Here is a 72089-nt window from a genome sequence, read left to right as displayed (position 1 = left end):
GTTTACAAACATGACCTCTTTTGTATACCTCATCACAATTGTCTTCACTCTCAGATCCAATTATAGCCTGCACTTGTTCAGGGGTGAGTCTTTTAATGGGAATAAATGTGTTATGTTTTGGTAATGGGTTTGAAGTGGAAGATGATGATTGAGTGGAAGAAGCAGGTGTGACTGCATGTTGTGGAGTAAAATGTCTAGTGGTGGGAAAGGAAGTGGAATGTGCTCTTGTAGGAGGTTTGACAGACTTTTGTTGGAGAGTTGATGTTTTCTCTTGCATTTTAGCTAGAGAAAAAGCAATTAACAATGTTGTAGGACCAAACATAAGCACTGGCTCTCTTAATTCTTCCTTTAACCCACCAATAAAACTTCTAATGAAATACTCCTCAATAAATATGTTGTGTTTGCTTAACAGTAAGGCCTTCAAATGATCAAATTCCTCAAAATAAGCATCTACAGTTTTAAGTTGAGACAATTTATTGAACATACCCATAATGTTTTCATGAGAAAGATTTTCAAAATGAAGACAAACATTATTACTTAAGTCTTGCCAAGAAATATGAGGTTTATTCAATCTAAAATTCTCAAACCATTTAGCTGCCTTGCCATCAAAATGCATCGCAGCCATTCTAGCTTTATTAAATTCAGGAATCTCATGCATCTGAAAGAAATACTCACATTTATTAAGCCATCCTTTAGGATTGTCGCCATCGAAATGTGTAAAATCCATTTTGGGAAGACGATGATGAGGATTGTAATTGCGGCCCCCTAAATGATTGTGAAACGAATTCCCAACCTATAGATTGTGTCCCTGAGTTTCACTATGATCACCTTGGTGGAATTGCTTTGTATACAAGAGCTCCTCCATCATCGTTTTGATTGACAACATATGTGAATCCAGTCCAGCTTTTAATTTGTTATCGAAGTCGTCTGTGGAAAGCTTCGATTCTAGTTGGATATTGATGTTATCGATTTGAAGCTATAATTATTAGTTGTCTCTGTAAGCTATTTAAAAGTTTGAGCAACCATGGTGAGATGAGAAAAAAAAATTGAGCTAAATTTAATGCGTGGGTAGGAATGAACATCTCTGAATACCAATTGTACTATACTCAGTACTATCAATAATCAGAATACTGAACTGGAATTGAAGAAGAATGAAAATGGTAACAATCTGCCTAAGCAGCCTCAGAAAAATTCATTAATTCAAGCTTATGATACAAAAATGGTTCTTACACCTAATAAAGAAGAAGAGAAAATATCTCAGATCGAAAGTGGCTAATCCGGGCAAGACACCTGTCCTTAGTTTGACTAATCGAATAGTGACACATGCCACTTCAATACTAGCCACTAACTAATACTGAGTACACCCTTATGGATTACTCAGGGCAGACCACAGTTCAAGATGTAGGTATATGACAGTTTCCTCGGGTTACAAGGCGACGCGCTCAACTTACATTAACCATCATGAACTTCAAAGAATGCTTAAAAGAGCAACCAATATTTTTCGAATGACTTTCCTATTAAGCTCGTTAACCTATCGGTCTTGTTTTAGTCAACATTTTAAGCTAAGGTTCGCGTTTGGTATCGTTTTCCTAAAGCGGGTAAGAAGAGAACAGTGATGAAATCCGAACCTTTATCTTGTATGGCAAGTCCTTTCCCTTTACTAGAAAATTAAACCGTTTTCAATTCCTCAACATATAAGCACACGAAGGAAGACAGTAAACCCGCTGAGAGGGAATTCGCGGGTGTTTAGACAAACTTACCTCATGTTCCAGACGTGGGAAGAACCGTTGTAGTCGACTCGGGCCACGACTCCTATGTCATGTACGAACTCGAGGAGTCGAGGCAATATCGTAATTCCCGTCCTTCTCTGCAAACATTTTAACATTTAATATATTACCCTTCCGTAGGGTTTAAAAAAAATGTCTCAGTGTCCAAAGTCCAAAAATAAAGTCCAAAAGAAAAAGAAAATTACAAAAAATAAAAGATATCAATTCTAAAAATAAAATCTAAAGAAAATATAAAAAATAAAATAAAAAGATGAAACTAAAATCTAAAAATCTAAAAAAATGAAATAATCAAAATTCTTTGTCTTTTTTTCCTTTTCTTTTAGCTTTTATCTTTAACTTCAAGTCTTTTAGTCACCAAAGTCTTTGGCTCAATTTCTTTTTGATCCAAATTCCTAACCTGTAGCACAAAGATAAATACCAAAAGAAACGTAAAATAGAACAAAGTGAAAATAAAATAAACTTAAAAGATAAATCTAAAAACTCTAACTTAAAAAAAAGTCCGCGTCGGCGGCGCCAAAAATTGATCGGATTTTCAATTGAGTTGTAGTAAAAGGTTCGTTTAGACTTGTGAAAGCAGATTCTAGACTTAATTTGAAAACTTAAAAATAAAGAAAACTTAATTCAAAATTGATTTCAAGATTAAAAATAGATCGAGGCTCTGGATTCCACTATTCCTTCTAATTGATTGGTTTACATTGATGTTTCAATAATTATTATTAAGCTCTTTTCTCGTTAATTCACTATAATCTATGAGGTGTCCAAATATTAAATTGTAATCCTTAAGCATGAATTATCAAAGAATTTATTCTAAGCATAATACATCAAATTGATTCACAACTAATTAAGAAAACCATTTTTATCTTTATGTTGATCTTAGTGAATAGTTCGTCCGTTGCCTCAGTCACGTGAGAATTAGCTCATCATCATGGAAAAACTCTCAAAAGTTGATTTCATTTATGCTCAAAAATGGTTTACAAATGATGAAATGAGAGAAAAAAATATATGATAAAACCGGGTTTGTAACACTTATATTTGTTACAAAATCAACTATTACAGAGAACGATAAAAACTACCTGCCGCTGGCACTGTAGCACAACGACTGTTCTTGGGCGTCTTATGTTCTTCGTATCTTCTTCACCAGTAGCAAACTATTCTCTCTGCAACTTAATTTCCCCGCTCTGTTAAGGCTCTAAACTCTCCCAAACTCTGTGTAACCCCTCTGTGACTCCCGATACCCCTTTTATACTCAACAGGCGCAAGATATATCGACAATCAATTCAAAAATCCTCCATTAATGACTTTTATCTTCTCGGGAACAATTTTTTACTTTTAGCTTATTCACGCGTCTACAGCTGCTGAATCTTCTTTATTTAACTTCTCCACGCTCTACAGAGACCAAGCTCTATCCAAACACGAGCAGCACACGTCTAACTCGTTGTAATCCCGTGAATATCTCTTTCGGTGGACGTGTTTCCCTGTTTTCTCCTCGTGAGTTATCTAGTCAATATTAACCGAAACAATCAACCACACCACGACTGTTACGCTCAATCAAGTCATCCCAATAAATATCATCCATTGAATCTCTCTAAAACATCACCAAAATCTCGAACAATTTTTTTTGAGTTGACTGCAATGTCCTCCCGCCAAAACTGAGAATTTGAAATGAAGAGTAAGGGTACCCCTTATCCAACATCTGGGGTACGACTATCAGGTGGGTTCCCCTTATCAAATGGTGTACCCCTTATCCAAGATGGGGGTCAGTTTAGCAAATGTCATTCGGGGGTGCTCCGAGTAATTTTTCTTGCCGATTTTTCCAAAATGTTTATTTCCCAAAAATACCTACAAACACTAAATACACCATAATAAGTACAAAATCGAGTACCAACAAAATAGAAAATTGAGGACAACTTAGAGAAAAAAATGTGCCTATCACAAGACCTTTTACTCCAGCAAAATGTGAAACAGGTTTAATTACTTCTATAGACATCCATACAAGAATGTTGTGAAGTTTTTTCATTCCGCAGTCGGAAACGGCATTTCCTTTCAAGATGACCTTTGTTTCCGGAATAATAACATTTGTAGGGAATGTTCTTGACCGTTCTCACATGAGCTGTTTTCGAAGGTGGACAATCCTTGTTCCTAGGAACATCAGATGCTGAATGAGGTTTTTCACTTTTGATGTCAGTGAGTTTCTCATTTAGAAACTTTTCATTATCACAGACAAAATTGATCTTACTAGTACTTGGAGCGTCTATTCCTTTATAGCCCATAGCACGTGTATCACGATGTTCTTTACATGCTCCTAGCATAGAGGATAATTATGTAGAGCTAGAAGTGAATATTTTTAGAATTTATTCCAGTGAATTGACCTGATCAAGAGCAGCAGCTAGAGCCGCCAATTGTTTTTCTCTGGCGAGAAGACTGATTTCTCTGTCGTTAAAACATTTTTGTTTAGAGTCATATCTTGCTTCAGATTCTTCAAGTATTTCTTTCAACACAAAGAGATTTCGACGAAGATTATCACATTCAGACCTTTTAGAACGCACATCTTCATCACGATCTTTAACACTAGATTGTAGGAGTTTGTAACAACAATCATAACCCTTAAAGAGTTTTCTCAATTTTCTATTTTCTTGACAGAGAGGTGTCAGATATTCAGCCAAGCAAGCTGTTGACTTTTTTCTCTTTAAGAAATTGTCAAAAAGCTTGATATATTGAGAGACTTCCTCATCAACACCTTGTCCTTCTTTTGAATCACTTTCATCCGAAAGATCATCCAACTGTTTATCTAGGAATTTTCCCCAGTTGAACACAGTTTCACCCAAAGGAGAAGGTATGAGAGACTTCTTAGAAGACTCAAGACCTTGAACCAAATCATATTGCTTCTAAACTGGTGTTGCGTTGTCAGATATAACACTATTGTCCATAGAGTCAAATCGCAGCAAACACAGACCTGTGAGGTCTTAAACGTGTTTGCCTGCTATGATACCAATTGAAAAAACGGGGGTCTAACAACCACACCCAATATTTCGCTTAGAAATTTGTATGGACAAACTCCAATATACTTTCGAGAGAATCAACTAGACAGTCAGACTCAATCTCGAAAAAAGTATATCCAAGAGTTGTATCTCAATTTCTCAATTCAATCTGCAATCAAACAAATAGGAATTTGCGAGCCCGATAGAATATAAGAGAAATAACTTGAACGGTACCAACGACCAATGCTCAAGGATTAATCAATTTCAATCAACAACCAAAGGTTAGATTTACCAATTGATCGATTCAACGCACAACCTATGATATTTCATTATATAAAAAAATATAATGCGGAAAAGAAATAACACAGGCACCAGAAGTTTTGTTAACGAGGAAACCGCAAATGCAGAAAAACCCCGGGACCTGGTCCAGATTTGAACACCACACTGTATTAAGACGCTACAGACACTAGCCTACTCCAAGTTAATTTAGGACTGGAATGTAGTTGAGCCCTAATCAATCTCACATTGATCAAGGTACAGTTACGCTCCTTACGTCTCTGAATCCCAGCAGGACTCTACGCACTTGATTCGCTTAGCTGATCTCACCCACAACTAAGAGTTGCTAGGACCCAAAGTCGAAGACTTGATAAACAAATCTGTATCACACAAAAAAGTCTATTGTATAGATAAATCTGTCTCCCACAGATATACCTATGAGTTTTGTTCCGTCTTTTGATAAATCAAGGTGAACAGGAACCAATTGATAAACCGTATTTATATTCCCGAAGAACAGCCTAGTATTATCAATCACCTCACAATAATCTTAATTGATTAACGAAACAAGATATTGTGGAATCACAAACGATGAGACGAAGATGTTTTTGAATGCTTTTCAATCTTGCATATCGGATAATAAATCTCGAGCAAATCTTAAAGAATATCGTACTTAAAAACGATAGAAAACAGCAAGATCAGAACACGCAACTACAGAGAAAATAGTTGGGTTTGGCTTCACAATCCCAATGAAGTCTTTAAGTCGTTAACCTACAGGGTTTCGTGAAAAACGTAAGGTTAAAGGAGAATCGATCGACTCTAGTTGCAACTAGTATCACACAAGAGGTGTGGGGATTAGGTTTCCCAGTTCTAGAGTTCTCCTTTATATAATCTTAAAATCAGGGTTTACAATCAATGTTACCTTGGTAACAAAGCATTCAATATTCACCGTCAGATGAAAACCTGATTAGATTCAAGATAATATCTTTCAACCGTTAGATCGAATTTAGCTTGTTATACACAAATGAAATGTACCATCATATAGATAAAGATAACCGTACCTAAACATGTACAATTAGTTTGTTCAACAATAGTTAACCAATTTTAGCCATATGAGCACTTTCATATCAACCTGATTCATCTTTATCATAACTAGTTCAAATGACTCAAATGAAACTAGTTAGAAAGTTGTTCAATTGTTTATATTCTCATAGAAGTATACAAGATACAATTGAAGAAAAATCGATTTTTATTCACTCGAATCGTTTCATGAACATTATATCCACGGTTTGTAAAAGATTGCATTCCTTATTATATAAATGTATTAGTTCATGAACAAACCGATTTTAGAACATAACCTACTTAAGTATGCAAACGGGTACGCATACCTAAGTAGCCGGACTGAGTTTGGTTACGCCAGTACGCATACGGGTACGCATACCACTTTACTCTTCCAAACTCCAACAGAAATTCACGGAACTTGAAAATCTGCCAGTACGCGTACGGTTACGCATACTTAGTTTCCGGACTTCCAACAACCAACCAGTACGCGTACGGGTACGCATACCATGGTTCCCGATTTTGGACTTTACACAAATGTAAATACACACTATGTCTATATCCAATCATAGTTACATGTTCAAAACTCTCATTTCAATTATTGAAACATTCTTAGAACACGACAATAGTTGTCTCACATAAACAGTTAGCTTCAAAGAAATTTTCAAGTGATCGAATGATCAATACGAAATATTCCGAGTCTACATCAAGTCTCCACATACCTTTTGATGATGAATTTCAACAAGTTCCCTTGAGTAGTTCTTCGTCTTCATTCGATGAACGCCGTGTAGTCTAAAGCTCAACTACACTTTCTATCCTAATCCGAGACTTAGCTATTAGTAGACTAGAAATCAAGACTAATAGTTTTGGCAACTAAACTTGACAAACAAGCTTGAGATAATAACGCTTGCGAGTTCGATCGAGCAGTGCTCTAACACAACCTTTACCATAGGAAGGCTGAATTGGTTTTAACTAATGCGTGTCAATAGCAAAAGTTGAAAAACCGAAAACATTGTTGTGCTAAACACAACTCATGGAAACATAAATTGATTCAACATATTGTGCCTTATCACATATGATTTTCAATTGGAACACCTTATGATCCTTTGATAAAGCCTACCAACATGGGATAAAACTTAATCCCGCTAAATCAAAAAGCCACATAAATTATAAGGGTTACAATATATGAGATCGAATATTAAGGTGAATAAAAACCAAAATCAGACATCTCATAAATCGAAAACACATTGCAAAAGTTTAAACATTCATTCACAGACTATGTAATCGAAAACTATACATGAAATAAAAATTATAAAATAATAATTTTATTCATAATAATAATGATAGTTTTATTCAAAATAGACCTTATACAATAATATCGAAACAAATCAATACATTGATGTTTATTTTCTGATTAAGTTTCTCAGCATATAACTTAATCCCTAGTGGTGCTCTGATTGTTAACTGGGGTTTCTTCAGTGTTCAAACTATTGAAGCTTGTATCGAGAATCTTGTTAGCAACCACTTCTTTTTTTTGAAGTTTTTTAACTTGTTCCTTCATGTATGCAAGATCAACTTTTGTTTCTTCAATTTTATCCTTTAGCCAATCTTGATTTCGAACCGTTATTATGAGATTGGTTCTTAGTTCTTCAAAACCATGGATAAAGTTTACCATACTATCAGAAGGTATCCACTTGTTTTTTTTTGGATCTTGAAAGTGGAAATCCAACAAACATGACTCATCTTGGGATCCAGTAGAACTATCAGACTCGTAATCAGACATGATTTTTGAGATGATCTTCTTCTTCCTTTCTGTACAGATTCATGGAAAATTCTTAACTCTTTGAGCTTCCTCCTTATTTACCTTTGTAATACTGCGAGTTATTAGAGGCATATTCAAGGATTTAAAAATGAATTAATCAGGGTTTCTCAATACAATCAAGAGAGAGTTTTTCTTAATAAGAAACAACTTTCGGACAGAAAATACCCAAGGATTTCCGAAAATATATAAAGAATATATTTTGTTTCCTGTAACCGAAACTATCATGCTGGAAGGTTTTTTAAAATTTGAAAATTTCAAATAAAACCTAATTATGGAAGATCATGATATACATGAACTAAAATTATTTTAGACAAAATGGATTCGCAGTTACCCAAAAATTGTCACAAATTTTCTGATACAAACACACAACATGTGCTCTCGTTTTATGTGCTTTCTCATCCCAAAAATTACGAGCACAAATCTGGATGAGGATGCACAAACTCCATACAACTAAGTTGTATAGGAGTAAGCCTTAACATGCTTACAACAAGTATCATAAACATAGTTCATGTTCCTCTTTGGTGATTTCTGCCCAAAGTATTTTCTCCCAAGAAGGTGATCTTTCCTTGTGATATAGGTTTGATCATGAGGAGAGAATTTACTGATGTGATAATTTTCAGAGATATATGGATCTCTCTTAATTCTGTCAATGAGATTTTTATATAATTTTCTCATTTTAAGGATTTCCTTTCTATGCACATCAGTTTGATCATTAGAAACAATTATTGGATATTTTTCCTGATTGTTTCTCTTGGAAGAAATTATTTCCTTCCCTTTCTTCTGGAAACGTTCAGTAGGGAAACCACATTCATGAGACTGTTTCGACATGAATAAGATGGAACCTTTTTTTAGAAGTGATCATCAACTCTTTTATCTGATTCTTTTGAGTTGATTTTATCGGGTTGGGGTATATTCTATCTTTCTAGTGAGAAATGATCTTTCAGTTTTTAAGACAAGATACTTATTTTAATACTTTTACAATAGTATTTTGAAGAAGTATAAGTTTCCTGTCAAGTGATTGAAAGCTATGTTCCTTGACCAAACCAAAAAATCGATCCAAATCATCCTTTGAACGAGATTTCGCTTGATCATCAATAGTAGTAGAAGATGGTTTTCCATTCTCTTCTAACTTGATGTAGTTAGGCAGACTGCCATCATCATGATCTGTTTTAGATGTGATCAAATAAGTCTTTTTTTCACGATCTGTAAAAGTCGGGCAAGGAATTTTAGTTTCTTCATCAGAAGAAATCACAACAGAGTCATTGGTCAGAGTCTTTGAATGAATCCCTTGTTCTTGATTAAGATTTTTATCAAGAGATTCTATTTTGACAATCAGATTTATATCCTATTTGGCTAGGATATTTAATTGAATGTCTTTTTTTCTGTTCTCTTGTTTAAGAAGATTAGATTATGTCCTTAATAGTAACATCCTTGTAGACAGAGATCTTATAGGCTTTAGGAGTTTTACCAACTCTTTCTTAGCACGTTTTTTGACATCGGAGTTTGATTCAAATGCACTATTAATCTCCTTAACTCATGTATCATGAGTAAACGAAGTAGTAGCATTTTTAACTTTTAAGTATTCGCAATCTTGCATAACGTTAAGTGAATCAGACATAGATTCAAATCTTATAGGTTGGACCGCACCAAACACAGATTGTTAGAAATTTTCGTGTTTGCCTGCTCTGATACCAATTGAAAAGACTAGGGTACCCAAATACACCACAATCTTTGTATTTCAACCTATAAGTCTTATACCGAGCGTGATCGTCTATGGACAAAGTTGAGACAATACGACAACTTGATATTCACTTGATAATAGTTACGGTCCGAAACCGATTTACTATAGGATCAATATCAAGTAATTAGGATTAATGCAAAAGTGTATTTATTTTATTATAATATAAAAAAATTATAATGCGGAAGTAAAGTAAATAACACAATACAAGATTTTGTTAACAAAGAAACCGCAAATGCAGTAAAACCGCAGGACCTAGTCTAGTTTTGAATACTCTTAGAATTAATCCGCTATACAAAATCTAATACCAACTTCATATAGTTGAGACCAAGCAGACTACCCCTAGCTACTTAGTTTCCTCAGTATCCCTACGTCTTCGACTTCTAGAGTCACGCACGTGAATAGCAAGTCCTTTGGATTGTATTCCAAGGAGCAAAGGAAGAATCTGTTTGGCAACCACTCTAATCAATCTTGCTAGAAGATAAGATGAGTTGTTGACAAAGGCTCTTATTTTTAATCTAATAAACTCCTTTGTCTGGTTAGATCAATCTGAATCAATAACTTAGATTCAGATTTACAATTATCAGATTCAGATATTCAAGAATACCATCAAATGATAATTGTCGATCTCACGCAACTAGTCAATCATATCCATCAAAGATAAATCGATTTTGTGCACTAAATCCACAAGATACGAATACTAATAAGAATTCTTCTTCGTCTTCAAATCTTCTGTTGCCTTCAAATACCTGCACAACACCACTTGAATCTCTTGTGATCAATCATGCACAGAACAGAGTCTGTTAGCAATTGATTATTTTAAGATGTCTTTGTATCTAATGACAGTTCTAAACATCCCGTTGATACTTCCATTTAGTTTGAGTGAATCTTATATCAGAAGTGAAGATTCTCAAGAATAAACAAACTATGTGCAATCAAAGTTTCAACAACCGTTGTCAATCAAATCAAATCCAGAACTAAAAAAACTGCAATTATCTTACCAATGGTACTCGTAGAGATTCTTGATCCCACAGAAATCTTTAAATGAGCAGTCGTAAGAGATTTCACCTAATTAGAATACTTTCCTCTCCGATTAGACAGCTCCACCGGAAACAACAAGAATTGAAGTTTGCATGGCTCTTAGGATAGTTTGCTAAAAATGCAAACTTAGGTATTTATAGACCAAAGATGTTTGGACACCAAGGAATTTCCAAAACCGAAAATATTCTCAAGATATGCAATGAATGCCCAAATTTTGTTTTCCTAATTCCAATAAATGTTTGTCCAATATTTCTGAAATCTCTCAATAGAAAATCTCTAATTAGTAAATGCACATTACTAATTTTTATTCCCTAGAGCTATGTATTAATTGCTGGTAATTAAAGCATATAAAATCAAAAACCTTAATTAAAAGATTATTAATTTATTTCGGCACAGGATCACCTTGAGTACCAAGGAATATCTTTGAACAATAAATGATAAGAATTACTGCTCATGTTCAAAGTATGTTGACATCTTTTTCACTGCAAATCCTTATTTCATATTTACATGGATTTGCTTCTTGGAATCGGTTCTACCACACTTCTAAACAAGTTTAGAATTGGTTCTACCAGTATTCCAAGACTACTTTGTGATCGGTCATACCAAGTCACAACGGTTAGTTGTGATCGGTCTTACCAAGTCACATAGATGGGTTCGGATCGGTAATACCAATCACTAGGATCGGTTCTACCTTAACATGGTATCTACTTGTGATCGGTTACACCAGTCACTAGGGTCGGTTACACCAATTACAAGGATCGGTCACACAAACTTGTGATCGGTCACACCAATTACCAGGATCGGTCATACCAGTTACAAGGATCGATCATACCATCTCATGGTGATTACTTAGGATCGGTTACACAAATTACCAGGACCGGTCATACCAAATCATAAGTCTAGGTATTGTGATTTGTTATACCAAGATACATAACCTGAGTTAAGATCGGTTCTACCAACTCACACATATTAGTCATTCAAAGAATATGTAATGAATAGTCGGACCAATAAACCTATTGATTTCCCTTTCGATTCACGACACAAGTTCATGAATGTACTTCCTTCAAACAAATGTAAAACATTATTTCCTAGGATTAAATCTTTACCATCACCCATACACATAATCATAAAACCATATACAATATTATGTCGATGTCATATCTTTGAAGTTTAGAAGATAAGCGTTATACTTCATAGTCTAATTCCTTAATACTATGATCATACTATTATGATCATGTATCCTCAATAGAGTATTATATACAATATGTATAGTATATACAGCTTCGCAGTTATGTTTTCAATATGCATGACTTTAAAGCTACATTAGGAATGAAACAAGTTCAAGTCAGTATTACTAACCTCAAGTGGAAGGATGATGTCGTCGTCGTAGTTCGTTACTTCTTCTCATTCTTCAGGTCTTCGGAGTAATACTTGTATGTCTTAACATTCCTAAACTTTCTAGTCTAACCTAAATGAAGTTGACTCTAGTATTTAATCAAGCGACTGTATATGAGTTTTGATACTAAAATATGACAACCAATCCTGACATACCAACGCTTGATGAGTTCAACCGAGCTATGCTCAAACACTTGTGTTAGAAAACTGATTTTTCGAACTCTCAAATTTTGCTATCTCAAGATTTTTGTGAATGTTAGTTGCACCAAACTATAGATTGATTTCTAGTATACTAAAGTCGAGTCTCGGACTAGGATTAAAGTATGGTAGTTGAGTATCAGACATCACTAAGTGAATCTCTAAGATTGAAAATGAAAATCAAACAAAGATATTTGGAGAACTTCATCAACATAGAGGTATATGAAGATTGAACCATTCTATTTACTCTCACAAGTATTATCATTCTATCTATATGAGACTATGTCATATGAATACTAGTATATATTGCAAAGAAGAAATTTCGAGTCAAGCCTGTCTTGTTAAACATATCCAAATATGATTCAAACAGTAGTTATTCATATACTTGACAAACTTAGTTAAGAATAATTTATTTTTCATGAACTATTTTTCGTTCAAGTTAATCATTTGAAAACTGTCCACGCAATGGTGTTCATCATCTATGGTAATTGGGAAAGTTTCAAATCGATTAAAGATATTTTTCAGAAATACTGAAATTCTGGAACAGGAAGGTACATGTACCCAATGTGAAAACCATTGTCTCCTGAATTCTGGAATAGAGGTAGGTACGCTCACCCAGTACGCACACCCCTTTCGTGTAAAAGGGTGAGGTATGCGTGAAAACGTGGGGTTACCAAAATACACCAACAACTTTTTCTTAAGTAACCTGTATGGATAAAATCAAACATAATCCTTTGAGTTAAACTTAATGAATCTCAATCAAGGAATAATATTTAGAGTTATATCTCTATCTCTCACAATCATAACATTTACAGATACAAGTCCGTGAACCTGATTTCCGGGCGAGAGTACTTGGTGATTCCAAAGATCAATTTCCAAGTATCAACCAAGTCGTATCCAACAAACAAGGATGAATGTATCTACTTTGATTGATGAACGCACAACCTGTGATATATCAATACAATATAATGTGGAAAAATAAATAACACAAACACTAGAATTTTTTTTAATGAGGAAACCGCAAATGCAGAAAACCCCCGAGACCTACTCCAGATTGAACACCAAATTGTATTAAGCCAATACAAACACTAGGCTACTACCAATTAACTTCGGACTGGAATGTAGTTGAGACCGAATTAAACCCTCATAACAATTTAGTTACAGACGCTCTCATTACGCCTATTGAATCCAAGAAGGACTCTGCGCAATTGATTCCCTTAGCTGACGTCACACCAACTAAGAGTTGCTTCAACTCAATTGAAGACTTGAAACCAATCTTCCTCCCATAGATAAGCGTACAAGTGTGATCTCCTTTTTGATCGTAGATCAAGGTAATGGAAATCAATAACAATAGACAAAGTCTAGCTAACCTCAAAATATGGACTTATGCAACCCAAAGTGCAACCTAGATTATTATTCACCTCATAAGTATAAAACTTATGGAATCAACAAAGTCTGAGACGAAGAGAACTTTGATGATTTCTATCTATCTTGTTTAAGTGAGCATCTCAACAATCGAACAAGATCAGGATACTCGAGCGATCAAGATAAACAATAGGTGGACCTGGCTTCACGAATCCCTATGATGTCTTTGTAGTCGCTAAAACATAAAAAGGTTTTAGGAAGAGGAAGACTCTAGTTACAACTAGGATACACCAAGAAAATTAGTGTCGGGATTCAATATCCCAGTTGTCTGAAGTTCCCTTTTATAGACATTCAAAGCATATGTTGATTTATATTTAAGCTATGATAGTTTTTTTTTTGGCTAAGTCTAATAGTTTATTAAGCAAAAAAAAAACGTAATTACAAGAATTACAAATAGGGGACACAAGCCCCCACACCCCCCTCCCCCAAGTAAACCAAAGGGGTTAAATATAAAATAACTTCTCTAAAAGCCAAAAAAGCTAAAGAGTCTCATAACTGAAAAAACATAATCAAAGAAAAAAGACTAAACGCCTAATATTCTTCACTTCCTTTACCTCCATTGATTTCCACCATACACTCCTCTCTGAAAGAGTCATTTTCAGTGAAAGTTGTTCTGAAATTCTCTTCATCAATGAGATCAAGTGTCTCCACCTCCTCCTTTGTTAATTTAGTGTCACTAGCACTAACATAAATTGGATAGTTTTCTTCTTTGGAGTCTTCATTCTTTTGATTGATCTTGTATTTCCTTTCAGTACTCCTTTTGAAAATACACATCCCTCAAAAAATTTTATTGAATATCAATTTTTTTTATTGTACAAAGAACCTCATGATAAGTTTTGTTTAAGCTATGATAGCTTTGGAACTAAGAAACATTATCCATTGTTAGATGAATCTTTGAATCTGATACACATAATTAAGATATACACTTTGGTTAGGATGAGCTGTAACTGAACCGTGTATAAGACCACTCTCATGAATGGTTAGCTGAAACTAGCAAACTGAACTATAAACTTGAGCATTTTCATAAACACTTAAGACTTAACTCGAAATGCAATCAAGTGATCAAATACGTCTATGGTGTTTTTAGAGATTATTCAAATGCTAATTGTCTCGGAGAAATAATTTATGTGCATAAGAATTTAATCGACATCGTAAATAGGTATACAAGGTATATTACTTAACATGTCCGTGAACAGCTATGTCATGGTACGTCTACCTGTATGTAAACCTTAAGACATAACCGAGTTCCGGAGTTCGCAAAACTTTTTCGGTATGCATACTGGTAGGGATACCATTTAAACATAATGAGTTCCGGAGTCCATAGAACTTTAGTGGTACGTGTACTGGTACAAATACCATTTAAACATAGACATGTTCAAGAGTCCACAGAATTTTTCTGGTACGTGTAATGGTATGGATACCAAACTGGTTTCATAACCCACAGTTCTTTTCTAGTACGCGTACTGGTTTGTGTACCAATCCGGATTCACGAGTTCCCAAACTTTTAAAGGTGTGCATACTAATATGGATACAAAAAATCTGTTTGTCGACATATAGCTACTCCGTTACGTGCACTGATTACACGTATTACGGCTTCAGACTTACAGTAGTTTCCCAGTTTGTAAGACTGGTAGTACACTGTCTTATATCCGAATCCACATTAGTTCAATATTTCTCTCTAAATCGATTCGAAATATTCCCGAATAACATCAATGGCACATATCAATGTTCCAGGCTATTTTCGAATGATAATTCTTGAATCATGATTTTAATTGCGAACAATAAATTGTCCTTAACTGAAATTCATCAAGTATGAATAATGTTCATTAAGCTTAGTCATATTACGAGAACGAATTACAAGATAAATCTTGACTCGAAATTCTTGATATGTTTATGATAGTCTAATTAATTACGCGACATCATATCATAGATAGAAAGATGAATATAACTTAAGAAATAGGTGGTTCAGTATTCGTTAGAGCACTGCTCGGTCGAACTCTCAGGCGTTGCTATCTCAAGCTTGTTTGTCAAGTTTAAGTGATCAAAACTATAAGTCTTGATTTCTAGTCTACTTATAGCTATGTCTTGGACTAGGATAAAATGTGTAGTTGAGATTTAGACTTCACGATGTTCATCGACTGAAGACGAAGATCTACTGAGGAGATCTTGGATGAACTTCATCAACAAAAGGTATGTGGAGACTAAAACTTATATATCACTCAGAATTCTATTCTATTATATCTCCTATTGAGACTAAGTCGTATAACTACATAGAATTTTACATTTACACATTTGATATTTTGAGCTGAGTTTAACTCGCTTATATCTTTCTCGAAATATGTGTTTGAAGCTTTTTGCTTTAGCTACATTCATAATTATTGTTGACGAGTTTAGTTGGAAACAAATTATTTGTTGGAAACTAAATAATAAGTCAAAAGATGATCATGTGAATATTTCCTTGAAACATCTTACATGATTTGTGTTAGACAGTCATTTGATGTTGACTCAAAATGTTTCGTATTGATCATTCAATCACTTGAAAATTACTTATAAGCTAATAGTTTGTGTGAGACAGCTATTGTCGTCTTCTAAGGATATTTCAATGATCGAAATAGGAGTTTAGAACAATTAACCATTGTCTTGATATAGCACAGTATGCATACCAGTATGCAAACTGTTGTAGTATGATTCAGGTCCGGAAACCAAGTTTGCATAACAATATGCGAAAGGTTTTAACTGTTAAAGTCCGGGAACCAAGTTCGCATACTAGTATGCGAACGGTTCTACTTGAGTTTGGTCCGGAACGACAGTATGCATACCGGTTTGCGAACTGTTGGATCAGACCAAAGTCCAGAACTTAAATTTGCGTACCCATTTGCAAACTAAGTTGGTTTATGTTCTAAAATCGGTTAAGTAGGAATCATACTCATGAACAAATATATTTATAAATTAAGGTATGCAATCTTTGCAAACCGTGGCTAAATGTTCATGAATTGATTCTCTTGAATCAATCCGATTTTTTTTCAATCGTTTCTTGTGTACTTATATGAGAATATAAACAATTGAACAACTCTATGAGTAACACAATTAGATTCATTTGATCTAGAAGTGTTAGATGAATGTGGTTAATAGAAAAGTGTTCATATGGCTAACTTCGGTTAACTATTGTTGAGCCAACTCACATTTAGGTACGGTTAACCATATCTAAATGAAGGTATATTTCATTTGTGTGTAACAAGCTAAAACCATCTTACGGTGGAGAGATATTGCTTTGGTTTTAAGCAAACTTAGCTTGAATCTTAAATCAGGTTTTCATCTAACGGTGAATATTGATTGCTTTGTTTCAAAGCTATCAAAACCTGATTTGAAGACTATATAAGGGAGAACTCTAGCAACTGGGAAACCTAATCCCCACACCTCCTGTGTGATACTAGTTGCGTACTAGAGTCGATTCTCCTTTAACCTAGGTTTTTCCTAAAAACCATTATAGGTTAATGACTTGAAGAATTCATTGGGATTCTGAAACCAGACCAACTATTCTCTCTATAGTTGCGTGTTCTAATCTTACTTGTTCTATCGTATTGAGTACTATCTTCTCTAAGATTGGCTCGAGATTTATCTCCGATAGGTAAGATATAAAAAGTAATCACAAAGCTCTTCGTCTCATTCTTTGCGATTCCACAATAACTTGTTCTACTACCATATAGTTAAGTTATTATGAAGTGATTGATATTTCTAGGCTGTTTTTCGGGAATATAAGACCGGATTATCAATTGGTTCCTGTTCACCTTGATTTATCAAAATACGGAACAAAAAATTCGTAGGTATTTATGTGGGAGACAAATTTATCTATCAGAATATACTTTTCTGTGGGAGACAGATTTGTTTATAAAGTCTTCGACTTTGAGTCGTAGCAACTCTTAGTTGTGGGTGAGATCTATAGCGCCCCAAAATCTAGCAACCTACTAATCCAAAAAATTAACTATAACATGAGGCACTAAGGATCTAAAACATCTAATAAAACACTAAGAAAGAAGTTCTAAACAAAGATTAACCCGAATCTAAACCCTCTATGAAATAAATACAGGAACTCCTCTCAAATGATACATATTCAATACTGAGTTGATTTACAAATATAATAAAAACACAAAATAACATAGCAGAAGCTAACCAACTCCTCAAAGCTTTCATCACCACGTTCACATCTTGATCTGTCTCTGAAATTGAATGTGGGAATTGAGTGAGCACATCATCCCTAAAAGGGGTGCCCAGTAGAATAACAACTAACTTTCAAGTAATCACTAGAATGATTTGTAAACAATGCAGGTTTTACTGAAAACTGATAAAACGCAGAAAACAGATAAAACATATTAATATAATAGTTGTACGGAAATATAAAGAACTACCAACCAATCTCGCGGCACACATTCACAATAGTAATAATAGTTAAGCGACACAATCATTCGGAGTAGCAAGGCATGACTGTTGCGGATTCTTCAATGATCATTAAAGCGCCCTGAGTTTTCCCGCCTCGAAATCATAAACGATAAGTACCTTACCAGTACCTTATTATACGCGCACTCTAGATAGAAAGTATCCAAAGAAACTAATGGTAACAACATTATATCCGATCGAAGTGCTTACCCATGAAGAGCCATATCCACAGGTAACTCCAACAATCATACATAAGATACCCAACATCATTCTATCTAAACACCAAACATAATATAATAGCTTTTGAATTTTTTTTAAAATAAACAGTAAACATCCATGTATGAGACATGAGTAGCCCGACAATAAAATTAATAATAATCAACTTGAACACGTTACCAAGCCTAATAGTTGTGCGTAAATTCTAAAAGTTTGGGACACATATCTCATACCAATCAAAAGGAAACCTTCTCTCTTTCATGCTAACAATAAATAAAGATTGTAACCACCTTCCGGTCAATGGAAAGAATCACTTTTTGAAAATAAGTAAATACTCCCAAAACACAGATATTAGTTGTTTCTAAAGATCCAACCTCATCCCAGAAATGTATAAGGAAACTAGTTTGTATTACATACATAATACATGCATACACATATCATACAGTACAAAGATATGCATGAATTTCACAAAAGATAGATTTGTAAAACAATAATGAATACAAGAGATTTCGTTATCGATTCCCACCTCTTTTGATGGCAAGCCTCGCCTACCTCGAGATCCATAATCCACTGGTTCATTCTTTGAATCGATCGTTTTTATTCAAGAGTAACTGTTAATCACGCAAGCACTCTAAGGAATTAGCCAAAAGGCTCATACAAGGCTCATAACATAATCTCATACAATTCTCTAGTTATAGCCTAAGTGAATTATCTAATGGTTCCAAGCACATTTATGGTTCAACACCTTTTTAATATCTATCTTTAACACTTCTAATGTTTGACTGATTCACTTAGGTTGGTTTTGTAGTCCATTAGATATGCCTTATGAATATCTAAAACTTTGTAGAAGGAACCAACAGCTAGTTCAGACTATAAGGGTCCAATTTATCAAAATAGGAAAACTAATATTACATGGTACTAAACCCAAGTCCATTGGGTCTAACATGGCACAACCCACTAGTCCGGCCCATTACACAAGGTCTAGTCCAACTAAGTCAACTACGGTCATCGACGGTCAAAGGGGTCAACTGTAACGTCCAAGGTCAGGTCAACAGTCCAAGTCAAATGTCAAGTCAAGTGGTCAAGGTCAATTCAATGGTCAACTGGTCAAGTCTGGTTTTGGCTCACTGAGCCAGTTCTGAGTCGAACCGATTCATCTCAGTCAGATATCATATGTCATCTAAAAACAGATTCAGTCAGATAATCTGACTAGAATGACTAAAAGGTCTAAACTCAAGATACAAAAGTTCATACAATTCAATTCCAACAGTACAACTTTAACAATAACAACTTCTAACTAAAATGCACACTAACTCTGACTGTAATCTAATCCCCCTTAACTCATACTAACACCACAGCTTCAAATATAACTCTTACAACATTAACACCATCCTCACAATCTCCATCTCTATCTAAACAAACAACTTCATCATCATCTGCAATATCAATCCGATTCTATTTCTGCACAATGAACACCAACAGTTCATTCACCAACCTAAGTCATTCACCTAATTCTCATCAGAACAGTGTTTCATCCCCATTACCAATAACCAAATCCAACTCCAGTAATCTTCACTGAAGTTTCATTAATAAACTTCTCAATTCAGGAATCTTATAATTTCAAATCCACAACCCGACCAGTTACATCTTCCCTGCAATTTCAGTAATACAAAACCATTCACTTCCGCTTTAATTCTACAGTTACACTTCACCACCAGATATACCTCTTCAAAGATTCTTCCATGTCTAGCATCCATCTAATTCCGTTTCTCTAATTTCAGTCCATCACAAGCACATCCTTGTGTTCAATAATATCAACTTGATATATTAATTCTAACACACACACACACACCTCAATTCTTAATTCAATAATTCCATTATCATCAAATCCACCAACACAGATAATTCTATCACCACCATATACAAATCAACTTGGTTCAATCACTAAAATAAACTGCAGCTCCACCAACAATACCACACACCTGTGACCTATACTTTAGAACTACACGATCATCACCTCTATCTGATCATTGCCTCCATCAACAACTTTTCTTGTTCACTTCATAACCTCAACCACAACTCCATTTCCTATAAATCAACCTCAAGTACATCTTCTCAATTTCACAAACAACAAAACACTCTTCATCCTCTTCATAATCTGTTCAACATTAATTTATTTATAGTACAGTTCCACAAGACTCTTAGATATAACTTCAATTACCCTTCAACTCATCTTGTCCTCCATTGCAATCTCATTTTCTCAGGTATACAATCCATTCATATTCAACTAATTTCAGACACAACAATTATGACTTTATCAATGTAGCAGCAACCTCATAACATTCTCAATTATTCAATTAAATTGCATTCAGTCTTGCATTCCAGATTATCCATTTATTCTACCACTTAGCCTCCTTTATTCACCTGCAGTTCAACATCTCTATTTCTTCTCAGAATCACAGGACCACTGGCATCAACACCAACCAACCTTGGCTAACTTATTTTTTTTAATTTTTTTTGCCTGGTCAAAATGGTTTATTGAAGCAAAAAAACATAATTACAAGAATTATAAAATGGGAGGCTCAAGGCCTCCCCACCCCCATAAACCAAAGGGGAAAAAATAACAACAAACTAAATCTAAAAGCTCATAAAATAATCTCCTAAACAAAAATAAATAACATAAAGAGGAAAATATTAATATCGTTTGTTCCCCTTATTTCCAACTCTAAATTTCTCTTCTTGGGAAGAAGACCAGCAATAATTTGTGTCAAATCAGGGTCTCCATAAGGATCCTTGTATTCATATTCATAAATATCATCGTATTTGTATTCATCTTCATCAGAAGCATAATTCCCACCAGGAACAAGCTTAATAGGAGATTGAGCTTTTTTCTTAGTTGACATTCTATCCATTAGATCCTTTTTTCCTTGAAATAATATCGTCTAAAGGCTGTATTTCGAATAAAATTAGCACGCACATCATCATTCTGAATGTTGATTGCTTCCTCTAATTCCTCCATAGACAAATACTATTCATATCAAAATCGGTATCCCCTAAATCAGTTTGTGTTTCCTTGCTATATTCACGGATAGGAGTTACCTCATTGGACTTAGAATCCTTACTAGAAGAAGATTCTAAGCAATCATCAGAATGCAAAGAACGCTTAGCCATGATTGTAACAGCTTTCTTGGCCACCTTCTTAACGTTATTGCTTGCTAGAATATCAGCATCAACTTCACTCCACTTTTTTGAACCAATACTAACATCATATTCCGTTGAATCCTCTATATTTTTATCCTCTTCTTTCTACATATCCCCGCTAATATCATTAGTAAGGCCCAACTCAGAAGCTAGGACATCAAACTGGTTATTAACCACTACTTCTGTTCTCAAAAGTTCATCCACCAAAAGGCGTCTCAAAAGATTTGAATGCAACTTTAGTGGGAGAATTTTTACCTTTTGCTGGCGTCCAAACTGCTGAAGTTTCCTTGTTTTGTTTATCCAAATCAGTGTTATGCACGGATAAAACATCCTCTTTTGAGCTTGGCTTATACATGGATCTTCTTTCCAAATACGGTTTTGGTTTATACACGTATTTGTTTCCCAACTCAGCGTTAGGGTTCACTGACTTGGTTTCCAAATTTTATTTGAACACGGACTTGGAGGTGGATTTGATTTCCAAATTTTGTGTAGTTCCCAAATCTTCTCTACGAGCAGCAACAGATACGCATATGCCCTCCAAATTGGTATTTTCCAAAGAGTTAGTGTTTAACCCAGACATGGACAAAACATCCGTACCAGATTTGGACATAGACTTTGGATCCGTATCAAACTTGGTCTCAGTCATTCCATCTATAGGAGCAACAACATATTGCACTTCAATAACGTTTTCTTTTTATAACTGATCAGCACTGGTATAAGCATTAGAATTGATCTTAGAAACATCAGCTCCACCAGCATCAACAACCCGCGACCCTATCTCAGCATTAACACTTTGATCCATAACATCCGTAGTATTATCTTTGCTTTGATTTTCCAAATTTGTAGTCCCAACAGACGCGTGTTTTTCAACAACAGCTGCATGAGAACTCCCAGCAACATCACGTTCAGCTAGGACTGGAATAACTAGAGCTTGCTTACCCTTATTTTTATTTTCCGCAACTTGCCACTCCATGTCTGGCAGATTATCATTCCTCATTCTAGGAATTTGCTCAGCTACAGCCACCTGAAGTTGATTATTTTTTGTTTCGTGACCTGATTTCTTTCTACAATCCTCCTCATAATGACCAGTAATGCTGCACTTTGTACAAAACTTAGGACGTTTATGAATAACCATATATTGCCAGAATTCCCTTCCATTAGCTTTTAGCAAAATTCTTTCAGGGATGTGCTTTGAGAAATCAATATCAACAAGAACTGAAGCAAAATAACCATATTCCAACCTTAGGGTTTTTTCATCAACTACAATTGGAGTGCCAAAACTCTTACCGATTGATAATATGGATTTTTCAGTCCATAACTCCATTGGTAATTCATGAAACATGACCCATACAACAACATGAGAAGTACGCTGCTTATTTGTGTTAAAACTAGGATACCAATCCTACGGTTGAAGAACTTGATTTTTAATGATGGATTTAGGACTATAACGAATCGTTTCTTTTTCTTCAGTTGTTGATAACATAATTATGAAAAATCCCTTACGTATGGGAAGAAACTTAACATCCTGTCCAAGTTTCCATTGTTCAACAAGTGCGTGCTTAACTTCTGAAAACTTCACCCCTGTAAAGTCCAAACGAGCTATGAAACTATATTTGAATGGTTTACATCCTTCTTGAAAAAAATCCAAAGAGATTTCTAAAGCTGGCTCTCCCTCTTTCATAGTTGGATTAGGAAGAGAGGAAAGATCAATAGATGTAGGGCTTAAGGTTTTCTTTCCTTTGAGAATATCTGCAAACGAACTAGGTTTTGCTGCACCAGCTGATATAGCCCTAGAATCCGTGACATTAGAAGTTGAATCATGTTGTTCTCCCATTGCCAATCATCCAAATATGATTAAACAAGGGAGAAAACGTGAAAAAGTTTAAAAAAAAAAACCCTAAAAACTCAAGCAAATCGCTAGAGCACTTAACCTTGGCTAACTCTAGCTGTAATATCCAATTTATCACTAATTCCATTATCATCCTCATAACCCAGAAATCTCACTAATTCCACCACCTGAATAAATAATTAAACCTAACATGTATTTATACTCTCTTCACCAACCATTCTCATTATACAATCCCTTCTTCAGATTCTATCTGAACCCCAATTCTTTTTTTGATAAACCATTAAATTTTATTACCAAAAATAGTTACAAAAATGGTTCCAAATTAAGCCCAGAAATATTCAATGCAAGGAACAAAAACAGAAAAAAGCCAACTACAGTAGGCCTAAGTAAAAAAAACAAGTTTTTGAACCCAACTAAAATAACCTTGCTTTCCTAAACAGAGTGATATACATCAAAACTTCAGTTTTTCAGGAACAAAATCTGAAATATACACAATCTTCCATCTCCAACTGGCTCAGAAAATCTGGTTTTCCTTCATAATAAATGATTGTCCCTCTTGTAAGAAGTACACCTTTTTTGGCTAATTTATCAACAGAGAAGTTAATCTCTCTATATGAATGCAAGAAAGTGATTTCAGTGATGAATTTGGTTATGTTGTTTCATCTATTCACTACTATCCAGGGTATTTTTTTATTGCAGAAAGAAAGTAAAAATGCTTTGGAGTCTAAGCTGAAGCATACCTTTTTATATTGTTTCTTCACAGCCCATTCACCAGCAACAATCAAGGCCATTACTTCTTCCAAATAGTTTGTTGCAATTCCCAAACCTCCAGAAGCATCTCCTAAACATCCACCACTGTCATCCCTTGCAATAAACCCCGGGCCTGCATTACCAGGGTTACCTTTTAAAGCACCATCACAACATATCAAAACTTGACCTTTTTCAGGCAGCTTGAAAAAACATTTCTTTATATCTGTCATCTTTGTAGCTATCCCAGTTATTCAAAAGTGAAGTAATATATTCAGATCATACATGTTACCCCATTTGGTTCCTTTCATTCTCACTCCACATTCCTTTGTATAGAACAATATACTCTGTTTAAACTTTTCAAAGTTTGCATCTTGATTCTCATATATTTTCCTATTCCTTGCATGACAGGGTTCCACCATTACTTCGAAAGCACTGTTGTACCAGATTTCTTGAATTGCTTCACTTTTACTTTTTCAAAATTTAAGTATCTCTTCAAAAAATGTGGGATAGAGAAATTGAAAAATACCTCCCAGCCAATGCCAGACTTGAGTGCTGAAAGAGCATTTCCATAAGATATGAGTCATTGCATCTTGTGCATTTCCACACAAATAACATTTTGATACTGTTGAGAAGCCCTTCTTCCTTACAACTTCCTCAGTTGCACAAGCTATCTTCCACAAATTAGTAGATGTATATGGATGCACACTGGGATCCCATATTTTTTTTGACCAAGATGTTACTGGAAATTTCTTTCTTATTTGATGTGTTGCACTAGCAACTGAAAACTTGCCATTCAAATCATTTTCCCATATCAACTTGTCAGGTCCATCCCCAATTGTTGGCACTTCATTCTTCTCAAAGTACTTGAACATTTGTAGTGGAATTTTCCATATACCATCCACAATGAAATCTATAACTTTCATATTTATATTACTTATAAAAAATTGGTCATCTACATATCTGTCAATAAGAGTATAATCCTTGACCCACTTATCCTTACATACTGAGATTGATTTTCCATCACCTACACTCCATCTTTTGTTGTTATTTATCTCAGGAATGACCCATTTAAGACCTGGCCAAATGGATGACTGTCTGTAAGTAGTAGTCCATTCATTGTTCTTGTTTTTGTACTTTGCTCTCATGAAATTTGTCCACTCAACATCTTCAGTTTCAATCTTCCATAGTAGTTTCATCAGCAATGATTTATTCATCACCTCCAATCTCCTTAGCCTTAAGCCACTTTCTGTTATTGGAGCATTTAATTCATCCCACTTAACTGTGATTAATTTTTTAACTGCAGGGTAACCACACCAAAAAATATTCCTGATAATTCTTTCACATTCCAGTATAACATTTTTAGGCCACTTGTAAACAACCATATTTTAAATTGGAATGCTGCAGAGAACATATTTTACTAAAGTTAATCTAGCTGAGAAAGCTAGTAATTTACCTATCCAACCTGCTAACATTTTCTGCATTAGTTCCACCATCCCCCAAACTTGATATGTTTTAACACTTCCTGGACACAGAATAACACCCAAGTAGGTATCAGGGAGTTCTGAAAGTCCCATTAGTAAATAATCAGCAATCCTATTTTTTCTTGTATCAGAACTTCCACCTACAAAGCATTTGCTTTTGTTTTTATTAACAGTTTGTCCAGATGAAAGTTGATATTTATTTAGTAATCTCATCAAATTGTCCAAAGACTTCTTATGACCATTGCAGAGTATGAAACATCATCTGCAAACATCAAATGTGAAGGTTGACAGTTACCTCTTGTGACCATTGCTTGTATCTTTCCTTCTTGTATCAAATTGGATATATTTCTACTAAGAACTTCTTCTGCAAGAATGAAAAGAATGGCTGATAGTGGATCACATTGTCTGAGTCCTCTTCCAACCCCACAAAAAACCACAAGGTCCACCATTAACAAGCACAAAGATCATTGCAGACTCAAAGATTTTCCTTATCCAGTTAATGCTCACTTCAGAGAAACCAAATCTTCTAAGTACTTCAAACAGAAATTCCCAGCTTAATGAATCAAATTCTTGGGTTATGTCTAACTTGAGACCCACATTCCCCCCTCTTCTTTTTATGTTCAGCTCATTTATCATCTCAGATGCTAACACTATTTTATCATGTATATTCCTCCCCTTAATGGAAGCACCTTGTTGAGGAGATATTAGCCTTCCTATCAAAGAACTGATTCTAGTAGTAAGAATTCTGGTGAAGATTTTGAAAATGAAATTTGCTAGACCTATAGGTCTAAATTTTTCTGCTCTTCTTGCACCTTGAATCTTAGGAAGAAGGAATAGAAAGTTTGAATTAAGTCCTTTAGGAATGAATCTGTGTGACCAGAAATATTGAATTGCTTCAATCAAATCTGCACCAATAATGCTCCATGCAAATCTGTAGAAACAGCCAGGAAAGCCATCAGGCCTTGAAGCACTTATTTGCATTCATACTAAAAACTGCCTCTTTGATCTCAATTGCAGTGGGAACAACATCCAAGAAAAAATTATCATCTTCATTCAGTAACTTGGGGATTGCTTCCATTATTTTCTCATGAATTGTGACATTTTGATATTCAAACTTCTTTGTAAAATGATCTACTAAAGTGGTTGCAATTTGAGCTTGGTCAGTAATTATATTTCCCTCTGTGTTCTCCATTTCTGTTATATTATTGTGAGATTGCCTTATTTAAAATGAGGCACGAAAGAAATCTATATTAGCACCACCTTTCTTGACCCACTTAATTCTGGCTTTGTCCCTCATTAGCTCATTATATTGTTTGGAAACAATTTCTTATTTCCCCTTGCTGTGACCAGATTATTTAAAAATACAGTATTTTCAGGTACTGCATCTGACAATAAGGTTGCATCTAGAAACTCATCTTCAGTAGTCTTTATTTTAACTCTGAGATCACCAAATATCTCCCAGTTCCACTTCTTCAATACATACTTTAATCTCTTTAGCTTGCTCATGAAAGAAAAAGCTGGATTAACTAAAATCTCTTCATTCCATGCATCTTTAATTACATCAAGAAATCCTAGATGAGAAGTCCAAATATTTTGATATCTGAAGGGAGCATTTGTTGGTTTACAAATATTGACAGTAGATCCAAATAAAGGCCCATGATCTGATGTACCCCTGACTCCTACTTTATAAGACCAACCATCAAATTTTTCTGGCCATTTAAGATTGTAAAATTCCTTATCAATGTCACATAAAATTCTTTTTTTACCTGCTCTGTTATTGCACCAAGAATATTTAATACCTATTCTTGTAGGTTGAATAAGATTGCATGATTCCAAGCAATTCCTGAACTCCTGCATTGAAATTCTAAGTGGTCTTCTTCCTCCAATTTTTTCTTCATAGCTCAAAACTACATTGAAGTCCCCAATTATCATCCAGGGGCAATCTCTTTGGCTAATATTAAAAAAATCTTCCCATAATTCTCTTCTATCAACAGTGAGACAAGTTGCATGAATTTCAGTGACCATAACATCCCCTACTTGAACAGTAATAGCTTGATTTAAGGAAGAAATCACTACTGGTCTTGAAAGAGATGAATTCCAAAACAACCAAATATTCCCTTTTCTGGAGTCATTAGAGTTATGTATAACCATTTTACTCATTCCAGATAAATTTAAACTTTTAAGTATACTACTAGAAACCTTTATTTTTGGTTCTACAATCCAAAGTAAAGAAGGACTAAAATTCTTAACAAAATTTCTCTGTTTATCTTTGGCTTGAATTCTTCTCAAGCCTCTGAGATTCCAGAATATTACTTTCATTGAGAAAGATTTGATTGAGAAGTACTAGTACCTCCCAGATTGGAATTAGACTGAACTGATTTATTTGCTTGTTTCTTAGTGATCATATTAGGCTTAATCAATTTACCTTTAACAGGTTTACTAATCACTTTAGAAAAAGTATGCGACTGCTTCTCAGCCACATCAACAAGGACTTGAAATTTACTAGGAGAGGCAATCTAAACCCAAATTCCATTATTATTCTTGCTTCTCAATTCAGAACCTTTTCCATTCAATCCACTAACAACTTCATCTGTGTTACCAATTCAATTCCCAGACAACATCAACAACTCCTTTTCTAAGCCTAATCATCCACGCCAATTAACTCTTCTTCTTGTAACTCCTCAAATCAATAGGAAACCCCAACCTTCATCTTCAATTTACCAAAAACCCTAATTGAGACTCTACTTCTTTGAAAAACTCGAATTAAATGTCATACCATATTTCTACTTCAATCAAGACTAAACCCATCAACAATTTATCAATTTAAAATGATATCGTACAAAAACCATTAAATTACAAAACCCTAAATTCTCTTTGCTTCGGTAACATCACCACCTCACTCAGTTCATCAAGCTAACAAAGTTTGCTTGAATCCCTCACACAAAAGAACTCAATCTCTGAGATTGAAATCAGCAGGGAATGAGCAGGAAAGAGCAGAAGAAAAGAAGAAAAAGAAGAAAGAGAAAGGAAAGAAAAGAATGGCTTTTCTTCGATCTGATTGAGGAGATAAGGCTGATGAAAATTGATTAAGGCACCAGAAAAATGATAGGGGCAGCCAGGCGGTTTGACATCAAAATGACTATTTTTCCCTTAAACTATTCTGATGAAATCTTCTTCGTCCGGTATCCTAATGACACGTTCGGGTAGTCCATTTCGCATAAATCTTCGAGACCTATTCGATACTAATTTCATATCTAGATCGTTGTTAGATTAATTTCTATTAACTAAGGTTCATCTCTAAATAATCAAGTCATTAACGGCTTAGTCATCTCTTGACTGGTATAATAGCGTTGACGAGCTTGAGGGTCCTCACATTATCCCCACCTTATACATTTTCGTCATCGAAAAATCGATCCGTCCTTCTATTCTTCAGAACTCCCCACCTTGTAGATAAATACTATCTCCCGACTAAGTGCAAGTACTGCTCATACTTACAAGCGCATGAAAATCAACTCATTTTAAATGAGTTCAAAGTAACAAGAAATGAAACACAAGCCTATGTGGTTGTCTACAACTAGAATCTATAATTTTTTGCTCGAAGTTCAAAAGACTAATCTATATTTCAATTAATAGGTCTTATATTATCTATCAAGTATTTATTTCAAAGAGGGTTTAGATTCGGGTTAATCTTTGTTTAGAACTTCTTTCTTAGTATTTTATTAGATGTTTTAGATCCTTAGTGCCTCATATTATATTTAATATTTTGGATTAGTAAGATGCGCTACGGAGTTGGTACCAGAGCATAAACCAAATTCACCTACAATTACCCTTACAATCTATACCATATTATCTTCACTTGAGCCACAACACCTTTACATAGACAAAGTAAACTCAATCTCAACCGCCACAGTTCAACTTATCCATTTCAGGTCCACCATCTTCATATTTGAAACTTCAATTCAACCTCAGCAACCCATTCATATTATTAACTTTCTCCTTCCTCAGAAATCACCACCAATTCAAATCACTAACAAAATCCATAATTCATCTTATATCTTCAACACAACCAATTGCCACTACAACTACGTGTAATTACAACACCAACTCCACCTATGTATCAGCTCCACCTAAGTCTACCAGTTACACTCAATCTGCAACATTGAAATCTTGTTTACTTGCTCAACATCAACATATCTCTTTAACTTAACTCTAATGACAATCACATCGCTAGTTCACTCCAAGTATCTCAGACCTTCCCTGCATTTATAACACTAATTCTTCTAATTCCCTTAACCTGTAATTCATACACCATCTCAATTTCAACTACTATTGCATATCACAGACACCAGTTCATAACCATCACCTTCATTATGATTATCACAATTTGAAACAACTCAGTAATCATTTCAGTATCAAAAAAAACCTCATTGCAATCTCTTTATTGCCTGTAACTTGAATTTCATCAACTTCATTACAACCAATCACTCCACAGCTGCACATCCTGCAACCCATCAACAATTTATCAATTTAAAACGATTTCATACAAAAATCATTAAATTACAAAACCCTAAACTCACTTACCAATTCTCTGCTTTTCCAGAACTAATCAGCTTCGGTGACATCACCACCTCACTCAGTTCATCAAGCCAACAAAGTTTGCATGAATCCCTCACACAAAAGAACTCAATCTCTGAGATTGTAATCAACAGGGAAGGAACAGGAAAGAGCAAAAGAAAAGAAGAAAAAAATGGTTTTTCTTCGATATGATTGAGGAGATAAGGCTGATGAAAATTGATTAAGGCATCCAGAAAAATGATACGGGCAGCCAAGCGGTTTGACAGCAAAATAACTATTTTGCCCTTCGACTATTCTGATGAAATCTCTTCGTCCGGTATCCGAATGACATGTTCGAGAAGTCCATTGCATATAAATCTTCGAGACCTATTTGATGGTACTAATTTCGTATCTAGATAGTTGTTAGATTAATTTCTATCAACTAAGGTTCATCTCTAAATAATCCAATCATTAATGGCTTAGCCATCTCTTGACTGGTCCAATAGCGTTAACGATCTTGAGGGTCCTTACAAGATAAGCTAAGGGAATCAAGTGCGTAGAGTCTTGCTGGGATTCAGAAGCGTAAGGAACGCGACTGTACCAAAGAGCCATCCGCGGGTAACCATAGATAACATCAGCCTTACGAACGGTACCATCGTCTTGTTTGACATCCTCCTCACGATGAACTGCCAAGACATGAGAATCGGTAGCATACTCAGGAAGGTGTTCTCAGGACCACGCTTGCATGAAAGAAGAAGATATATAGGTCTTGACCTTATGAATTGCATCAACTATACGAACGTCATGGAAAAACAGGTCCAAATGACGATATAGGCCGCCCAGGAACATTGCCACGAAAGGAAAAGAGACGCCCCGTGATAACAACACAGCCATCGGCACAAGCTCGCTCTTGAACACGAGATACCCAGCGGCAAGATAGCCGCGTCATGTCGCGCCTACACCTAATCACTTCTCGTTTAAGAGAGTCAAATTTATGGTTTCACCAATACCTGGTGAGCGAAGGGCGGCTACATGGTCTGGATTAGAATGGATGTAAGCCGTCCAGTGCGTCCATACGGCAGGCGTGACGGATGAAGAACGAATCTTCATACCAGGAAGATCGTAATCACCGCGATGCATAGCCATCCGCGGAACCTTTTTGAATGATAAGGTGTCTAGGGTACTTACCTCAGGATACATGAGCCATAAGGGGGAAGGAGGATAGGGAAACACAGGAGGATTGAGTAGGTGCGGGACAAGAACGTCATCTATATGAATAACACACTGACCGCTAGGGAGACCTCTCAGCTTTAACGCATGCTTCAGATCGGAGTTTCTCGTGATTTCAGAGATCGTATACGCTTCACCATCCGTGGGGAGCGGCATATGCATCTCTTCCTGATCCGCGTATTCTGTCTCTCCAAAGTCGGTACTCATCACTTCCCCGAACTTCTCTTCTTCCTCTTCCTCCGCGGATGAACTACTAATGGTAGAATCGCTGGACATGACGCGTGTAAGATGTGTCTGGAAAGAGATAAGATAGAATGGCGAGATAAAGTTGAAAAGGAAGAATAATCCAAAGGGCCTATATATAGGATACGTGGAGACTCGAACGTGGCAGTTATGAGAAAAGGGAAACTGAAAAGCTTTCCCGCATGTTGTAGAAGACCAATCGTCGCCTAGTGATGTGAGACTGAAAGATGGATCTTCCTCTTATTTAGGGAAAGGAAGGCGCACATGGAAGAATAAGTTGACTACTGGGTCATTTGACAATTGACCCAATAGTCAGGGGACTAATGTTTATACATGAAAATTATTACCCCTTAACAGGGATTGGGAGCCCCAAAAGGGGTGCCAATTCCAACATGAAACAAAGGGGACTTGGGGACTAAAGTCCAAGTCCACTAAGGAGTATCCATAAAGAGTAAATTAAGGGAAAAGAAGTAGGTTGTATTAGAGAAGGGGTGACATTAGTGGTAATTAAGGAGGTTTAGGACATGTGACATGATGTCATAAAAGGAAGGGCTTTTGGGAAAGTCTATAAAAGAGGTACATAGTACAATAGAAAGCAAATTCCCTCCCATACCATTCCTAGAAAGTGTTGTCATTAAGGTGTGAATAGGATGGGTAGAACCAAGATAAGATTCACCCCCTCAACACACTACTTTGGCCATTTGTTGGGATATAAATGAAAATAAGGTGATTGATAGTTAACTTGTTCTACTACCATATAGTTAAGTTATTATGAGGTGATTGATATTTCTAGGATGTTCTTCGGGAATATAAGACCGGATTATCAATTGGTTCCTGTTCACCTTGATTTATCAAAATACGGAACAAAAACTTCGTTGGTATTTCTGTGGGAGACAGATTTATCTATCAGAATATACTTTTCTGTGGGAGACAGATTTATTTATAAAGTCTTCGACTTTGGGTCGTACCAACTCTTAGTTGTGGGTGAGATCTGTAGCGCCCCACAAGCTAGCAGCTTACAAATCCAAAAGATTAACTATAACATGGGGCACTAAGGATCTAAAACATCTAATAAAACACTAAGAAAGAAGTTCTAAACAAAGATTAACCCGAATCTAAACCCTCTCTGAAATAAATACAGGAAATCCTCTCAAATGATACATATTCAATACTGAGTTGATTTACAAATATAATAAAAACAAAAAATACCATATTATCTTCACTTGAGCCACAACACCTTTAAATAGACAAAGTAAACTCAATCTCAACCGCCACAGTTCAACTTATCCATTTCAGGTCCACCATCTTCATATTTGAAACTTCAATTCAACCTCAACAACCCATTCATATTACTAACTTTCTCCTTCCTCAGAAATCACCACCAATTCAAATCACTAACAAAATCCATAATTCATCTTATATCTTCAACACAACCAATTGCCACTACAAGTACGTGTAATTACAACACCAACTCCACCTATGTATCAGCTCCACCTAAGTCTACCAGTTACACTCAATCTGCAACATTGAAATCTTGTTTACTTGCTCAACATCAACATATCTCTTTAACTTAACTCTACTGACAATCACATCGCTAGTTCACTCCAAGTATCTCAGACCTCTTCCCTGCATTTATAACACTAATTCTTCTAATTCCCTTAACCTGTAATTCATACACCATCTCCATTTCAACTACTATTGCATATCACCAACACCAGTTCATAACCATCACCTTCATTATCATTATCACAATTTAAAACAACTCAGTAATCATTTCAGCATAAAAAAAACCTCACTGCAATCTCTTCATTGCCTGCAACTTGAATTTCATCAACTTTATTATAACCAATCACTCCACAGATGCACATCCTGCAACCCATCAACAATTTATCAATTTAAAACGATTTCATACAAAAATCATTAAATTACAAAACCCTAAATTCGCTTACCAATTCTCTGCTTTTCCAGAACTAATCAGCTTCACCACCTCACTCAGTTCATCAAGCTAACAAAGTTTGCATGAATCCCTCACACAAAAGAACTCAATCTCTGAGATTGTAATCAACAGGGAAGGAACAGGAAAGAGCAAAAGAAAAGAAGAAAAAGAAGAAAGAGAAAAGAAAGAAAAAAATGGTTTTTCTTCGATCAGATTAAGGAGATAAGGCTGATGAAAATTGATTAAGGCACCCAGAAAAATGATACGGGCAGCCAAGCGGTTTGACAGCTAAATGACTATTTTTCCCTCGACTATTCTGATGAAATCTCTTCGTCCGGTATCCGAATAACATGTTCGAGAAGTCCATTGCATATAAATCTTCGAGACCTATTTGATGGTACTAATTTCGTATCTAGATAGTTGTTAGATTAATTTCTATCAACTAAGGTTCATCTCTAAATAATCCAGTCATTAACGGCTTATTCATCTCTTGACTGGTCTAATAGCGTTAACGATCTTGAGGGTCCTTACAAGATCAGCTAAGGGAATCAAGTGCGTAGAGTCTTGCTGGGATTCAGAGGCGTAAGGAACGCGACTGTACCAAAGAGCCATCCGCGGGTAACCATAGATAACATCAGCCTTACGAAAGGTACCATCGTCTTGTTTGACATCCTCCGCACGATGAACTGCCAAGACATGAGAATCGGGAGCATACTCAGGAAGGTGTTCTTAGGACCACGCTTGCATGAAAGAAGAAGAAATATAGGTCTCGACCTTATGAATTGCATCAACTATACGAACGTCATGGAAAAACAGGTCTAAATGACGATATAGGCCGCCCAGGAACATTGGCACGAGAGGAAAAGAGACGCCCCGAGATAACAACACAACCATCGGCACAAGCTCGCTCTTGAACACGAGATACCCAGCGGTAAAATAGTCGCGTCATGCCGCGCCTACACCTAATCACTTCTCGTTTAAGAGAGTCAATTTATGGTTTCACCAATACCTGCTGAGCGAAGGGCGGCTACATGATCTGGATTAGAATGGATGTAAGCCGTCCAGTGCGTCCATACGACAGACGTGACGGATGAAGAACGAATCTTAATACCAGGAAGATCGTAATCGTCGTGATGCATAGCCATCCGCGGAACCTTTTTGAATGAGAAAGTGTCTAGGGTACTTACCCCAGGATACATGATCCATAAGGGGGCAGGAGGATAGGGCAACAAAGGAGGATTGAGTAGGCGCGGGACAAGAACGTCATCTATAGGAATAACATGCTGACCTCTAGGGAGACCTCTCAGCTTTAACGCATGATTCAGATCGGAGTTGCTCGTGATTTCAGAGATTGTATACGCTTCACCATCTGTGGGGAGCGACATATGCATCTCTTCCTGATCCGCGTATTCTGTCTCTCCAAAGTCGGTACTCATCACTTCCCCGAACTTCTCTTCTTCCTCTTCCTCCACGGATGAATTACTACTGGTAGAATCGCTGGACATGACGCGTGTAAGATGTGTCTGGAAAGAGATAAGATAGAATGGCGAGATAAAGTAGAAAAGGAAGAATAATCCAAAGGGTCTATATATAGGATACGTGGAGACTAGAACGTGGCGGTTATGAGAAAAGGTAAACTGAAAAGTTTTCCCGCATGTTGTAGAAGACCAACCGTCGCCTAGGGATGTGAGACTGAAAGATGGATATTCCTCTTATTTAGGGAAAGGAAGGGGCACATGGAAGAATAAATTGACTACTGGGTCATTTGACAATTGACCCAATAGTCAGGGAACTAATGTTTATACATGAAAATTATTACCCCTTAACAGGGATTGGGAGCCACTAAAGGGGTGCCAATTCCAACATGAAACAAAGGGGGCTTGGGGACTAAAGCCTAAGTACACTAAGGAGTATCCATAAGGAGAAAAGGATAAGGAGTAAATTAAGGGAAAAAAGGAGGTTGTATTAGAGAAGGGGTGACATTAGTGGTAATTAAGGAGGTTTAGGACATGTGACATGATGTCATAAAAGGAAGGGCTTTTGGGAAAGTCTATAAAAGAGGTACATAGTACAATAGAAAGCAAATTCCCTCCCGTACCATTCCTACAAAGTGTTGTCATTAAGGTGTGAATAGGATGGGTAGAACCGAGATAAGATTCACCCCCTCACACACACGGCTTTGGCCATTTGTTGAGATATAAATGTTTGGAGAAACATTATAAATTATTAGAGGAGAGTTTGTAGAAATGTAGTCTCATGTTTGAGAGAATAAGGTATCACTAAGAGAGTGATGGCCTGTATGGTCCATGCGATGGACACGTTTTGTAATCTTCCTTTGATGCATTAAAATGAGTTTGTTGCATTACGTCTTTTTATTCATTGTGTTGTTGTTGTTGTAATTTTTGTTTAAATACATTTATGCATGACAAACTTCTTATGCTTATGGATAAAGAGTTGGAGAGCATGAAAATTTTCTTATGCTTATAGGGGCATAAAGAGTTGGAGTGAAAGATATAAGAACTTCGGTTGCGTAAGGTCTTAAAAGTAAATGCATATGCATGATTTGGTGAAAACGTGCAAGGCTGAGTGCTTATGGGTGAAGTTGATTCACTGAACCAAATAGTATTGCCGGTCATATCCCATCAAAAATGAAAGCCGAAAAACGAGTATGTGACAGCTACCACAACTGTGTGGATTGCCGGCCATATTCTCTATATAATAACAAAGTTTTTTCGAGCGTTCTCATTCACCGGAGCTCCTGGTTGATTCTCGCTTCTGGTTGATTCTGACCCCACCATTTACTTTTTTTTTAGTAATAAAAAATTGAGTTCAAACTAATAAAATATTATTTTTTTAAAAATAAGATAACTAAATCTTGAAAAATATTCTTGCCTTGGATAACAAAATCTTGAAAACGATTTTTTTTTTTTGGAAACATTTTTTTATTGCCAATGAGAATTTATCTCAAAAAATAAAATATTACCAAAAATAATTAAATCATGCATAATTTAGTTTCACCCAAAAACTAAATTAATTATGCATCAATCACAAAAGTAATCAAGCAATAAATCACATCATTGATCAGAAGATTAATAAATTAAAAAAAATGTCCAATGTCCTGTTACAAGTCTTCAAATCTCCCCTTTCCTAATTACAACTTCGTTCTATCAATTAAAATCAAACTGAAACTAACGAATAAGTTATTCTCAATGAATATTACACTTCCGATGATGAGAAACTTTAGAAAAAGTGATTAGATTGGTCGTGGGTACTAACCTTTCGATCGTACGATATGTCTCTCTTGCGAATAACTTTATTGTTGATCCTGTTCGACAACAAAAAAAATACACAATCGCTAGAATTTGAAACAGAAAAATGGAAACAAATTGATTAGCATACGAAAAATCAAGCAAAAAAAAAAAAAACAGGCTCATACAAAAATTGAAAATATGTATAGATATTTTTTGTGCAGAAATAGCTGCGGGCACTAATTGCATGGGGTATTATTTCCTGATTTAGAAAATTCTACAGAAAAATTACATATATTCCTTTCATAAAAAGTAATAGTATATTTTTTATATTCCTAAGGTAGGCGTATATAGGAAAGTATCTCGGTAATATTATCTTTTGGGTGATGGTTGAAGTATATTGAGAAATAAATCCACAGTTTTATTTATCATTTAAAACCTTCCTATTGTTTCCCTTAAAAAGTTTAAACTAGAGTTATTAAATACAGTAGTATTATTTATGGATTAGTCAAGAATGAACAAGCAAAATCTGTTAAAATTGTACGTAGATATTTTTGGATTTGATTACCATTTTTCAATAACAGTCCAACTCTATATATAGCATCGGAGGAAATGCCAAACCCCTTTTTTTTTTTTCTTTTGCATGTCTATTGTTTGTTCTTTTGCCGCAGGTATCCTATTGTTTGTTCTTTTGCAGCAGGTATCCATGTTCTTTTGCTGCAGGTATCCATGAGAAATGTAATCGATTGCTTAACCTATTTGTTTCTTTGGTGTTGCTTTTTTTGTTCTCGCTGTTGTTGTCCGTATGAAATCTATAGAAATTATCTTGACTTTTTCGGTTTTTAATTTTTCTCATGTCATTGAACGTTTATTTTTCTGGAATCTACTAGCTTAACTCAAGAATTTTCGTGTTGTTTTGCATGGTTCTAATGGCAGGAAATTTTGATTCACACTGGTGGCGCTGTGTGAGGAGATGATATTAGGTACCCATATCTCATATTTTTTATAAGAGCACCAAGGTCTCGGCTGCCATCGCTCTGGCATGTGATGTGACGTCATAAATATGGTAAATTACTCTATTTATTTTTCTTGTTGTTTATTTATGATTTGATTTCAAATTTACAAATGATTTGAGGTAATAATCACGTTTTTTGTGTATGGGTTAACGCTATGAATGTAAGTTTTAGGATGTATTCAATTTCTTGATTTTGCCAACCGTGGTTAATAAGCAGCTGATCACTTTAGCAAATGAAAAGATATGCCTCCTCATGGTGTGGTTTTTTTGTATGTCTTCTCCCTGTCAGTTAGTATTGTTGTTCGATTGTTGTGTCCTAATTATGCGTGTATAAGATATCCCTGGGCCAGTACCATTCACATATGATGTGATCCCAATATATGTGGTACACAACGGATCTAAGTGTTTTACAGTGAACCATAATTTTGGGCATACCAAAATCTTTCAAGGCATACTGAATGAAGACAAAAAAAGGCTGTTGAATAGCAAAATCAGATAACCCCTTAACCCAAATTTTTTTAACGGCAAATCTGCCCTTTACGTATTAGTGTTAATAATCTTGATTAGTGATTAAATATTTTGTTTAGAGATTAAGATAATTTTCAGAATTATAAGAGTTGTTTAGATGAAAAATATGAGGAAAAAAAAATCAAAGTTGTGGTTTGGTTAAGAAGGAGAGAAAGAGAAGGAGAAAGTGAGAAAATTATAATTCTTGATTCAATGGAGGATGAGGAGGGTCATATATCATCTAAAATACCTAGGAAAATACACATCAACTACACCAATGATTCCCAAATGGCTGATTTCTTAGATTATGAATCATGGTTCGGCGAAACAGGTTGAGGTTCGGCTCACATCTATGAGCCGAATCTACCAATTGATGAACGGTTCGGCTTACTGAATCTGTTTACTGCATGCGCCGAACCTATAATTTCCAATTCCCACCCTTTTGCTAGACACTAGTTCGGCTTATATGAAAGTTTCATAGTAAGCCGAACAACATCCTGAATAGCCCGGAATAGAATCATTACTAATTCGGCTTACATATCCAAATTCGTATGTGCCGAACATAATTTTTTAATTTATGGGTTGAAATATTGTTACTGGTTCGGCACATATGGAGAATATCGTATCAGCCGAAACCTCTTATGTTCAAGGTTCGGCACATAATATGATTATCGTCTGAGCCGAACATGAATTTTTTAATTTTTGGGTTAAAATATTGTTCGCGGTTCGGCACATATTGAGGATATCGTATAAGCCGAAACCTGTAAATGTTCATAGTTCGGCACATAATGTGATTATCGAATGCGCCGAACCTGAAGGACAAATGATTCGGCGTGTAACTAACATTAGAGGATAAGCCGAACTCTGTAAATTCGGCACATAACTGTTAAGCTATTCATTAAAACATGAAATTGACGGTGTCCATAACCCAATCCCAGCACCATTAAAAACAAAGTTTAGCACCTTAAAGCAAAGGTGTTTGCAACACCATAAAAGTGTACTTAAAACTTAAGAAAAAGTGTACCATAAAAGTTTACATAAAAGGGCATTTAACCACGACCCCTCTTTTTAGTTCCACGACCACCTCTTCTTCCACCCTGGTCTTCATCTTCCGACGCATCATTACCGGGTTGGACGGTAGCACCAACTTGGCTTGTACCTTCACCAACTTGTAGAGACCTCTTAGTGGTAGGCCTTTGTTCGGGTTCCTCGGGTCCTTGTCCTTTGTTGATGATTGCATCCCACTTGTCGATGAGGTATTTTTGTTCTTCCACGGTCATTGTTGTTTTGCAACCAAGTTTGGCCTTCATTTTCTTCAACATCTCCCTACCCGCGGCAACCTATTTTTCATTTGAGAACAACTTATAACCATGAGGTTGAAGACATTTTTACCATAACTAATATATGAAAACAGTATAAAGTGAAGTCATTTTACCATAACCTTGAAAGCCTTGACTACATCTTCGGAAGTAGACTTGTTGGTGATCTTGATTGGCCTCGCCTTCCCCTTATCAGATATCTTTTGCCTTTTCTTATTGATAATGAAGGGATGAGAAATTTGGTTATACCAATCCATATAGCCCGGATCCTCTTCACATGGATCATCAAGTAAAGGTGTTAACTTGGACGCATCTAATGTGTGATTTTCTAAATTATTCCAAAACTCAACGGTGGGATCAAGATCATACTTTGGTTCCCAAGATGAAGTGGTGATTTTAGTTCCCTTACCACTCTTTGGTAACAACCTGAATTTCTCGTCAAACAAAGGAACCTTTTGGACACATCCTAATTGACGGAGTACTCTCCTAGGATCGTATATAACATAACCACCAGGATACCATAATGGCCCATGATACATACCTACCGGCATATCCTCATCTTCAACAACTTCATCTTCTTCATCTTCATTCTCATATGGTTGAAAAGCGACATCATCAACACCAAGACAGTCTAACGTCTCTCTCAAACTTGCCACCAACTTCTTTTTGTTCCTTTTCTTGGAGTCCTCGTACGCATACTGTGCTGCAGTTGGCTCAGTATCAACATAATCGACATCTTTCTCAAATACTTTGGCCAAGTTCAAAATTGGGAAATGGTCATATATCCACACCTGCATCGAAAGAACCACATTAAAAAATCAAAGGAATTGAAATGATAGAAACAAGTTTTACTTGGAAACATCAAAGTAAGACTAAAGTTTGCAAACTCAGAGAACTGTTCGGCTTATATGGATCAAGTATTATAAGCCGAACCAAGTAAGAAAAAACTTCTGCTTAAAAGGTTTTATGGTTATAAGCCGAACCATACTCTGAACTCCCAAAAGTTAACTGGAGCAAAGTGAAGTTCCCTCCGATGTTTGTACTTGTCAACCTAGACGCGGTGGCAAGTTGGTCCAGCAGGTAAGCGAGCGTAGACGTTTCCCAAGCAAACTTGTTACAAGTTTCAAGATTCTTTACCAATTGGAGATAATTAGCATTTACCTTGTTTCCGATAGTGTCGGGAAAGATGTCTCTACCAAGAGTATAAAACAAGTAGGCAGTTCCAGGTACAAATTGTATAGCTCATCCCAACTCATGTCATAAAAACCAGCATCCACACTTACACCCCTTGCTTTAAGACCTTTAATCTTACTAGCCTCATCAGGAGTGATTGGCATCTCTCCAAAAGGTAATTGAAATGTGTAAGTTTCTGCACAAAAGCGCTCGGTAAATGCAGAGGATGACACACTATCATATTACTTATGTCCATAATTGATAGCAGGCCATAAAGCACTAGCTTGTACGTAAGCAATCACCTTAGGAACCTATTCATCAAGACTCCATTCCGCTTCCCTCTGGTGTCTCAATACTCGGACTGCACGGTTGTGATCAGGAGTCTCATAAATTCTCTTCGCCCAAGAATCGGCATAACCAATCAACACATTTCCTCCATCTTCCGGAAGACCATGAGGCAAACCATCTGATCGAGGTGTAATTACGTCATCTTCATCAGGAATGTGTAAACCAGTGATCCGTCGATCATCATCGTTCTTCTCTTTCTCGGGTTCTGCCACCTTCTTACCTTTCTTGTCTTTCTTGGGTTTTCCTTGGGGTTGTGTTTCTTGATGAACTTCTTGATTATCATAAACTTCTTCATCTTCAGCTATTCCTTCTTCTTGTCTTTCAATTCTTACTTGTCTTTCAATTCTTACTTCTTCTAAAGTTCCTCCTCTACCTCCCGCTCCCAATTTTTTCTTACCTCCTCGTCTAGGATCGAGAGTTTTAGAAGTAGAAGGTGTTACCTCCATCTTCTTCCTCTTTGTAGCTGCATTGGTCCTGACACAAGTATGAAAGTTATAAGACTAATTCGAACAACAAAGAGATTTGGAAAGCCAAAAACTTGTAAGAAAATAAGAAGGCTCGGCTTACCCGAAATAACACATATGAGCCGAATCATGTCTTGAAATTTTTATTAGCTTACATAGAGAGTGGATCGGCTCATACCACAAAACAATTATAAGCCGATCCCATATATTCGGCTCACAACCGATACCGTCGAATAAGCCGAATCTATGATTATGAACTCAAACATGTATTCGGCGCAACATGATATAATATAAATAAGCCGATCCTACACACTTGTAAAATTTATGAAATTTTTAACAATAATATTCGGCGCAACACTAATACTAACGAATAAGCCGAATCTAGACTTATGAATCGAAACCTTTATTCGGCGCAAAACTAATACAACCATACAAGCCGATCCTAAGCACATGCAAAAATTCTGAAATTCAAACAACAATTATTCGGCACAAAACTAATACTACCATACAAGCCGATCCTACGCACATGCAAAATTATTAGCCGATCCTATATATTCGGCTCACAACTGATACCGTCGAATAAGCCGAATCTATGATTATGAACTCAAACATGTATTCGGCGCAACATGATATCATATAAATAAGCCGATCCTACATACTAGTAAAATTTATGAAATTTTAACAATGATATTCGGCGCAACCCTAATACTATCGAATAAGCCGAATCTAGACTTATGAATTCAAACATTTATTCGGCACAAAACTAGTACTACCATATGAGCCGATCCTATACACATGCAAAAATTCTGAAATTCAAACAACAATTATTCGGCACAAAACTAATACTACCATACAAGCCGATCCTACGCACATGCAAAATTTCTGAAATTCACAAAACATATTCGGCATAAAACTAACACCATCGAATAAGCCGATCCTAAATATAAGTCTCTGTGTCACCAAGTTCGGCTCAAAACGGATTTCAGATATACGCCGAGCCGTTCAAATGCACTTTCAGGGTTCAGTTTCAAGAACAGCTCGGCGCACATCTAAGATTTGTTTTGCGCCGAACCATACCCTGTAACCGCCGCAGAAACATGATTTTGACGAATTAAATCAATCAAACCAATCAAAAACATCAAATACGAGATGGTTTGTAAAACTAACCTTCTTATTCTCATTTATGGAGTTGGTTCTTCTTCAATCTCTTCTTCCGGTTGATTTTGTGGTTGATTTTGAGTTTCTTCTTCACTCTCTAAATCTTCTTCTTCTTCAATGGGTTGTTCAATCGCTCGATTAGAACGAGATACTGGCTTACGGCGAACCATTATATAGATGAGTTTAATCGTCGACTAAATTTTCACGAATCGACGATTAAATTTCCGCGATGATACGATGAAAAAAAAAGGAAGAAGAAGGGTTCGGCTGTTGTGGAGGAGGAAGAAGAAGGGGTTAGGGATATGCAACTGATTTTGGTTTATTGATTATAGGTTTTTGTATTAGGGATAGGGATAGATTAGTAGTAATTTAGAGATTTTAAGGGCATATAGGTAATTGAACCACCCCATAGGGTACCCCTTATAAGGTCACCCAAGTTAGGACTAGTCCTTTGTATGCCTTGAAAGTTTTAGGCATGCCCAAAATTAGTGTTCTTTAAAGTACCTCAGAAATATATTGCCGGTCCAAAATTATATAAATTTGAGATATTAATTAAAATAATTTATATTATTAGGCACTAAAAGATGCTTAGAAATTTTTTGGACGCAGTTATTTCCACAAGGATTTTATTTAGCAAAAGAAATATTGTGTATACAAAATTATGTGATCTTTTAGATTTCAGTTAATATTATTTCCAAAATAACGCTTTCTTTGTTTTTCGGATTTTCTACTCTCTATATAATGCACTTGAGCAAAGGCCAGATCCCATTGTTTCTGTGTTGGTTTTTCTCTTTCAGGGTTTGGTTTATTTTCTTTTGTTTTTCCCGTTTAGGTTTATGTTCTTTAATTTATTCGTGTTTGTTTTGCATAAACTTCAGAAGTGTGATCTATGGCTGCCGCAGTTGGAGCTCATGAGGATTGATATCGGCTATTCTGGAACTTTGCATTCATAATAATAAACTTATGCAAGGCATACATATACATACAGTAGTGAAATCTGTTATTTGACATATTTAGTTGTTGTTTCTTTTTTTTTAATACCGTTTTGCGGAAGATGGTGATACCTTTGCATGTTCGCTTAAAAGTGTATAAACTTGGCACTGATAATGGTTGCGCGGAACTCATAAGGGCTAATATAAGGTAATATGTTACCATGATTACGTTGTGTTGCTACTAGTGGTGGAAAAAGTTGGTTTTCTGTTTGTTTTCATCACTTAAGTTTGTATATGTACTGCAAAAAGCGAACTCCAATCCTGCAATTTTTTCACGCAGAAGTCCTTAATTTGACAAGCCAAAAACTTTTGTAAGGAAGTTAGATTTTTCCATCTCTTATAACCCATTTTGTGTATAATCCGTCTGACTTTGATATCAAGAGAAGAAGACTTCTTTTGTACACTCAGTTCACTAGGTTAGCAAGTGAGCCCCTTAAAGGAGATAAGCTCTTCTTCTGCAGTTCCACTAATTAGTTGAGAAATTCCATTCGTCGAGGTCTTCGTCGCTCTTTAGTTCCATTTTCTTGACTGATTTTTTTTTTTATATATAAATGTCACATATGCTAAGTTTAATCAGGATTAAAGGCAAGATAAAGTTATCGGAGGATGACATGAGAGAGTTTTTGTCAACGGCTCAAACCAAGTTCTCCACACACTGCCCCGAATCTGATTCTTAGCAAACAAAAGAAATGGTTTAAATACGTGACTTTTGAATGTTAATAGTGCTTATTATTTGTGTTTATGCTTGAATGGTTTAAATTCGAACTCACTAATTATTGATGCTATTGTTTATGCAGGGCCGAGAAACAATTGGAGCATATATTTGCAGAATCAAATGAAAAACAAATGTACGGAATAACTCAAACTTCTATGGCTTTTCTTTCCATTAATTCAGGTCTTATTTATTTTTAATGTATGCATATATTTTCTTTGATGGGTTCCTATACTGAGAATGTGTCCATTTTTATTCACTCTATTTTGATAACTATAGGATCCGTCTCAAAACGAATAGGAGCACTTTCTCCTTGAATTTGGACCTATAGCATCCACACTACTGGGGACATCATAAACAGACCTCACCGGTGACCAGAAAAAAAAAGTGGATGCATAAGAGTAGTCGTGCCAGTTCCAATCAGGAGCCACATATGACTGTTGCACGCATAGGATTTACGTTCAGGACGAAAGTATGCAGCAAACACTTAAACTGGAACTATTGTAGGACGAGACATCTAAATGCTAATGACCACTGGAGCATGTCTCTTTTATAAGCTAATACGTCTATTACCCTTCGGAATACGAAAATGAGTGAGTAACCGCCAAAATTTAGAAAGAATATGCATTTTGCTCGCTTGAAATTAATACCAAATTCAGAGAGGAAAAAAAAGAGAGGGTGAAATAGGTGTTTTCATTTTCACCTTCTAAGTTTATCAATACAAACGTGATTTTAAAAATTCGTGCTATTATATATGTGTACACATATATCTCACTGTCAGACACGTGTAAAAAGATACGTGGAAAGCATGCAGGCCAAAACATCAAAACATGATGCGCTGCGAAACACCAAATACACCCCGAGGAGTTACTTTATCTCATCCCCAAAAGAGAAGCTAAGATCAACGATGGAGAGAAAGTTAGCTGACACGGACGTGACAGGGGCAGAAGACACTTGTCTGACACGAGCAGACCTCTCAACTACCCACATTAAACACTCTGAGCAGTGTACGTGTCGATCAACCTGTGGAACGAGCGAGGATGCATCTGCGGGATCAAGGGGCAAACGCAGACCTCTGCGTGATAGACGCAAGAACACAAGAAGATAAGGTTCCAACGGCCTTCAGAGATGGGTCCCACATTCTAACCTTATAAATACCCCGTTTCCACCAAGAGGAAGGGGGATCGGAAAAATCAGGAAGGGAAGGAGAGAGAGATATTGCAAGTGTAAGTTAATCCTTTAGAAGAGAGAAACATGTAAACTCAAAAGTCATTCGACTATTCGTGTAACCGTGAAGAATATAGTAAAACAACAAACCCCGTGGACGTAGGCCTTAGTGCTGAACCACGTAAACTTTGGTCTTGTTTACATTTCAGCACTTTATATTTATTTAACCCCATGGATCTTTACTTATACGTTTTGCTTTCTTTGTTTGTACTTATATCCCATGCGCAAACGCCTCGCATGGAGTTGTTAGATGAGGCTATGATAAACCCGAAGGTTTTGAGCCAAGGAATCAACACTTGGATATCATCATCACAAATCTCTTTAGATGATGATGATTGATTGTGAGCATTCGGATGCCTTCGTGATTTGTGTGTTCACAATTTGGCGCTAGAAACAGGGACTTCGTCCCGATAAAAGATTTATCTTGTCCTGTGATTTCATTTTAAATTGGCATATGATTGCTCTGATTTATCAGCTCGGACCGTATAGATCATTTGTTAACTGTATTGTATTCAAAAACCCACCTTTTATCTTCGATAAGATTTATTGTTTTAATCCGTGGATTTACGATTTTCTTTAGATCTCGTGCGAACCCGTCTCTCTGGGGGGGTTTTTCGTAGTTTTTATACTAAGGATCTCCTTTAATAAAACTTTAACCCGTGTATTGTAACTTGCGTGTATTAATCCTCTCCTGGAAGAATGTATTTCGCCAACTAACCCGATTCACGCGGATATTCCCGTTTTTTTGTTTGAAATTCCTTATGCAGAAAGAACGTATTGTGAGTAAAGAAGGCGAGTTTCTGCGAGATTTCATTGTCAACAAAAGGACACGTGATGGAAAAGACGCAGGAAGCAGGAAAATCCAAAGCTTTGTCAAAAGAAACACCCAGGACAACCCCGGTCATCACCCGAAGCAAGCAGAAAGGAGACAAAGCTAAAATGACCAGTCAAAGGCAAGATACTGCGGAAATCACTTCACCTATGAACGCTAATTCAGTTGCAGCGGCGGCTCTCAGAGCAGCGGCGACAAAGTACGGTGCGGCTGCGGTAGTCCCGAAGGCTGCAGAGGCTAGCAATACTTGCGCCATGAATCAACTTAATCCACCAAGAGAAAGGGTGGATGAATCCAGAACATTCCAACCCGTGCACCTTCTAACTTTTGGAATGCCACCAACAAATGATCAAAATCAAACCATACCGGCGGCTCTAGCACCGCAGAGGGGCACTCACCCCAATTTGGAAATGCCAGCAACCGAAGCTGAACCTCTGCCACCTTTAGTGCAGACCGTAGAGGAAGGCAGCACCATGGCCGTAGTAGCACGCGCTGGGACTCTCAATCAGGGGTCCAACCAATCACATCGACTGATGGCTGAGCTTGAGGAACTGAAGAAGAGCCAGCAGGTTTACGCAGATGCTGTAGCCCTGTTGGCCAGAGAAAATCAAGATTTAAAGGAGCGGATTGCTCTAAGCACGAAGACCAGCCAACAACTTGATGAAGCAAACTCCAAAGCACAGAGCCAAACCGAGACGTAGAGTCGTCATAGCGGCTAATGAAGACGCGACAAGGGGAAGTAGCGTATCCGACCCGGATTATGACGACGGAGAGTCAGACGGTAACGAGCAGAAGAATTTAAGGCACCACCGCGCGATGGAAGAGCTACGAGATGAGATGATGGCCGAGATCAGGAAATTAAAAAATAAACAAGGCGGGGGGAGGTTAGAAGAGGTCATGATAGAAGCTAACTCCACACCCTTAACTCATCGCTTGGCCAACACCCCTTCCCCCTACAACGCTATTATTGGACGAAAATGGGTACATAAGCTCAAAGGAGTTGCGGCAACATACCATCAATATCTCAGATTTCCAACACCTGAGGGAGTAATGGAAATCAAGGGAGATCGGATCACAACGCGAGAGTGCCAGGCCACTCAGGATCATATCAACAACGAGCAAGAAGAGCAGCGAAAAATCCGAAGAGTAAAAAATCAAGAAACCGCGAAAGAGAAGGCCATAGACCTGTTCCTCAAGGAAACTACAGGGAAGGGCTTGACGAAAGATGATAATGTCCTAAGCACAGAAACAAGTACTTCAACAACCAGCGAAGAACAGAAACACGCTAAATAGCAATTAAAGAACGTCCCAGTCCTCGGAAACCCGAAGCCTGTGTTCACACCAGTGGAGCCCGTAAAAAAGAAATCAACATAGGAACGGAAGAAACCCGAAGATGATCAAAATCGGGACCATAATGGACGAAGGAAGGGAACATTCCTTAACCAAATTACTTAAGGAATACGCGGATGTGTTCGCCTGGAAGCTAGGAGATATGCCGGGGATTGACCCAAAAGTAATCCAACATGAGCTACGCATCAAACCGGGCACGCCCCCGTTCAGGCAGAAAATACGAAAAGTAGCTCCAGAGTATCATGAGGCAGTAGAAACAGAACTTCGGAACTACTAGACGCAGGATTTATCAAGGAAGTCAAGTATCCTACCTGGATCTCCAACATGGTCATTGTTCCTAAGAAAAATGGAGGGGTTAGAATATGCATCGACTTTACTAATCTCAACAAGGCATGTCCAAAGGACAGCTATCCCCTGCCGAGCATAGATCAACTGGTAGAAGCAGTAGAAGGATATGAAGAACTGTCATTCATGGATGGACATTCTGGCTACAACCAAGTAGCCCTGGCAGAAGAAGATCAGCCACACACAGTTCTACACCCCACATGGCCTTTATTGCTACACTAGAATGCCTTTCGGACTTCGAAACGCAGGGGCAACATACCAAAGGATGGTCGATGCTATCTTCAAGCCATGGATTGGAGGAACCCTAGAAGTCTACGTTGACGACATGCTCGTCAAAAGCAAGCTGCGTAAAGATCACCACCAGGACCTGAGGAATATCTTCGAAGCAATGAGACAACATCACATGAAAGTGAATCCGGAGAAATGTACTTTCGGTGTCACCTCGGGGAATTCCTCGGGTATCTGGTAAAAAAAGGGGCATCGAGGTAGACCCAGCAAAGATTCAAGCCATAGTAGAGATGCCGTCCCAAAGAATTAAAGGAAGTACAGAAGCTCAATGGATCATAGCAGCGTTGGGCAGATTTATTGCCGGTCTTCGGACAAATGCAAACATTTCTTCAATATTCTCAAAAAAGGGAGCAGGTTCGAATGGACCGTGAATGCGAGGAAGCATTCCAAAAAATCAAAGAACCTAGCTCAATCCCGATCCTGCAGAAGCCAGACCCTGATGAGGTTTTGGCACTGTACATAGCAAACAGAGGACGCAGTCAGCGCGGTATTAGTCAAAACCAATACAAAGATAGAAAACCTATCTATTACGTCAGCAAGACCCTCAATTCTGCGGAAAGAAACTATACTAAGATTGAACACTCATCCTCGCATGGTATGGGCTACCCAAAAACTGAGAACCTACTTCCTAACTCACCTCGTCAGGGTCCCATGCAAAGCACCATTGGAAGCAGTCCTCAAAAGCACGGGAAAAGTGGGCCGAATAGCCAAATGGAACACCCATCTGGACCAATTCAACATCATTCATGAAATTCAACATTCTCGGAAGTCCCAAGTTCTGGCGGATTTCTTAGCAGACCTCCCCCTTGACAACGACGAAGAGATTAAGGGAATACCAGAAGCCGAGGAAGAAAACAAGGATCCAATGGATATCCTCGAACCTGCGAGTCAAAGACAATGGGAAGTCTTCGTCGACGGATCAAAAATAAGGAAGGAGCAGGAATAGGCATTGTCATTATCACCCCAACGGAGAAAGGATTATACAGGCACTTAGATTGGAATTCAAAGAGCATACCAACAACATTGTTGAATACGAAGCTGTCGTACATGCCCTCGTATAATAATAGAGATGGGGGTAACCGATGTAAGGCTGACAAGTGATTCGCAGCTTGTCATACGGCAAATAGGGCTCGAGTATAATGTGTACGATGACACCCTCTCAGCTTACATGGCCTTGGTCCAAACATTGGCATCACAAATCCCGAACATTAAGTTCCGGCACTTATGCAGAAGGGACCTCAGGCACGCGGATGCCCTAGCATATATATCCATGCTGAGGGATAAAAATCGAAGCTATTAAAATAGCAAGGGTATACGAGCCTTCGATTGCATCTCAATTCTCCTTCGCTACCAATCAAGATACAGTGGAAGAAAATATCGAAGACCAGGTAGGAGAAGACATCCATAATGACTTTGACGAAGAGATATCCTGTCAAGAGCAAATCAAGACGAAGACTTCAGCAACGAAGATGACTGGAGGTGACAATCCATGCCTTTCTCGAAAAAGGAAGCTTACCTGCGGATCAGAAACAAGCTAGGAAGATACTCTCCAAAGTGGGAAGATATGATCTTCGGGAGGGGTCCTGTAAGAAATCCTTCCTTGGACCATTACTACGTTGCTTGTCCCGGAAAGAGGGGCATCGAATTCTAAATGATATCCATTATGGTGACGCGGGGAATCATAGCGGCATGAGATCACTAGCTGACAAAGCAAAAACGCAAGGATATTACTGGCCGCGATCATGACGCGAGGATGTCCCGACGATGTGAAGAAATGTCAGCGCTTCGCCAAAAAGATCCACGCGCCGGCAACAATGTTAAACTCCGTCGATAGCCCGTGGCCATTTGCAAAATGGGGCGTAGACATCGTCGGGCCTTTCATCGAAGGATCAGGGAAAGACGATTTTTGATAGTAGCCACGGACTACTTCAGTAAATGGGTGGAGGCTAAGGCCTTGGCCAGGATCAGAGACGCGGATGTGTTACTTTCATATTCCAGAACATCATTTGCAGATTTGGTATACCGCTGAAATTGTATCTGATAATGGCAAGCAATTACAGGGAAAAATATAGACATGCTCTTCGATACTTTCAAAATAAGAAAGAACAAGTCCACCCCCATATACCCTCAAAGCAACGGACAAGCGGAAGCTACCAACAAGACCCTCGCCCTTATACTCAAAAAACAATTAGACGAGCATAAGGGAAGATGGTGCGAACAACTGCACAATGTGTTATGGGCATACAGGACAACACGAAGATCCGCCACCGGGGAATCCCCGTTTCTTCTAACTTATGGAGCTGAAGCAGTCATACCTACGGAAATCCTCATGCCAACCACGAAGACCGAAGCTTGGGAGAAAAACCTCACAACAGATATGATGTTAGAAAGGTTGGACGACTTGGAAGGAAGAAGGGAAGTAGCATTACAAAAGATGGAAAATTATCAACGAAGACTAGCAAGGGAGTACAACAAAAAGGTAAAGCTCGGAATTTTGTAGAGGGGAGTATGTGTTGAGAACAATCCCACGGTATCAGCAAGAAAAGAAATGGGGAAAGTTAGCACCTACGTGGGGAGGACCTTTTATAATACACGATTGCGGGTAACGGTTCCTACTACCTTCGTAATCTAAAAGGCGAGGTCCTCCGGCATCCTTGGAATGCTAATGGCTCAAACCATACTTCCCATAGGAAGCAACGCAGACTTGAATCTGCTTGGAGTGTACCAGAAGAAGAAGGGAGCCTGACCGCTCCACATGTTTCTATCTCTGGAGAGGAATTGCAGGCCTCAACTATCAATCAAACAAGCTTTCAAATTATCAAGTCAGCGGAATCTACCGACAATATTGGGGAAAGTAGTTAATCTACAATCTCTCAGGGCTCCCCCATCAGTGTCCATAAGGTAAGACCAGGGGGAAGGCACCCAGCAGAAAGAGATACCCAACCAATCTTAAGGAACGGGTCGAAACGCGAGTGACGGCTACCGAAGTGGTGTGTAAATATTTTACTCCATATCCTAGAACGTGCCTGCCCCGCCCCCCCGTCTGGGAATCCTCTGCCCAGGATTCGCCAGGGGGTGACAGGTCTCAAGACGATCACGAAGGTACCTTCCTTCAGTATCGCACCAAACACTTAAAAAACTTTGTTTTGTTTTTTCACAAATGCTTAAAATAAAAACAAACCAACATTGCATGTATATCAAGAAAAGGATCCATTTCATAAAGGATGATTACAAAAAGTGAAAGGTTGATTCAAGGATACACATCAAAAAATATTCCTTTTACAGGATATTGGTAAAAAATATTCTTGTTACATGATTACAAAAAGGGAAGGATAATGATGCCGCGGTCTCTACAAAATGCTGCGGTCTCTACCTAGATTGCCGCCCCATCGGCAGGATTGTTCCGAAGACTTGAAGGGACGCTCCCACCAGAAGAGGGTCCCGAGGAGCCAGGCAAGGCAGAAGGAACTGGACGACGAGGATAGTTCTTCACAAGACCATGCTCGTTCTTTAGGCCAAGTTCTATCCTCTCCAGCATCTTGTTCGTCTCCTCAGCCAATTGACAACGAGCCTTGTGCTTAATAACTGTTTTCCGCTGTTGGGCTTGGGATAATAACGAAGATAGCCGATTCACTTATCTAGAAGCAGCACCAACGGCCTCCTCGCGGGTTGCCGCTAAATTCTTGAAATGATTGGTCTGTTCTTCCTGCTGCGCTAAGGAAGATTGAGCCTTTTCAAGTTTTTCATTTGTGACGCGAAGGTGTCCCTCGAGCTCTGAAAAAGACAACACCACGGAGTTAGCGCAGAAAAAACACGGTCACACTCGATGAAATAGGATTATACCTTCGAAACAAGCCGAAGCCTCTTCATACTCATTAACAACCGCATCTCGCGCTTCATCAAGATGGTCATATTCCGCGGATAATTTCTTATAGTCTAGTTGAAGGTTGGTGAGAGTAAATTGACAGGAATCTAATTCTACCTGCTTCATCGAATCCATGTGACGAAGGTGGTCGACCTATTTATTTATCTCTGAGACCCCTTTGCTAAGTCTGTACATACACACTTCAAGATTCCTCTCAGACTCAGCCTGACGAGCTACGTCGGCACGGGACGCGGCAAGAGCATTGCTGAGAGCGCAGACTTCGGCACGGGCATCATCTCTTTCTCTGACAAGACAGAGCATACTATCCTTAACTCCTGGAAGAGGAATGGATCGAGCCTTCTGTAATTCTTCTTCTAACAGCTGAATCCTAGACTCCAGCAAGGAAGTACGCTCACGGGCTTCCCGCAGACTATCACGTGTCCACAGCAGTGTGCCATTAAATAAAGCACGATCATGGTTGTACAGATTTTGCATGTCGACCATCTGAACATGCCTCGCGCGCCATACCTCAGCCCGACCATCCCATTTCTTGGCTTCATTCTTAATTTTCTCAACAAGATCTCTAATACGAGATTTTTGCCAAGCTCTTTCGTTTCGAAGCCATATCAGCTCGGGGACGCCACCCACTGGAGATAGGGTGGGGAGACTCAGACAGAACAACTAAGAAATAGAGGAATGACGACATACTACGAGGGAAAAAGAACCAAACCTGTGAAAGCTGAAATTTGGCTGCGAGTTTGCCCTAACTCAGCGCGAACAACATCAAGCTCGGAACGAAGACCGGCCTCTGCTTCACCCAGCTTCTCTTTCTCCTTGAGGCTTTTCTTCAGCTCTTCTATTTCCACCTCATCCGCAGATAATTCCTTTTCTCTGTGACGAAGCTTAGCCTCGAGCTTCAGAGATTTCGCTTTGAAGAACTGATACAGCACGTGGTTACAATGCTCACTCCTCATCATCTACACATCAAGACGACAAACATTATTTCACCGAAGCATTCGATCGTCACGAAGAAGTATGTACGAAAATTTACCTCCAAGACACGCTGCTACGGAAAGCCATATTGATACCCGTCGACGATGGCCATCATATCTGCAACGGAAGCAGGAGGCTCCGGCACAAGGGTAGCTTCGGGAACACTCAAATTTTTTCCACAGGCTTCAGACACCCGCGCCTTGGAAGACATCTCCATCATACGACGGGTATACGCAGTAGATTCCTTTTCCCCAACAACAACAGGGGCGGGATGAGGGACAAATAGAAGATTCTTTTCCTTGAACCAATCCATTATGGCGTCCTCACTCTCAGACGTCGGCGACTGTGGAGGATTACCAGCAGGCGCATCAATGACCGATTTCCCCTTCTCTGACACGGCCCCTTCAGCACAAATGTCGGCATGCTCCTCCGCGCCTACATGTGCAGCATGTTCCTCCGCGCCACCATCTTCAACAGTAGCGTCTCCATTACCATCACCACCAAGAACATCCCAATTATCATTGGGGGAAAGTAAAGAGAATTCCTCGGAAAAATCGAGGAAATCGTCAAAGAACTCCCCTGTGGAGTACATCCGATCAAAAGAAAATTCTCGATAGGTGCGAAGGGTATCCGCGACATCACCAGCAGGAACAGAAATGTCACCAATAACAACGTCATCAGCCACCACGGCTTTGTTTCTCCCTTCATCACCATCATGACCCACGAAGACCTCTTCTTCAACATTGATAGGGGAAGTACCAGTACGTTCCTCCCCATCTGTAATCTCCTCATCCTCAGCAAACTCTTCGTTCACTGGACTAGTAACTTCTTCTTGGGCCTCAGCCTCGCCCATCACAATGGTAGAAGACTGCTTCGGCTTAATCTTTTTCTTCTTCAACACCTGAAAACCAACACCACAAAAAGAATTATTTTTCCCGAACAGTTGAATTTCTAAAAGAGGAGAAGCGCAGCTAGAATCCGCGTACCTGAGCAGTTGAGGTATTCTTCGGTGGAAGTACAGCACCAGAACCTTCCTCCTCGTCTCCCTCTACGACGTCAAGGGCATAAGGAAAATTCATACCCGCAAAGTTCAAACGCCAGGGACAGAAATCCCCATAACGAGCAGGAGGAGACTCGCGTGGCTTGCTACTCTCGGTAGGCCGCCAACCGCGGGGACCAGGAATCCAACTGTAAGCCCATGGACCAAGTATTTCGATAACGGTGGCGTGCCACTCGTAGTCATGGTCGCGCTTGATCCTCTCGCGCGCTGGGAAAAGTTTCCGATGACTAGACCCCTCCGTGCCAGGAACATACTTCAGCTTGACATCGCTGACCTCATTTAACAGACGAATCTCGCCCCGAGGAGCAGCGAGATTCCGAAGGCTGACACTCCACGGCTTGCGGTTCCTTCTATTGACGTAATCACCGAAGGAGTTATTGAAATTCTCAGGAGTATACCATTCCTTCTCCGCGGGATTGGGGACGTAGCAAGTCATCGACGTCTCCCCCTTACTCCGCAGATAGCACTCCTTCAGGGCGCGAAGATAATTCCCCGATAGTTGGGATACGGAACGGCTGTGAGTATTGGTGTATGATAGACACATTTTTGTGTCTAATTTGATCTCAATACTATATATTGTTGGCACTCGATTTTGTACTAATTTTGTTATTTTATGTATTTGTAGGTATTTTTTGGAAATAAACATTTTTGGAAAATTCTGCTCGAAAAGTTGATTTTGTCACCCGGAGGACAAGTGTTGTTCGGACTCTCGCTTTTGGATAAGGGGTAACCTAATTACTAAGGGGCACCCCCAGGTCACCCCAAGGCAGCTGCTATTCGCACCCAAGTTCTGGTTAGGGGGAGGACATCTTCTTCCCAAATTCAAAAAAACAAAATTGGCGGGAAAAAATTGTTATCAACTGGCAGATTTAGGGTTGGAAGTTTGGACGGGATTAAAGGAGATTCAATGGCCCAAATTAAATGGGTTTGTTCCTAGGGCCTAGATAGAGCTGGTATGGGTGTTCAATTCGGTCAAAATTGGTTAGATAACCGGTGGTAATCAAATCAGGGAAGATATTCTAAAATAAGAAAAATATTCTATTCTTGGAATTCTTGGATGGAAGAGACGTGCATGGGTTGATTTTATTGGCTGGAATCAATACCTACAGCTCAAGGATGACGCGTGAGAAGAGATAAAACATGGAACAATCCGTAACAAATCAGAGAATTAAAGAAAAAAATATCGGGAATATTTTCATTCACTGCCGAGTAATGGGAAGATTTTTTGGATTAATGGAGGAGATTCAATGGTTCAATTACGTATAAATATGTTCCTAATGTGCTACAGAGAGGCTGTCGAGAGTTTGGGGAGGTTTGGAGGCGAGCAGAGAGGCGTAGGAGGAGTTGCAGAGAAGTTACCTGCTGCTGCTGCTGCTGCCATTAACACGCCTGAAGAACACGAAGAACGGACTCGCAGAAGCAGTCGTTTATCAACAGCAACATCGACTGTCCTCTGTGGGTCGTAGTTCTTCAACGACAACAGCAACTCAGCTCTGTCGTTGATTCTGGACGCCTTCTGTGGGTCGCAGAGTTCTGTTTTTCATCAATTTCTTGTATTTCTTTTCATTGTAAAACACTTTTGAGCATCAATGAAATATTTTGAGAGCATTTTTACTATGATGAGCTAAAACCCAACACTGGGACGACGGAGGAGGCCGTGTTTCATCCATGTGGTAATTTAAATTAATTCTTTATTTACTTTTTGCACCAATTTTAATTGAAATAAGATTTTAAATTAATTACTTGTGATTTCATTTGATGGAGTATGCTTAGTCCTAGGGATTTTTTGATATGCCATGCTTAAGAAATACAAGTAATATTTTATAAAATCTATCTTGGCAATAAACTAGAGTTAATATTTGTTTTGTTTTGAACTATAATCGCTTAGAATTAAATTCTGAACCACTTGAAAATGAAAAATGGCCGAATCTTTAGTCCCAGTAAATCTCTACCAATTTGTCAATATTTGTATATATATTTTTAAATCTAAAAATCCATTACCTTCACAAGTCCGAGAGTTTGAACCTTTATTACTACAACCACCACCAAAAATCTATAATCATTTTGGCGCCGCCGACGCGGATTTGTGCTTAGGTAGAATTTTTTTTTTTTAGGTTTATTATTTTTTTTTTAGAATTGGAGAGGAAAAAGCTTAAAGCGAAAAGCGAAAAGAGAAGAAAAAAGGACAATTTTAGGATTTAATTTTTAAATTTGTTTTTTTTTAGAGTGTGTGAGGAAAACTGTAAATTTTTTTTTTATTTATTTTGGACTTTGGACTTTATTCTGGACAATTGGACTTTATTCTTTTTTTAACCCTACGGAAGGGTATTATTATAAAAAAAAATTATTATATAAACTGTGTGCAGGGAAGGACGACGATTACTATATCGTCTCGGCCCCTCGGGTTCGCACACGGCATAGGAGTCGTGGCCCGAGTCGACGACAACGGTTCATCGCCCGTCTAGTACGGGAGGTAAGTCCAATCGAAACACCCGCGAATCTCCTGCAAGCGGGTTACTGTCTGCCTTAAGGTGATCATTGATTGAGGACGAATTTGGACTGTTTTTAAATTCCTAGTAAAGGGCAAGGCCTGGCCAATATAAGATAAGGGTTCGGATTTCATCACCGCTCCCTTCTTGCCCGCCTTAGGAAAACGAAACCTAACGCGAACCCAAGCTTAAAATTTGGAATAGAACGAGACCGATAGGGTAACGAGCTTAATAGGAAACTCGTTCGAAAAATATTGGTTGTTCTTTAAGCACACTCCAAAGTTCATGATGGTTTCTGTGAGTTGAATGCGTGATTGCGCCGCCTTGTGATAGCGGTGAGGCCTTGGGTATCAAAGCTCCACTGAGCTTCCCTCGCCTCAATTCAACTTACTTTGACTCGGATTGATTCCAGAGGGGTTTGCTCAAATTGCAACGAATTCCCTTTCGAAAGATAGAAGCTGGTCTAGAAACAATCTAAGTGGAGCCATCATGCTTTTTGTTTGCTAGAAATATTTAGGTTTGTTTGGTGGAGTCGAGTCGGCCTTGTTTGTGATTGTGTAGAATTCCCTTGCAATTAATAATGTCGAACTGGTATGATAGAAGCCAATACAATGAGTATCGACCTGATTTTGATTATGGACATCATCCTTTTTATGACCATGTTGGGAATAGTGGTTGGGAACGCCATCCTTTGGAAGGATATGGGTCATACCCTGGTGAGCCCAATTACTATCCACACATGCATCAGTCTTACGAGCAAGAAGATTATAGTACTAGTTCTTCGTCTCTAGAGGATACAATCAAACTATTGAAAAGTAGTCCTTTTTATGATCCTTATGATAATTCCTCTTTATTAGAGTCAACACGTAAGTTAGCTGAGTCGACGCGTAAGTTAGCTGAGATGAATAGTATAATTATAGACGAAAGAACAACAATAATGAGTGAACCTTCTTTAGAAGACCACCTCAAGCGGATAGCTGAGACGAACGAAAGAATTGCTCGAAATTACTTGAATTGCCAATATAGTGTATCCAATAATACCCTTGAGAATGAAGATAGTTATTTACACAATCAAGAGAACAGGTTATAATTGGTAACACTACTTATTTAGATAAGGTTCAATCATCTTCGTACTTATGATGATGAGGATAGTAGTGATGAAGAATCTGAAATATGTAGGCATAGTGATCAGGAATCTAGTAATCCAATTGAGCTTTATAGTGATTATATTATTTCTACTTCAAATCCAAATAATTTTTATGATTATTCACCTATTCAAGAGGACGAGGATTTGATTAGGAATACCACCGTTTTAGACGATGTAGTATTTCCTTTTGATTACGAAGCCGATAGTGGTTTAGAGGAACGGGTTTATTCTGAAAATGTTGTTTTAGAGTCTAGCGACTCAGAAACAATAATATTGAATGAAGAACATAGACTCGTAGAGATGAGTAAATGCATGCACTACCTGATAAAACTTAGAAGAATTAATTGACCACTTCCAAGAATCTGATGATCTAGATATTAGGGAGATTGTGACTAGTCTATCGAGACACTGAAAACTCTAAGTTTGGGGGTGATTATCACTTTCCGTGCTTACCTTTAACTCTCAGAAAGTCCCTCACATAGGACTTAATATCCATTCCTTAACCATCTTACAAGATTATCTTCATACTAGTTTACCGAACCTAATGATGTCCTGAAAAAGTTCAGTTATTAGAAACCCATCCTCTGGTTGATGTGGTTTGCCCAGGCTATGATACTCAGATTGACTTTGTTTTCCTACCAAATAGTTTTCTTCCAACTGTGGGAACGTTTCAAATGAGTCGAATATTAAGTTCTGAGACTAAGCCTAAGTACTTTAGGTTAATAGAATCGACACATTTTCCTAAGAATGACCACTACTCTCACTGTGGTCAACTTTGTAAGTCATATCTGATTGACTTAGAGGATCCGCAATTATTTAGGTTATTACTTCGTGATTCTAAGTTCGTATTTGAGTTTTTACAGACTCTAAGACCTAATAATTTGGATCCAACCTATGAAGAAACACATCCAATGAAAATATTCTATTTAGACCCTTTCATAGAACCTGAACCTGAACCAAATTAGCGATAGTTTCAGGAAACTAGGTAAGGGCATGCTAGTGTTTTCATTTCGTTGGTTCACTGCAGTTTCCTTTTGTCAGCTCTTTTTGGTTTTAAAGACCCACAGTTATTCCGGCTACTGTTATACGGTTCGAGTTGACTAAACCTTTCCTACGTCTGGCTGAAGACTTTAAACTTAGCACTTCTTGGGAGGTAACCCAATCTCATGCAACACGGTAATATCCTTCCTTAACTCTTTCGCTTCAAATAGTAATTGTCTCTCCTTGTTCATGCTTTTAATTTCATCTTTAGAACATTGAGGACAATGTTAGATTTAAGTTTGGGGGTATGGGAGAAAATTTTTAGTTGCATAATAAATAACCTCCAAAGCCTAGAAATTTACGCCTATTAAGGATAGCACTAACCAATCTAAGTGGATGGAAACATTTTTGTTTTAGGAGTTGAGGAACCAATCTGACTAGATGGAAACATCTATAGAGTCTATTCATAAAAGCACAGAGCTCAGGTGTTAGAAATAACATGATAGTTTCGCCATATCTTGTCGAGTCCTTTTCACTTTCTATTTTTAGTTTTCTTTTATTTCAAGTGATTTGGTGGGGCACACGATTCAAGTTGTTACCTTTGCTAGGGTGAAATAGAGTGACTGAGTTACCTTTTAAAAAAAAAAAAGACCGGACCAGTTAGACCAATCGGAATAAGTATTAACACTTGGATAGCAATATGCGTGTGTTCTCCCTGTTTCCGTCGCCTAAGCAAGCGTGGAATGCAGGACCCGTGGGAACTATCGTGTAATCTGCTGACAAGAAGCATGCGCTTGGATCCAAAAGATCTATTCATGCCGTTAAGTTAAAAAAAAAATGGTTATTGTTATGTGTAGTCAACTGCTGGTTCCCTTGTATTTGCCAGTTTGTTGATCTAGATTTAAGTTATTGACCACTGGTTCCCTTGTATATGCCAGTGTGTTAATATTAGTCAGACCGGTATCTCAGTCATTTAGGTTAGGTTCACCTTGGCAGAGGCCTTCAGACAGATATGGGAAACACCGTTCACTTTTCAACCATCTACATTTTTCTTTTTCCATCTTCTTAATCTTTTCATGTGATTAGTCTGACTCCGAGTATGATGTCCATCGTGAAACTATCTTAGTAGAGCTCTGTCACTTATATGAATTTTAGTATGCTTGAGTGCAAACTCGTGTACAACAATTGGAATTTCGCATCAGGGTTCTTCCTCTTAGAGTCAATAATTGTATGCCAATCAAGGAGGTTCTTTAGTGCTTTCCAAGGTTCTGCGTAGATAGCTAGGGTCTGGAGTATTGGTTTTTGTGGGTACACCTCTGATAAACCCACCCGAGATTAACTCGGTCACTTTTCAAGAATAAATTTTGCTCGAGGACTAGCAAATAATAAGTTTGGGGGTATTTGATAGACACATTTTTGTGTCTAATTTGATCTCAATACTATATATTGTTGGCACTCGATTTTGTACTAATTTTGTTATTTTATGTATTTGTAGGTATTTTTTGGAAATAAACATTTTTGGAAAATTCTGCTCGAAAAGTTGATTTTGTCACCCGGAGGACAAGTGTTGTTCGGACTCTCGCTTTTGGATAAGGGGTAACCTAATTACTAAGGGGCACCCCCAGGTCACCCCAAGGCAGCTGCTATTCGCACCCAAGTTCTGGTTAGGGGGAGGACATCTTCTTCCCAAATTCAAAAAAACAAAATTGGCGGGAAAAAATTGTTATCAACTGGCAGATTTAGGGTTGGAAGTTTGGACGGGATTAAAGGAGATTCAATGGCCCAAATTAAATGGGTTTGTTCCTAGGGCCTAGATAGAGCTGGTATGGGTGTTCGATTCGGTCAAAATTGGTTAGATAACCGGTGGTAATCAAATCAGGGAAGATATTCTAAAATAAGAAAAATATTCTATTCTTGGAATTCTTGGATGGAAGAGACGTGCATGGGTTGATTTTATTGGCTGGAATCAATACCTACAGCTCAAGGATGACGCGTGAGAAGAGATAAAACATGGAACAATCCGTAACAAATCAGAGAATTAAAGAAAAAAATATCGGGAATATTTTCATTCACTGCCGAGTAATGGGAAGATTTTTTGGATTAATGGAGGAGATTCAATGGTTCAATTACGTATAAATATGTTCCTAATGTGCTACAGAGAGGCTGTCGAGAGTTTGGGGAGGTTTGGAGGCGAGCAGAGAGGCGTAGGAGGAGTTGCAGAGAAGTTACCTGCTGCTGCTGCTGCTGCCATTAACACGCCTGAAGAACACGAAGAACGGACTCGCAGAAGCAGTCGTTTATCAACAGCAACATCGACTGTCCTCTGTGGGTCGTAGTTCTTCAACGACAACAGCAACTCAGCTCTGTCGTTGATTCTGGACGCCTTCTGTGGGTCGCAGAGTTCTGTTTTTCATCAATTTCTTGTATTTCTCTTCATTGTAAAAACTTTTGAGCATCAATGAAATATTTTGAGAGCATTTTTACTATGATGAGCTAAAACCCAACACTGGGACGACGGAGGAGGCCGTGTGTTTTCATCCATGTGGTAATTTAAATTAATTCTTTTGTACTTTTTGCACCAATTTTAATTGAAATAAGATTTTAAATTAATTACTTGTGATTTCATTTGATGGAGTATGCTTAGTCCTAGGGATATTTTGATATGCCATGCTTAAGAAATACAAGTAATATTTTATAAAATCTATCTTGGCTAAACTAGAGTTAATATTTTTGTGTTTGAACTATAATCGCTTAGAATTAAATTCTGAACCACTTGAAAATGAAAAATGGCCGAATCTTTAGTCCCAGTAAATCTCTACCAATTTGTCAATATTTGTATATATATTTTTAAATCTAAAAATCCATTACCTTCACAAGTCCGAGAGTTTGAACCTTTATTACTACAACCACCACCAAAAATAGTTACCCATTTATGTTGCGTGAATAACTTCTCTGTCCTCTGTGGGCGTAGGAGGAGTTGCAGAGAAGTTACCTGCTGCTGCTGCTGCTGCCATTAACACGCCTGAAGAACACGAAGAACGGACTCGCAGAAGCAGTCGTTTATCAACAGCAACATCGACTGTCCTTTGTGGGTCGTAGTTCTTCAACGACAACAGCAACTCAGCTCTGTCGTTGATTCTGGACGCCTTCTGTGGGTCGCAGAGTTCTGTTTTTCATCAATTTCTTGTATTTCTCTTCATTGTAAAACACTTTTGAGCATCAATGAAATATTTTGAGAGCATTTTTACTATGATGAGCTAAAACCCAACACTGGGACGACGGAGGAGGCCGTGTTTCATCCATGTGGTAATTTAAATTAATTCTTTATTTACTTTTTGCACCAATTTTAATTGAAATAAGATTTTAAATTAATTACTTGTGATTTCATTTGATGGAGTATGCTTAGTCCTAGGGATATTTTGATATGCCATGCTTAAGAAATACAAGTAATATTTTATAAAATCTATCTTGGCAATAAACTAGAGTTAATATTTGTTTTGTTTTGAACTATAATCGCTTAGAATTAAATTCTGAACCACTTGAAAATGAAAAATGGCCGAATCTTTAGTCCCAGTAAATCTCTACCAATTTGTCAATATTTGTATATATATTTTTAAATCTAAAAATCCATTACCTTCACAAGTCCGAGAGTTTGAACCTTTATTACTACAACCACCACCAAAAATCTATAATCAGTGGAAGAGCCTTCATGACTAGCAAGCACGTCATAATAGAAGGAATCACCTGATTTGTACAACGGCAGCATAAGACCAGCTTCGAACGCTCCAACCGTCGTTAACAAATGAAATTCATCGAACTCATACTTTGAGATGAGCTCATAAGTAATATCATCCTTAGGGGCATAGAAATGAACCCCGAAGGCTTGAAGCTCATGCTTTTCCTTGAATATTTCGAGATCAATATGCTTGAAGGTTACTTTTTTCTTAGTAACCGAAACACTGCGTATCATACGGGCAGCCTCATCCTCCTCGGCGGGGCCGGATGAACTAATGAACGCTTCAGAAGCTTTTCTCTTCACAGGAGGATTCTTTGAAGATTCAGCCCTCGGAACTACACCCTTCGTATTCTTCCCTTTAAAAGTTGGAGGGGACGGCAGATGATGCTCGGGCACTAACGAACGTAGAGGAGGAACATCAAAAGCAACAGCACGAGGAAGAGCATGCGTACTCCTAATATCATCACGAGGACGAGACGCTGCGCGATCGAAGACTCTTCGGGACCCAGAAGGATTTGTCGGAGGAATCTCTTCCCTAGAAGACGAGGCTTTCGCTCCAGAAGAAACTCGACTTCGACGAACATCATCTTGAGACTCTCTACGCGGAGGAGATCTCGATAGGCCAGAACCAGGAGTCTGATAAGGAAGCCGCGGACGGTCAGACATGGCTGCGAAAATATTAGAATCAAGAACAAGTTACACACATTCAAAAACATTACCAAAGATCAAAAAACCACATCAATAGCAATACACACACGATAATGCAGAAACCTTAAAATTAGTATACATGCTCAAAATTTCATAAAATTCACACCCTCAAAAACTCAAATACAAGCAAAACAGTGGCCTCCTTGATTTAAGATGAAGAACAGGGGAAAACTAGTATGCAAGCATTAAAAGAAGTTCTTCATCACAAACAAGGAACAACAGTAGCAGAGAATTTACAAATCAACACAACGTAAAACAGTGGAAACAAAGAAAAGAAAAACTTACCGGCAAAAACAGCAGCAGAAGAAACAAACAGTAGAAGCGGGCGTGATTAATGCTAAGGTGGAGAGAATTTAAGGTCACAGGTTCAATGAAGACTGACAGAGAATTTAAGGTCACAGGTTCAATGAAGACTGACAGAGAATTTAAGGGCTGAAAAACAAAGAATGAAAACTGAGAGAATGTTTAGGAAGAATGAAATTAATTTTCTTTCTCTCCTTAATATACCCGAAAGAAAGAGAAGGAAATTAATGGAGGAATGGGAAACGTGCCCGTTACATAAGCAGTTAATGCACGAATAAAAGACGTGCCCGAGTATCTAGGAGAAGTTATTAGGAGTGAGAAGAATATGCGACGATGGTTTTTCTTCAAGACACCCATTAGACATTCAAGCCCGAAGAAAAGGGGCAAATTGTGTACACATATATCTCACTGTCAGACACGTGTATATAAAAAGATACGTGGAAAGCATGCAGGCCAAAACATCAAAACATGATGCGCTGCGAAACACCAAATAAACACCGAGGAGTTACTTTATCTCATCCCCAAAAGAGAAGCTAAGATCAACGGTGGAGAGAAAGTTAGCTGACACGGACGTGACAGGGGCAGAAGACACTTGTCTGACACGAGCAGACCTCTCAACTACCCACATTAAACACTCTGAGCAGTGTACGTGTCGATCAACCTGTGGAACGAGCGAGGATGCATCTGCGGGATCAAGGGGAAAACGCAGACCTCTGCGTGATAGACGCAAGAACACAAGAAGATAAGGTTCCAACGGCCTTCAGAGATGGGTCCCACATTCTAACCTTATAAATACCCCGTCTCCACCAAGAGGAAGGGGGATCGGAAAAATCAGGAAGGGAAGGAGAGAGAGAGATTGCAAGTGTAAGTTAATCCTTTAGAAGAGAGAAACATGTAAACCCAAAAGTCATTCGACTATTCGTGTGACCGTGAAGAATATAGTAAAACAACAAACCCCGTGGACGTAGGCCTTAGCGCTGAACCACGTAAACCTTGGTCTTGTTTACATTTCAGCACTTTATATTTATTTAACCCCATGGATCTTTACTTATACGTTTTGCTTTCTTTGTTTGTACTTATATCCCGTGCGCAAACGCCTCACATGGAGTTGTTAGATGAGGCTATGATAAACCCGAAGGTTTTGAGCCAAGGAATCAACACTTGGATATCATCATCACAAATATCTTTAGATGATGATGATTGATTGTGAGCATTCGGATGCTTTCGTGATTTGTGTGTTCACAATATAAACATGTAGTGGCCTTATACTGTTTTCTAATTTTTTGTGTAAATCTAATTTAGACCCCTTTTGAAAAGTTAACAATCTTATTTCATATTTCATTTCATATGGCCGTATGGCGAGCTTCAGTTCATGACATCCAAAGAGGACAAGGGTGGAGGCGAGTGATTTATGGATGAGGAACATCAAAAGATCAAATGGAGTATATCACCAGTAGTGTGCCTCGGAACGTTCTGTAGGCAGCTGAATTATAAATGGAAGTCTATGAAGGCCAGCACACCGGCTGGAGTTTCGAATCACTCTCATCTAAGAACAAAAGTAATAGTACTTCTAAAGTTCATAAACTTTCTAAGGAAATTATATATTTAGAATTTAGAGTTGATTTCTTTTCATAAAAATTAGATTCCAAGAGTATGAGCATAAAATCATATTCAACACTACATTAATAGAATTTCAACGAGTAAACGCATTGGAATTTTTCTCACCAGGAACCACAGGGGAAGGGTTGGGCACGAACATCCATAAAGACCTCTAAGAACCGTTCTACCATGTCAGAAAATATGATCATCATACAACGCTGAAAGGTCGCAGGAGAATTACATAGCCCGAAAGGCATGCGTCTATACGTAAAGGTACCAAAGGGACAAGTAAAAGTGGTTTTCTCTTGGTCTTCTGGGGAAATAACAACCTGATTATAACCGCAGTATCCATCTAAAAAGCAATAATGGCTACGTCCATCTAATCTCTCTAGCATTTGGTCGATGAAGGGAAGGGGAAAGTGGTCCTTCCTAGTGACCTTGTTCAATTTCCTATAGTCGATACAGACACGCCAACCCGTGGTCACCCGGGTTGGGATTAACTCATTGTTATCGTTCTGGACTACAGTAATACCGGATTTCTCGGGAACAACCTGAACGGGGCTGACCCACTTACTGTCTGGAATGGGGTAGATAATGCCTGCATCTAACAACTTAAGAACCTCGGTTCGAACTACTTCTTTCATATTAGGGTTCAGTCGACGTTGCATCTCTCTAGAAGGTTTGGTGTCGCTCTCTAAATAGATGTGATGCATACAATCAGTAGGCTTTATACCCTTAATGTATGCTATGGTCCACCCTAAAGCTTCCTTGTTATTCTGAAGGACAGTCACTAGCCTACTTTCCTGATCACTATCCAAGTCGGATGCTATAATCACAGGTAAAGATTCATATGGGCCTAAAAACATATACTTCAGGGAATCTGGTAATGGTTTAAGGTACAACTTAGGAGGCTTTTCTAACGAAGGAACTAGGGTAGACTCGGAAACGGGTAGAGGTTCGAACTTAGGTTTCCATCCATTATTAGTGTCTAACAAAGGGGTTGAGTCCAACAAAGTATTCACCTCATTAATCACATTATCATCATCAAAATAAATCCCAAAGTGAGCTAGGCATTTCTCTAATGGATCTTCTAACAAAGTGTTTGGTAATGACTCCTCGACTAATGTTCCTATCATGTTCACCTCTTCTATGCTCGAGTCATCTAGTTCAGAGGGTAGCTTACTAATATTAAAAATGTTCAGCTCAATAGTCATATTACCAAAAGACAAATTCATAATACCATTTCGACAGTTAATGATCGCATTGGATGTAGCTAAAAACGGGCGACCTAAAATCACTGATATTTGGTTCTGTGGGTCAGGGACAGGTTGGGTATCTAGGATAACAAAATCCACTTGATAAATAAACTTGTCGACCTCAATAAGAACGTCCTCGATCACACCACGAGGAATTTTAATGGACCTATCAGCTAACTGAAGTGTCATCTGGGTAGGTTTCATCTCACCAAGTCCTAGCTTAAGGTACACATGGTATGGCAGTAAGTTCACACTGGCTCCTAAGTCAAGCAAATCTTTCTCGACACGGTGTTTACCTATTGTGAAAGAAATAGTATGGGACCCTGGGTCTTTATACTTAGGAGTAGTGGTATTCTTAATAATAGAACTCACATGACTAGCTAGGAAGGCTTTCTTCTGGACACTAAGTTTTCGCTTTCGCGTACACATATCCTTAAGAAACTTGGCATAAGCGGGAATCTGCTTAATCACATCTAACAATGGGAGGTTGATAGTAACCTGCTTAAAAACCTCCAATATATCATTAAAGTTGGACTCCCTCTTAGTTGGAACTAGCAGTTGGGGGAACGGGGCTCTGGGAACAAAGCCGGGCTCAGCAGGACCCTCATTGGTCTTTTTGGAGACTCTATCAGTCTCCTCATTTTCTGGATCAGAAGGGTGAACTACAACATGTTCACTATCAGGCATGGCAACCTTATTGTCAACTTTCTTTCCACTCCTAAGGGTTGTTATAGAATTCACATGATTGTACGATTTCTCTCATTTAGGGTTAGGATTAGTTTGACCAGGGAACCTTCTATCTTCTCTTTCACTAAGAAACTTAGCTATTTGGCCGACTTGAAGTTCTAAGTTAGCAAGAGACTGGGAATTATTCTTAAAATTCTGCCTGGTTTCTTCTTGAAAACCACAGTGGTTCTTTGATAACATCTCATGGTTCTTTGCTAACATAGTAAGGGTTTATTCTAAGGTGAAGATCTTTTTCTCATTCTGAATCTGGGATTGACCTGAAGAGTTCTTAGCATAACCAAAACCTAGGGGAGGCTGAGAATTACTAGACTGTCCTTGATTCTGACCCTTAGACCAAGAAAAATTAGGATGGTTTCTCCAACCAGGGTTGTAAGTCTCTGAGTATGGGTAAAACTTCTGTCGGTTCTCAAACCTAACATTGTTATAGACAACATGGGCTTGCTCTTCACTAACCTGACCTTCCCAAAACGAGTTATTGGGTTCTACTCCACAACTAGACACTTGAGAGGCTCTAAACCTATCATCAGGTTCAACAAGAGACCTCTGTTTAGGATGATTCAATTCCAAAGCTTCTAACCTTCTAGACAAAGCAGCAAACTTAGCATCAGACCCGAAGATTGTATCTACCACATTGGTGCTACTTCTATTGACCAAGAGTCTTTTGGGGGGTTAAACACAAGACTCCCACTGTTGGGATTTTTCAGCGACAGCTCCTAAGAAGGTGAAAGCATCATCAACACTTTTACTAGTGAATTCACCAGCGCACATAGACTCAACCATGGCTTTGGTTGAATAGTCTAAACCATCATAAATAATCTCTACGAGTTTCATCTTATCAAATCCATGGTGAGGACACTGGGATAGGAGATCATTGAATCTCTCTAAGAACCTATAAAGAGACTCTCCCTCTTGTTGCACACTAGCACTAATTTTCTGCCTAGCAGGCGCAGTTTTATGCTTAGGGTAGAATTTCATATAGAAAGCAGCAATAAGTTCCTGCCATGTTTCAATGGATTCAGATGGTAGGTTGTTCAGCCAGGTCTTGGCTTTATCTCTCAAGAAAAAGGGAAACATCTTAAGTTTCAATACTTCATCAGTAAGGTCTTTTATTCTAATTGTCCCACAAATTTCCTCAAAGTCCCTAATATGAAAATAAGGGTTCTCATCATCTTTCCCTAAGAATATAGGGATCATCTGAAGAATACTAGGTTTTATCTCGAAATTAGCCGTAGTGGCTGGCAATTTAATGCATGAAGCTCGGGTGGACCTAGTTGGGAACATGTAATCTTTCAAAGTTGCCATCGCTGGCACAGCTGAAGTACTAGGGGTATTTTCCTCACGAAGAGACAGATTCTCAAAACTGAAGTTTCCAAAAACAGGGCTCTCAAAAGAAGAGTCTTCGAGCTCCCCGCCTTCACAAGAAAAACTACTAGGTTTATCACTAATCAAACGACCTAGAGTGTTTCTTTTCCAACCCCGCTCTTTAATAACCTTGGGCATACACTAGAAAAACAAAAGAAAAAGAAAGAAATCCTAAAAGGAAGGGAAGTTCTATGCAAACACAAACAAGGATGACTCCACCAAAGCAAACCTAAAGATTTCAAGCAAACAAAAACCATGATGGCTCCAATTAGATTGTTTCTAGACCAGCTTCTAATCCTTCGAAAGGGAATTCGTTACAATTTAAGCAAACTCCTCTGGAATCAATCCGAGTTTAAGTAAGTTGAATCGAGACGAGGGAAGCTCAATGGAGCTTTGATACCCAAGGCCTCACCGGCGTTACAAGGCGGCATATTCAACTCGCAGAAACCATCATGAACTTTGAAGCATGCTTAAAAGAGTAACCAATATTATTCGAATGACTTTCCTATTAATCTCGTTACCCTATAGGTCTCGTTCTAGTCTAATTTTAGGCTTAGGTTCGCGTTTGGTTTCGTTTTCCTAAGGCGGGCAAGAAGGGAAAGGTGATGAAATCCAAACCCTTATCTTATATGGCCAGTCCTTGCCCTTTACTAGGAAATTAAAGCAGCCGCTTTCAAATCCTCAGCATATATGCAAACGAAGGAATACAGTAACTCGCTGTCAGGAGATTCGCGAGTGTTTCGACAAACTTACCTTCCGTACCAGACGGGGGATGAACCGCTGAAGTCGACTCGGGCCACGACTCCTATGTCATGTACGAACCCGAAGGGCCGAGGCGATATCGTAATTGTCGTCCTTCTCTGCAAACAATTGATATTTAAACTACCCTTCCGTAGGGTTTAAAAAAAATAAAGTCCCAAAGTACACAATCCAAAGTCCAAAAATAAAGTGCAAAAGAAAAAGATAATCTAAATGAAATAAATAAAAAATTGTCTCTCTCTCTTTTTTTTTAATTAATTTTTATTCTCCTTTTCTTTCGCTCTTTTCGCTTTGCCTTTACTCCAAATCTTTAAGTATTCACCAAAAGCTTTGGCAAATTTTTCTTTCGCTCCAAATTCCAAAATCTATAAGGAAAAGACAAAAACCCAAAAAAAAAAAAATCTAAAAACTCTAGCCTAAAGACAAGTCCGCGTCGGCGGCGCCAAAAACTGATGATATTTTTCAATGATGTTGTAGTAATAAGTTCGTTGAGACTTGAGAAAGCAAAGATTTTAGACTTATAAAACTTAAAAATAGAAAACTTATTGCAAAATTGATTTCAAGATATTAAAAGTAACCAAGACACTAGATTCCACTATTACACATGAATGAACGATACCAAATATGTTTCAACACTCTAACTATCCTTTAAGTCCTTTATTTCTTAATTCACACATAATCAAACATATTCCCAAATATTAATTGTATTCCCTAAGAATAGACTATCAATCAATTAAACAAAGTATAATCTATCAAATTGAATCACAAGTAATTAAGAAAATTATGTAAACATTTAGAACTCCGCAAAAGCGGTGATTGGATGAATTATAAATTGTAAATTAGAGAAAATAAAATTGTTACCAATCATTCATGCATAGATAGCTTCATCCATTGCCTTGGTTGTGCGAGAATTAGCTCATCATCATGGAAACACGCTCAAAATTCATTTTTATTGCTCAAAGGGTGTTTACAAAGATGAAATGGGAGAAACAATGATAAAACAGTGATTTTCTTTTCTCTCCCAAAAACTCCCCAAATGTGCTCTCTAGCTCTCTATTTATACACACAAATACACATCACTCAAATATATTCTTCTATAACTCCAAAATCTTCTTCTTTTTAATTAAAGATATCTTCAGAATTTTTCCTTCTCTTTATTCTATATATTTCTTTACTAAACCCATATCTTCTTTAATTCGCTGAATAAAATCCAAGATAAAATCTTCTAAGGATATCTTTCTTGTTTAATATAAGATAACTTCCTTTTTCTTCAAAACTTCATGTTTGTAAGGTAAGAAGATATTCTTATCTTAAAGATAATAAATCCTTTACCGTTGAAACCAAATTTCCCGCCAATTTTTATTTTCAAATCAAGGAAGAAGATGGAGCCCCCTTAACCAGTAATGGGGTGCGATTAGCAATTGGTTCCCTGGGGTGCCCCTTATCAGTTAGGTGGCCCTTATCCAAAACTGAGAGTCCGAATAACATGTGTCCTCCGGGTGCCTATACCAACTTTTCGAGCCGAATTTTCCAAAAATACCTACAAACACATAAAACACCATAATAAATAGAAAATCGAGTACCAACAATACTGAAAATTAAGGACAATTTGGTCACAAAAATGTGTCTATCAGCAGGGTTAGGAACGTAGCAGGTCATCGTCGTTTCCCCTTTACTATGAAGATAGCACTCCTTAAGTACACGAAGATAGTTTCCAGTCAGCTGCACCACCGACCGGTAATGAGTATGTGGAGTGGAACCCTCACGATGAGCTAAGGCATCATAGTAGAAGGAATCGCCTGATTTATACTGGGGCAGCATGAGGCCAGCTTCGAAGGCTCCCACCGTGGTTAGCAAATGAAATTCATTATACTTATAGTCCGAAATCAGATCGTAAGTAAAATCATCATCGGGAGCGTAAAATCTGACTTCAAAAGCTTCGAGTTCATGATTCACTTTGAATGCTGCGAGATCTGTGTGCTTAAAAGTCACCTTCTTCTTACCAACAGAGACGCTTCGTATAATTGGGGTAGCGTACGAATCATCAGCTTTATCCGAAGTGGGTTTCTTTGGAGGAATCATATCCGAAGCTTTCCTCTTCGTGGGCATATTCCTCGGAGGGTCAGCCTTCGATGGAGCATTCTTGGTGGGATTACCCCTCAGGAGAACCGAAGACTTTTGAAGAGTCTTCGTGGCAGGGGCAACGGAGCGAGGAGGCTGTATATCCAGCGGTTCATCACAATGAGGAGAAGAAGAGGGTGTGTTCACTGGTTCGGCACGTTGAGTAGCGGACTGACGACTAACCGTGTATCGAGAACCTTGAGGACCTCTTAGGGGATCCCCTCTTTTAGTAGATACAACCCTAGGACCAGAAGCAGATATAGTCCTCTGAGCACGAGGATCAGGATGCACAGACCTAGATGAACCACCCATCGATGAAGATATATCAGGACTTCTAGGTGGGGGAGACCTATGAGGGATCGGTGGCGGAGTCTG

At 38.0% G+C, this 72089-nt stretch overlaps 1 protein-coding gene across 1 annotated transcript; it reads right to left on the bottom strand.

Moving 5' to 3' along the window:
- Nucleotides 1-23493: 23493 nt before the first annotated feature.
- LOC113333563 lies at nt 23494-26839 on the bottom strand. The gene is made up of 7 exons (XM_026579996.1): nt 26635-26839; nt 26082-26552; nt 25943-26011; nt 25620-25787; nt 24693-25463; nt 24157-24404; nt 23494-23583 (listed from the first exon to the last, which is right to left on the bottom strand). The coding sequence occupies exons 1-7, from the start codon at nt 26837-26839 to the stop codon at nt 23494-23496; spliced, it is 2022 nt and encodes a 673-aa protein (XP_026435781.1).
- Between the last annotated feature and the right edge of the window lie 45250 nt (nt 26840-72089).

This window comes from Papaver somniferum, unplaced genomic scaffold (assembly GCF_003573695.1).
Source record: "Papaver somniferum cultivar HN1 unplaced genomic scaffold, ASM357369v1 unplaced-scaffold_133, whole genome shotgun sequence".
NCBI classification, from domain to species: Eukaryota; Viridiplantae; Streptophyta; class Magnoliopsida; order Ranunculales; family Papaveraceae; genus Papaver; species Papaver somniferum.
Note: the sequence above shows the minus strand (reverse complement) of the source record. Positions and strands in the feature narration are given on the sequence as shown.

Excerpts from the sequence above, each read along its gene's own strand:
- LOC113333563 (XM_026579996.1), bottom strand. The coding sequence starts at position 26,839 with ATGGAGAACACAGAGGGAAATATAATTACTGACCAAGCTCAAATTGCA. Across the intron at positions 26,553-26,634 it reads GATCAAAGAGGCAGTTTTTA|ATTTGATTGAAGCAATTCAA; the intron begins GTATGAATGCAA and ends TTATTGGTGCAG. Across the intron at positions 25,464-25,619 it reads AATGTTAGCAGGTTGGATAG|TTAAAAAATTAATCACAGTT; the intron begins GTAAATTACTAG and ends GTTACCCTGCAG.